This window comes from Mytilus galloprovincialis, chromosome 3 (genome assembly GCF_965363235.1).
Source record: "Mytilus galloprovincialis chromosome 3, xbMytGall1.hap1.1, whole genome shotgun sequence".
In the NCBI taxonomy this organism is placed as follows: Eukaryota; Metazoa; Mollusca; class Bivalvia; order Mytilida; family Mytilidae; genus Mytilus; species Mytilus galloprovincialis.
Window position 1 is genome coordinate 6,547,160 of NC_134840.1, and position 60,948 is coordinate 6,608,107.

Below are 60,948 nucleotides of genomic sequence, written 5' to 3' on the forward strand. Positions count from 1 at the left end.
CGAAGAAACACAGACATCAAAAACAATTAAAAGAGGAAGGACAAAAATATACCAAAACCAACAACATGGCGAAGAAACACAGACATCAAAAACAATTAAAAGAGGAAGGACAAAAATATACCAAAACCAACAACATGGCGAAGAAACACAGACATCAAAAACAATTAAAAGAGGAAGGACAAAAATATACCAAAACCAACAACATGGCGAAGAAACACAGACATAAAAAACAATTAAAAGAGGAATAGAGAAAAATATACCGAAACCAACAACATGGCGAAGAAACACAGACATCAAAAATAATTAAAAGAAAATAGAGAAAAATATACCAAAACCAACAACATGGCGAAGAAACACAGACATCAAAAATAATTAAAAGAGAATAGAGAAAAATATACCAAAACCAACAACATGGCGAAGAAACACAGACATCAAAAACAATTAAAAAAGGAAGGACAAAAATATACCAAAACCAACAACATGGCGAAGAAACACAGACATAAAAAACAATTAAAAGAGAATAGAGAAAAATATACCAAAACCAACAACATGGCGAAGAAACACAGACATCAAAAACAATTAAAAAAGGAAGGACAAAAATATACCAAAACCAACAACATGGCGAAGAAACACAGACATAAAAAACAATTAAAAGAGGATAGAGAAAAATATACCAAAACCAACAACATGGCGAAGAAACACAGACATCAAAAACAATTAAAAGAGGAATAGAGAAAAATATACCCAAACCAACAACATGGCGAAGAAACACAGACATAAAAAAACAATTAAAAGAGAATAGAGAAAACTATACCCAAACCAACAACATGGCGAAGAAACACAGACATAAAAAACAATTAAAAGAGAATAGAGAAAAATATACCCAAACCAACAACATGGCGAAGAAACACAGACATCAAAAATAATTAAAAGAGGATAGAGAAAAATATACCAAAACCAACAACATGGCGAAGAAACACAGACATAAAAAACAATTAAAAGAGAATAGAGAAAAATATACCGAAACCAACAACATGGCGAAGAAACACAGACATCAAAAACAATTAAAAGAGGAAGGACAAAAATATACCCAAACCAACAACATGGCGAAGAAACACAGACATCAAAAATAATTAAAAGAGAATAGAGAAAAATATACCCAAACCAACAACATGGCGAAGAAACACAGACATCAAAAACAATTAAAAGAGGAAGGACAAAAATATACCCAAACCAACAACATGACGAAGAAACACAGACATCAAAAACAATTAAAAGAGGAAGGACAAAAATATACCGAAACCAACAACATGGCGAAGAAACACAGACATCAAAAACAATTAAAAGAGGAAGGACAAAAATATACCGAAACCAACAACATGGCGAAGAAACACAGACATCAAAAACAATTAAAAGAGGGAGGACAAAAATATACCCAAACCAACAACATGGCGAAGAAACACAGACATAAAAAACAATTAAAAGAGAATAGAGAAAAATATACCGAAACCAACAACATGACGAAGAAACACAGACATCAAAAACAATTAAAAAAGGAAGGACAAAAATATACCGAAACCAACAACATGGCGAAGAAACACAGACATCAAAAACAATTAAAAGAGGATAGAGAAAAATATACCAAAACCAACAACATGGCGAAGAAACACAGACATCAAAAATAATTAAAAGAGGATAGAGAAAAATATACCAAAACCAACAACATGGCGAAGAAACACAGACATCAAAAACAATTAAAAGAGGAAGGACAAAAATATACCCAAACCAACAACATGGCGAAGAAACACAGACATAAAAAACAATTAAAAGAGAATAGAGAAAAATATACCAAAACCAACAACATGGCGAAGAAACACAGACATCAAAAACAATTAAAAGAGGAAGGACAAAAATATACCCAACCAACAACATGGCGAAGAAATACAAACATCAAAAACAATTAAAAGAGAATAGAGAAAAATATACCCAAACCAACAACATGGCGAAAAAACACAGACATCAAAAACAATTAAAATAAAATAGAGAAAAATATACCGAAAACCAACAACATGGCGAAGAAACACAGACATCAAAAACAATTAAAAGAAAATAGAGAAAAATATACCCAAAACCAACAACATGGCGAAGAAACACAGACATCAAAAACAATTAAAAGAAAATAGAGAAAAATATACCGAAAACCAACAACATGGCGAAGAAACACAGACATCAAAAACAATTAAAAGAAAATAGAGAAAAATATACCGAAAACCAACAACATGGCGAAGAAACACAGACATCAAAAACAATTAAAAGAAAATAGAGAAAAATATACCCAAACCAACAACATGGCGAACAAACACAGACATCAAAAACAATTAAAAGAAAATAGAGAAAAATATACCGAAAACCAACAACATGGCGAAGAAACACAGACATCAAAAACAATTAAAAGAGGAAGGACAAAAATATACCAAAACCAACAACATGGCGAAGAAACACAGACATCAAAAACAATTAAAAGAGGAAGGACAAAAATATACCAAAACCAACAACATGGCGAAGAAACACAGACATCAAAAACAATTAAAAGAGGAAGGACAAAAATATACCCAAACCAACAACATGGCGAAGAAACACAGACATCAAAAATAATTAAAAGAGAATAGAGAAAAATATACCCAAACCAACAACATGGCGAAGAAACACAGACATCAAAAATAATTAAAAGAGAATAGAGAAAAATATACCAAAACCAACAACATGGCGAAGAAACACAGACATCAAAAACAATTAAAAGAGGAAGGACAAAAATATACCCAAACCAACAACATGGCGAAGAAACACAGACATCAAAAACAATTAAAAGAGGAAGGACAAAAATATACCAAAACCAACAACATGGCGAAGAAACACAGACATCAAAAACAATTAAAAGAGGAAGGACAAAAATATACCCAAACCAACAACATGGCGAAGAAACACAGACATCAAAAATAATTAAAAGAGAATAGAGAAAAATATACCAAAACCAACAACATGGCGAAGAAACACAGACATCAAAAACAATTAAAAGAGGAAGGACAAAAATATACCCAAACCAACAACATGGCGAAGAAACACAGACATCAAAAATAATTAAAAGAGAATAGAGAAAAATATACCAAAACCAACAACATGGCGAAGAAACACAGACATCAAAAACAATTAAAAGAGAATAGAGAAAAATATACCGAAACCAACAACATGGCGAAGAAACACAGACATCAAAAACAATTAAAAGAAAATAGAGAAAAATATACCGAAACCAACAACATGGCGAAGAAACACAGACATAAAAAACAATTAAAAGAAAATAGAGAAAAATATACCGAAACCAACAACATGGCGAAGAAACACAGACATAAAAAACAATTAAAAGAGGAATAGAGAAAAATATACCAAAAACAACAACATGGCGAAGAAACACAGACATCAAAAATAATTAAAAGAAAATAGAGAAAAATATACCGAAACCAACAACATGGCGAAGAAACACAGACATCAAAAACAATTAAAAGAAAATAGAGAAAAATATACCGAAACCAACAACATGGCGAAGAAACACAGACATAAAAAACAATTAAAAGAGGAATAGAGAAAAATATACCAAAAACAACAACATGGCGAAGAAACACAGACATCAAAAATAATTAAAAGAGGAATAGAGAAAAATATACCAAAACCAACAACATGGCGAAGAAACACAGACATCAAAAATAATTAAAAGAAAATAGACAAAAATATACCAAAACCAACAACATGGCGAAGAAACACAGACATCAAAAACAATTAAAAGAGAATAGAGAAAAATATACCGAAACCAACAACATGGCGAAGAAACACAGACATAAAAAACAATTAAAAGAAAATAGAGAAAAATATACCAAAACCAACAACATGGCGAAGAAACACAGACATCAAAAATAATTAAAAGAAAATAGACAAAAATATACCAAAACCAACAACATGGCGAAGAAACACAGACATCAAAAACAATTAAAAGAGAATAGAGAAAAATATACCGAAACCAACAACATGGCGAAGAAACACAGACATAAAAAACAATTAAAAGAAAATAGAGAAAAATATACCCAAACCAACAACATGGCGAAGAAACACAGACATCAAAAATAATTAAAAGAGGAATAGAGAAAAATATACCAAAACCAACAACATGGCGAAGAAACACAGACATCAAAAACAATTAAAAGAGGATAGAGAAAAATATACCAAAACCAACAACATGGCGAAGAAATACAGACATCAAAAACAATTAAAAGAGGAATAGAGAAAAATATACCAAAACCAACAACATGGCGAAGAAACACAGACATCAAAAACAATTAAAAGAGGAATAGAGAAAAATATACCAAAACCAACAACATGGCGAAGAAATACAGACATCAAAAACAATTAAAAGAGGAATAGAGAAAAATATACCAAAACCAACAACATGGCGAAGAAATACAGACATCAAAAACAATTAAAAGAGGAAGGACAAAAATATACCAAAACCAACAACATGGCGAAGAAACACAGACATCAAAAACAATTAAAAGAGGAAGGACAAAAATATACCGAAACCAACAACATGGCGAAGAAACACAGACATCAAAAACAATTAAAAGAGAATAGAGAAAAATATACCCAAACCAACAACATGGCGAAGAAACACAGACATCAAAAATAATTAAAAGAGAATAGAGAAAAATATACCCAAACCAACAACATGGCGAAGAAACACAGACATAAAAAACAATTAAAAGAGGAATAGAGAAAAATATACCAAAACCAACAACATGGCGAAGAAACACAGACATCAAAAACAATTAAAAGAGAATAGAGAAAAATATACCAAAACCAACAACATGGCGAAGAAACACAGACATCAAAAACAATTAAAAGAGGAAGGACAAAAATATACCAAAACCAACAACATGGCGAAGAAACACAGACATCAAAAACAATTAAAAGAGGAAGGACAAAAATATACCCAAACCAACAACATGACGAAGAAACACAGACATCAAAAACAATTAAAAGAGGAAGGACAAAAATATACCCAAACCAACAACATGGCGAAGAAACACAGACATCAAAAACAATTAAAAGAAAATAGAGAAAAATATACCCAAACCAACAACATGGCGAAGAAACACAGGCATCAAAAACAATTAAAAGAGAATAGAGAAAAATATACCCAAACCAACAACATGGCGAAGAAACACAGACATCAAAAACAATTAAAAGAGGATAGAGAAAAATATACCGAAACCAACAACATGGCGAAGAAACACAGACATCAAAAACAATTAAAAGAAAATAGAGAAAAATATACCGAAACCAACAACATGGCGAAGAAACACAGACATCAAAAACAATTAAAAGAAAATAGAGAAAAATATACCGAAACCAACAACATGGCGAAGAAACACAGACATCAAAAACAATTAAAAGAAAATAGAGAAAAATATACCGAAACCAACAACATGGCGAAGAAACACAGACATAAAAAACAATTAAAAGAAAATAGAGAAAAATATACCGAAACCAACAACATGGCGAAGAAACACAGACATCAAAAACAATTAAAAGAAAATAGAGAAAAATATACCAAAACCAACAACATGGCGAAGAAACACAGACATAAAAAACAATTAAAAGAGGAAGGACAAAAATATACCAAAACCAACAACATGGCGAAGAAACACAGGCATCAAAAACAATTAAAAGAGAATAGAGAAAAATATACCAAAACCAACAACATGGCGAAGAAACACAGACATCAAAAACAATTAAAAGAGGAAGGACAAAAATATACCAAAACCAACAACATGGCGAAGAAACACAGACATCAAAAACAATTAAAAGAGGAAGGACAAAAATATACCCAAACCAACAACATGACGAAGAAACACAGACATCAAAAACAATTAAAAGAGGAAGGACAAAAATATACCCAAACCAACAACATGGCGAAGAAACACAGACATCAAAAACAATTAAAAGAAAATAGAGAAAAATATACCCAAACCAACAACATGGCGAAGAAACACAGACATCAAAAACAATTAAAAGAGGAAGGACAAAAATATACCAAAACCAACAACATGACGAAGAAACACAGACATCAAAAACAATTAAAAGAGGATAGAGAAAAATATACCCAAACCAACAACATGGCGAAGAAATACAGACATCAAAAACAATTAAAAGAGGAATAGACAAAAATATACCAAAACCAACAACATGGCGAAGAAACACAGACATCAAAAACAATTAAAAGAGGATAGAGAAAAATATACCAAAACCAACAACATGGCGAAGAAACACAGACATAAAAAACAATTAAAAGAGGAAGGACAAAAATATACCAAAACCAACAACATGGCGAAGAAACACAGACATCAAAAACAATTAAAAGAGGAATAGAGAAAAATATACCCAAACCAACAACATGGCGAAGAAACACAGACATCAAAAACAATTAAAAGAGGAATAGACAAAAATATACCAAAACCAACAACATGGCGAAGAAACACAGACATCAAAAACAATTAAAAGAGGAAGGACAAAAATATACCAAAACCAACAACATGGCGAAGAAACACAGACATCAAAAACAATTAAAAGAGGAAGGACAAAAATATACCCAACCAACAACATGGCGAAGAAACACAGACATCAAAAATAATTAAAAGAGAATAGAGAAAAATATACCAAAACCAACAACATGGCGAAGAAACACAGACATAAAAAACAATTAAAAGAGGAAGGACAAAAATATACCCAAACCAACAACATGGCGAAGAAACACAGACATCAAAAACAAGTAAAAGAGGATAGAGAAAAATATACCCAAACCAACAACATGGCGAAGAAATACAGACATCAAAAACAATTAAAAGAGGAATAGACAAAAATATACCAAAACCAACAACATGGCGAAGAAACACAGACATCAAAAATAATTAAAAGAGGATAGAGAAAAATAAACAAAAACCAACAACATGGCGAAGAAACACAGACATCAAAAACAATTAAAAGAGAATAGAGAAAAATATACCCAAACCAACAACATGGCGAAGAAACACAGACATCAAAAACAATTAAAAGAGAATAGAGAAAAATATACCCAAACCAACAACATGGCGAAGAAACACAGACATCAAAAATAATTAAAAGAGGATAGAGAAAAATATACCAAAACCAACAACATGGCGAAGAAACACAGACATCAAAAACAATTAAAAGAGAATAGACAAAAATATACCAAAACCAACAACATGGCGAAGAAACACAGACATCAAAAATAATTAAAAGAGGATAGAGAAAAATAAACAAAAACCAACAACATGGCGAAGAAACACAGACATCAAAAACAATTAAAAGAGGAATAGACAAAAATATACCAAAACCAACAACATGGCGAAGAAACACAGACATCAAAAATAATTAAAAGAGGATAGAGAAAAATATACCGAAACCAACAACATGGCGAAGAAACACAGACATCAAAAACAATTAAAAGAGAATAGAGAAAAATATACCCAAACCAACAACATGGCGAAAAAACACAGACATCAAAAATAATTAAAAGAGGATAGAGAAAAATATACCAAAACCAACAACATGGCGAAGAAACACAGACATCAAAAACAATTAAAAAAGGAAGGACAAAAATATACCGAAACCAACAACATGGCGAAGAAACACAGACATCAAAAACAATTAAAAGAGGATAGAGAAAAATATACCAAAACCAACAACATGGCGAAGAAACACAGACATCAAAAATAATTAAAAGAGGATAGAGAAAAATATACCAAAACCAACAACATGGCGAAGAAACACAGACATCAAAAACAATTAAAAGAGGAAGGACAAAAATATACCCAAACCAACAACATGGCGAAGAAACACAGACATCAAAAACAATTAAAAAAGGATAGAGAAAAATATACCCAAACCAACAACATGGCGAAGAAACACAGACATCAAAAACAATTAAAAGAGAATAGAGAAAAATATACCAAAACCAACAACATGGCGAAGAAACACAGACATCAAAAACAATTAAAAGAGAATAGAGAAAAATATACCAAAACCAACAACATGGCGAAGAAACACAGACATCAAAAACAATTAAAAGAGGAATAGAGAAAAATATACCCAAACCAACAACATGGCGAAGATCACAGACATCAAAAACAATTAAAAGAGGAAGGACAAAAATATACCGAAACCAACAACATGGCGAAGAAACACAGACATCAAAAACAATTAAAAGAGGGAGGACAAAAATATACCAAAACCAACAACATGGCGAAGAAACACAGACATAAAAAACAATTAAAAGAGGAATAGACAAAAATATACCCAAACCAACAACATGGCGAAGAAACACAGACATCAAAAACAATTAAAAGAGAATAGAGAAAAATATACCGAAACCAACAACATGGCGAAGAAATACAGACATCAAAAACAATTAAAAGAGGAAGGACAAAAATATACCCAAACCAACAACATGGCGAAGAAACACAGACATCAAAAACAATTAAAAGAAAATAGAGAAAAATATACCGAAACCAACAACATGGCGAAGAAACACAGACATCAAAAATAATTAAAAAAGGAAGAACAAAAATATACCGAAACCAACAACATGGCGAAGAAACACAGACATCAAAAACAATTAAAAGAAAATAGAGAAAAATATACCGAAAACCAACAACATGGCGAAGAAACACAGACATCAAAAACAATTAAAAGAGGAAGGACAAAAATATACCAAAACCAACAACATGGCGAAGAAACACAGACATCAAAAACAATTAAAAGAAAATAGAGAAAAATATACCGAAACCAACAACATGGCGAAGAAACACAGACATCAAAAACAATTAAAAAAGGAAGGACAAAAATATACCAAAACCAACAACATGGCGAAGAAACACAGACATCAAAAACAATTAAAAGAAAATAGAGAAAAATATACCGAAACCAACAACATGGCGAAGAAACACAGACATCAAAAATAATTAAAAGAGGATAGAGAAAAATATACCGAAACCAACAACATGGCGAAGAAACACAGACATCAAAAATAATTAAAAGAGGATAGAGAAAAATATACCAAAACCAACAACATGGCGAAGAAACACAGACATCAAAAACAATTAAAAAAGGAAGGACAAAAATATACCAAAACCAACAACATGGCGAAGAAACACAGACATCAAAAACAATTAAAAGAAAATAGAGAAAAATATACCGAAACCAACAACATGGCGAAGAAACACAGACATCAAAAACAATTAAAAAAGGAAGGACAAAAATATACCCAAACCAACAACATGGCGAAGATCACAGACATCAAAAACAATTAAAAAAGAAAGGACAAAAATAAACAAAAAACAACAACATGGCGAAGAAACACAGACATCAAAAACAATTAAAAGAGGAAGGACAAAAATATACCCAAACCAACAACATGGCGAAGAAACACAGACATCAAAAATAATTAAAAGAGGAAGGACAAAAATATACCCAAACCAACAACATGGCGAAGAAACACAGACATCAAAAACAATTAAAAGAGAATAGACAATAATATACCCAAACCAACAACATGGCGAAGAAACACAGACATCAAAAACAATTAAAAGAGGAAGGACAAAAATATACCCAAACCAACAACATGGCGAACAAACACAGACATCAAAAACAATTAAAAGAGAATAGACAAAAATATACCCAAACCAACAACATGGCGAAGAAACACAGACATCAAAAACAATTAAAAGAGGAAGGACAAAAATATACCCAAACCAACAACATGGCGAAGAAACACAGACATCAAAAACAATTAAAAGAGGAAGGACAAAAATATACCCAAACCAACAACATGGTGAAGAAACACAGACATCAAAAACAATTAAAAGAAAATAGAGAAAAATATACCCAAACCAACAACATGACGAAGAACACAGACATCAAACCCATAACCAACGCAACGTAACAATCAAAATGATGTATGATCAGGACGAAACACAGTGAACGCATAACATGACAACTCAATGATAACAAAAACACAAGCGAAGGATGGACCAAAATTAAACTGTTAAGTGATGCATTACATCATTTGGTGGAATACGAAATTGTTTTCAACCTCTTCGTTAAACTTTCTATCATATGTGCAATTTTTTAAAATTCATAGCAAAAATATCAATAAAAAATATATTTATAAAAAAAAAAAAAAATCCAAGGCCAAAGCCCAAAGCAATTTGAAAAAAATAACAGCGGATTTGATGACGTCAGTCTAAACATGGAAGTATTATATTGACAGGAACTCCAACGAAAAATTAGCACATTCCCATCCCACTGATTTCTTTAAGAAAATGAAAGGTTCCGACTCAGTTTGTCAAGTACGTGATAACTCCTTTGTGGGGTATCTGCGATGCTGCCTTCGCCTGTTCTTTTAACTGAAGCTGGTCTTATCACGTGATTTGATATCGATTGTCTTATCTACCTACCAATTTAAATTAACACGGAAACTCCCGTGGTTATTTGTGAATCGCCACATGAATAACAACACCTGTTTCCGTTCAATAAATGAAGAACAACGCTGAAAAGATCGAAAAAATCGGTCCATATTTAACAGAATGACATAAGAAAATTAACTGCATTCGGAAAGAGGGCAAGCTTATTTTTAGTTTTGTTAAGTATGTTTTAATCATTGGAACTTGGAAATCGGGAAATATCCGATTATGAAAATTACATGATTCTGAAGTAGAGAGTTTGCAGAAAATAATGTGATGCGCTTGTAGTGTGCCAGATGGTGCCAGATAACTCAAATTTTAAGTTAAAGATTGTAAACTTTTATCGAGTGTTACACAAATATTTATGGTTTTCTCTATCGTAAAATGTTGTTAACTTATTTATCAAATATATTTTAAAGACTAAAAGAGGTTAATAATTACACGCATGTGATGACCTCTACATAGCAATATCAGGTTACGAGACATGCAGATGAATTGTTACACCTTTTATGATAATTCCAAAGTTGTAAACAACCTTAAACATGTTAAACATTCAACCTAGTCCGAGATTACTCAATCTGACGTCTGACAGATTTATTTTTTACGGATGGCTTTTAATATTTCTGGATGCATTTAAAGAACGATCACCATGATGGGCCCTAAGAAGTTTAATTTTTTTTTATCATGGAAACCAAATTAGAATTTATTTTATGTGTTTAAAAGCTTAACAGTTCTGAAACATCTTACACCGTATGCTAAGCAACTTATGTTTCTGTTTCTTGTTTAATTGCATGAAATATTTGCCATTGGACTTTCAGTAAACAATAAATCAAAATATATGATATTTTTTTCGGATCAAAGATCTTTAACCCCGTCACTCCGGCCAACTTTTGGATTAAATTTTTGTTGGAAATTCTTTCATTAAACACTTCATTAAAATATTTGTCAAAGTTAGCAGTAAAACGCGATAATAATTACTGATAAAAACTTTTCCGTTTACTTTACATGAGAATTTTATGATTTTCAAGCCTAACACGCATATATGTATATAACAGTTATGCGTGTTTAGCCAACGGCTCTCTCATGAATAAAAATCTTACTATTTTAAAATTGATTGCAACTTAAACTGAAATGTTTATGGCTTGTGAGTATTTTACTCTTTATTTATTATTTTTTTTTTTTTATTATTATTTGGTGAAAACAGTCGCGGGGATTTCGTTTCTTTTCTTTTTATTTGTTTTTAAGCAGCAAAACCCGTAAAAACTGACATATTTGTCATTCACATGGTCGGTAAATGTCATTCCCTTGACAATTAAGTACACATCCGGTTATTTCGGTATGTTCCGTAATTACGATCATTCACGAGGTTCCAAAAATTTGATCGGAACCCATGCATCCATAAGACATGTCGAGTTAATTAACAGATACTTATAGTGCGGTGACTGAAGGCAGATTTTTTGGAATTTAATCTCCCCACCGAACACACACCTACATAATATATCATTAGAAAGAGGAAATCATGTACTATAAGAATATGCCTGTCGTCAGGACTTGATATGGTCACATTTTTTTTAAATTGAGGTCAAAGGTCATATGTAAAAATTTGTGAAAATTTGGGTGGGTTTCAAATTTGACATTTTTTTCTATTTCTAAACTCTACCTAAATACAAATGATACTGTTTTGGCTTTAGTAATGTTTGTTATTATACATAAACCTTAATCATTGAGATTTTTTTATCAAAAAAAGTCCTAAAACGACGTAATATAAACAAAACTTCAAAAATCAAGTTTTCAACCTATAAATTGTTAAGAGCACCTCAACCTTAGAAAAATATCAATTTCAGGTAAACATCAAGTGTCATGCAGGACAATACTTTAAAATTATATTTTAAACTATCATATTGGGTGAGGTATCAAACCAAAGCCAAAGAACACTACAGTCAAATATGACCTCAAATTGAATTTGCGGATACTTCAGGTTTTTTTATAGACTACTCGTTGCTTTTTGGGTTTTTTTCACAATTATTACTGCTACCATAGTATTATCTTTTGTTGTGTAATTAACTCTGGTTAATATCTATTACATTATAGGTTTTGTAACTATATCCCCCTTTTTTCCCTTGCAACGTACCACAGACTTCAAAAGTATTCCATATAAAAAAAGAAGATGTGATATGATTGCAAATAAGACAACTTTCCAAATGAGACCAAATATGAGACATAATAAAATTGAGAATGGAAATGGGGAATGTGCCAAAGAGACAACAACCCGATTGGTTAAAACAATTATAGGTCCCGTACGGGTTTCAACAATGAGTAAAAATCATACTGCAAAGTCTTCAATTCCCGAAACGAATAATGTAAAACAAACAAAAAATCTAACGGCCTGATTAATGTACAAAATAAATAATAAAGAAACCAATATAGTATATAGAAACAAACGACAAACACTGCATTACCGTCTCGTAACTTAAAACTGACACATACAGATACAATGTAGTGTCGGGGTTTAACTTTTTTAAGGGCACGCCAACAAGCCCCTAACCTCGGGACTGGATTCGTGTGTACCAGTGCAACAAGCTTTATACCAAATCAACCCTTATCTCCATCATGTTCATTTTCATCAACTGTCACAATAACAATAACGGTACCATTTTTTCTGCACCAGATGCATTTCGACAATACATATCTCTTCAGTGATGCTCGTGGCCAAAATATGTGAAATCCAAAGCTTATATTAAAGATGAAGAGCTATAATCCAAAAGTTCCAAAAAGTATAGCCAAATCAGTGAAATGAATCAGAGCTTTGCATTAGGGAGATACATTCCTTAATTTATAATAATTTCTAACATTTTGACATGTTTTAATATTTCTACACATTTCACTCATGGCCACAGGTCTGCACATGAAAGGTTCTGCTCAAAGCAAACACGTTATTTTGAGTTTTTCGTTACAAGTACAGACAAGATATTGTAAGGAGTCCGAATACATTTGTTCCTAAAAATTACCAGCTTCAAACCATCCCTATCAATTCATCCAAGATTTAACAGAGATCTATAAGGGGGTTTAAGAAGGTGTGATGACATCCATATGCTTGTCTGCAAAGATTCTGGGGAAACATCATACGAGAAGTACACACTATCTTGAATTCGCTCAATTTCATGATTGGCAACACATTAGATAGCGTCGCACTTTATTTTAAGAAGCATAAAATCCATTGGCATTCAATGTTTCAACAAGGTGTTTTGAACCAAACTCACGGTACATTTGTAAAGCCAATCCTAAATGAAAAGGAGTAAAATAAAAAAAAAATGCCTCAACAATTGCTTAACATTTCCACAATTTCTCTGGTGCCATTTCCTGAGAATAGTCTTGGCTGTATGCAGTTTCATTGAGTAACCATAGAGTGAATTGCAATAAATACGAATGCATTGACTGAATTAAGAAGGAAGAAACAAAACGTTGGGTAGTCTTCTTTGGAGTTTCGATGTCTTTTCTAAGTAAACTTGCAACGGAATTAAATATCTGTCCGTTATTTGTGTCTATTACAGTTTGACATTGAGATTTTGAGGTCAGTTTTCAATTGACTAGAAGCTTATATGGCATCTAAAATAGTTAATTTGCTACTAAATAATATGTTATATTTGCCTTGAACTTGTTGAAGTTGTTTGACAACTGAATTTCTATAGAAATAAATGAGTTTATACTGCATTTTTCATGTAGAATATTTTAAATTAGAATCTGCCTGAAGAAATGATCTATATTTATCAAGTAACGGTGCCATGAGGAATGACCATTAAATCGTTGTCAATAGCCAAAATAGAATTAGTAAAAGCAGTATCGTGTTCTGAAATATCTGCTTCCACGGGTTTGGATTTATTTTTTTCGTTTTTAGCAAATATTTTGTAATGCAACCAAAATTACAGAGTGCTTGAAGTTTAAAAGATGGACGGGAAACTATTTCAACTTTAACTTTATCTGACACGGATAAAACATTTTTAATGCGCTCATCTGATTCAAACTCGAGTAATTTTTTATCTTTCTAAAATGTTTTGTTGCAACAAAATATACAAGCGCTCCAGATGAACGTCTGTATTCTAGAACGTGTACACTTTTAAAAATACCCGAAACTGAGGGACAACAGTCAGATAATTGTATATCGTCAAACTTCCTGCACGGAGTTCTTCAAATTAACAGCTATCGCATGAAACATCTTGATGTTCCCCTCATCTAATCTTTTATGCAATGCAGATACAAAATTCGACTTCCCTAAACTGGTAAATTGACTTAAAATTTCAATCGAGGTTTTTTTAGCATATTTTTTATTCACTGCATAAAATTTAACGACTTTTGTCTGTTCTTCGGACTTAATCGAGCAAGTTGCAAAGGACTTGACATATCACGGAATATTTACTGAAACTATCCGTCATTATTTTGATTTTACAATAAGACTTTTCTGACAAAGTATATTTGATGTTTTATAACGAAAAAACATAGAATATAAACATATACAAACAAAGTATATGGCATATATCAGTGCACTTTAATTGAAAATATGTGTATATAAAAGCGAAAAAGGTAGTAATTTCATATATCATTTGAGAGCAAATTATTGACTAATACACAAAATGTGACGGAAGGCAAGTGATTGAGTTCCGTGTTGAAATTGAAGATTTTTACTCCATTCTTTTTCCATTGATTTCTTAAGGTTTTTTTTTAAATTTTGGTTCCGAAATTTTTATCACTTATTAGTTTTATTAAATACTATATGCTTAAAATATTATGGGATAATTTTTGTTACTACTATGAAGAAGAAACTAAAGTTTGAGTCTGATTTTGCAATTAAAATTACCTCAATTTTAAATAGTCTGAACTTCACAAAGTTTATAGATTAGAAGAAAATAAAATACTGAATAGCATATTTTGACATGTAAAAATAGCTTCAGGAAAAACTATTTCAATTAAATGTAAGCAAACATACCCATTTTTTTCATTTTGAAAAAGGGGGGTTGAAACTCTCCAGTATACTACCAGTCATTAAAACGACTTTTTAGAAAAAAAAAGTGACCGTACGAAATTCTGACGACAGAGCAAAAACTAAAGAAGACATATTTGTCTTAAAGTTAAGACCATTTTTAGCCGTGTGTTATTTGGGGAGATTAAACTCGCGATCTAGACGACTTTTTACACTTCTGTCACCGCACTATTAACGATTTTGCGGCATCGCACTATAAACGTTTGAAGTCCGCTTGTTGGAGTTCCTGTCAATATAATACTTCCATGGTCTAAAGCACTTTTAGAAGTATCTGCTCAACAATGGGGTTCGTGTTGTTTATTTTTTAGTTTTCTATGTTGTGTCATGTGTGCTGTTGTTTGTTTGTCTTTTTCATTTTTAGCCATGGCGTTGTCAGTTTGTTTTAGATTTATAAGTTTGACTGTCCCTTTGGTATCTTTCGTCCCTCTTCTACATATGTATTGTGCAAATCTATCTCCGTAAGTAAATCATCATTTACATATAAATTAGATAGCTTTGTGTAACGATACAAGTTATTAGGTCATATGTAATGATATCAAATCACATGACCACGATTAATCTCCAAGGGGACAGAATTAAACCACTACAGTAAGCTTTTCTCTTTATCCTTTCATTGAAAATCTTATGACAAGACAGAATACATTTGAAGACTGCCACTCTGGTATCTTTCGCCCCTCTTTTAAGACACTTTAGAGATGACACACCTGTACAGAAATGTATATTTGATCATAGTTAGATACAATCTAAAATATTTCTGTCTCTGTTTTGCAAAATGGATATACATTTGGTAATCAGTGCAATTTTGGCACTGTCAAGTTTTCTATGAGTTGTCCATATTTCGAGTAGCTTCTATTTTTGGGGAATGTGACATTTTTTTTTAATTCCATTTTTTTTAAGTTTGGTTTTTGAGACGAAATTTTGGCAAAATTTTCTGTTTCTTTCGGTTTTTTTTAATACCCTGATGTAAGTATAGTATCTATGTTTGGTGGTGTGCAATTAACACACGGTTAATTAACCAATCAGATTGCAACATTTGTTTCTTTATAAGTAGTAAATATATAACAGAGATATATTTCTATACAAGTTGTTCAAATGAGTTTTACTCTGGAAAATTTTCGTTTAAAATAAAACTTACTACAAGTAAATCAATTATATATTAGTTTCTGAAATTTAAATATGTACCAAGTTTATGGTAGATCTGGAATACACTATGTGAAGATATTATTTCATATACTAAAATCCGATTTTTTTTTTAATCAAATAAACGTTTAACAGTTCATAAACCGCTTAATTTTTCGTTTGAATTGTTGTATTGTTTTACATTTTGTCATGTCTGTTATAGCTTGTTATACGGTATGGGTACTGTCATTGCTGAAGTCCGTATAGTGACCAATAGGTGCTAATATCTACGTCATTTGGTATATGGGGGATACTCATTGTCAATCATACCACACCTCCTTATTTTTATACAATACGGTATTTTTTCAACACATTTCAATTCTATAAACATAGCAAAAGAAAAACCAAAGTAATTTATAGTCCGAAACAGTTGAAAACAGAAAAAATAAATATTGTATAAACTTTAAAAAAGCAAAAGAAGCAAAAAACCAAAACAAAACCAAAACAAAACAAAACAAGAAAAAAAAGACACATTAGATACTTTTGACGGTTTACTCTTTCAAATAACATCAACTATGTATTCAAAAATAAAAATGTTTTAAATAGCGAATTTATCTTTAATCCAAGGAGTATGAAACAGTGCTGTTAGAACAAATTGAAGAATTCATGTCATCAATCTTTTGTAATGAAAGGTAATGAAGACGTTATTGAAAAAAGGCCCCTTTTAGAAGACGAAAACTGTAAACAACAGCACAATGAACAAATAAAGAAAACTGGATTTCCAAGATGGCTGACGTTGTCTCTTGGAATAATTGTTGTCTTCCTACATTTTGTTTCCTATCTTCTGAATTTGTATGTGATGAATCAGTATTCTTATAAGGCATATTATGAAAAAACGTTTCCAAACTCTTCACTCACGTCATCAGGAAATACATCCGCGTGTGAACAAAACACCAATACCACAGAATATAAGCAGCAGATCGTAATACAGAAACTAACTTCCGAATGGGGTATTTATTGTACACTTGCCAGTAATATTCCTGGTATCATCTTTACAATCAATATTGGATCATTAAGTGATGCTTACGGAAGAAAACTATTCTTCGTGGCACCTCTTATAGGGACCGTTCTTAAAAATGGTCTTTGTTGTGTGGGAATTTACTATGGTTTGAATATAGAACTTTTTATTATATTTTACGGTATAGAAGGGTGTACCGGAAACTGGATATCCACTATGTTGATGGTATATTGCTATATTGCCGACCTTACAGAGCCTGGGAAACCCAGATCACTTATTTATGGTATTTTAGAAGGAATTATTGGAATAGCAGCATTTATTTCCTCAACATTTTCAGGCTATCTTATTAAATGGACAGGTGGATTCTTTTATCCGGAAGTAACATCTGTTGGTTTTGTTCTACTTGGGCTTATGATTGCTGTTTTCGTACTTCCGGAGTCACTTCCGCCGTCAAAAAGGAGAGATAAGGTTTCCTTTTTGGAGAACATGGGGAGAGCAACAGAATGCTACAGGCCAAATTTCTCACCTCACGGAAAACAGTGGATGTTCATAAATCTTTTATTCATTTTTATTTTGTCTGGTTTTGCGAATTTAGGGCGAATTCAAGTAGAAACGCTGTATGAACTAAATTCTCCTTTCTGTTGGGATTCAGTCAGAATCGGTTGGTATGGCGCTTTAAAAATAGGAATGTTATCTATCGGAGGAATGATAATGATCAAGACTTTCCACTTTTGTGTGAACGATGAATATATTGCACTGACTGGTTTTGCAACTTCAGTGATTTCTGCCATTGTATTCGGACTTTCAACTACAGATACCATGATTTATATAGGTATGTTTCTATAGACTACATTGTTGTCTAGATCGGGGCTCACTTATTTCTGTGTTCGTCAAATTTTAAGAGCATTTTTTGTGTCTTAAAAAATGGCGCTCATTCTATGATATTCTCATGAAAATGATTTTATTTTCTAACATTTCTGAAATAAGATTTTTTTTTATTCTGTACATAGCTAATTTCTGTAATCAGTATTTTATAACTTAAATCTTTTATTTTCAATAGTAGTTCTTTCGCTTTTGAACCGCATTGTTCTATATTTTTTTCACATTTACCTTTAAGCATTTTTTTAGTTGATCATTATTCTCTATTTATTCAGACATTGCTATGTTCCAGACCGTATGAGTATTTGGACCGTACGCGTACGGTCTCGACCGTATGCGTACTTTTTCAAAATACTCATACGGTCGGACCGTACGCGTACGGTCTGACTAATATTAAGAAGTTGGTCAAGTTTACTATATACAAATGCATATAACAGATCAACATGACTTAACTCTCAAATTAATATAAAAAAGCTCAATTGTAATTGAAATAAAAACTTTACATCTTAACTATTTAAAAATTTTAATCTGTTAATCTCTTGTATTTATCTTGTCGACCAGTACATTGATTGAATTATGATCACTGTAATTGAAGATATTGGAAGTAAACATAATGTGGGAGGACAATTGTTTTGAAATATTTAGCAACTTTACAAAAAAATGAAATGCGAAGACCAGAACATGCATGAACTTCAAACATGTAAATGTAAAAATATACCGTTACTTGTGGTAGCAAGTGTTACATTAGAGGTAACCGGTGAGATCACGAACCGACGAATAATGACGAACGAACGTATCGGGAGCAGTGATTTTCATATTGGGTAAAGTTCTTTAAAATCGAATAATCGAATAAAATACCCCTTGACACCTCACAATTGCACAGTTTCCTTTATTAGAAAACAATGATAAAATACGAGCTTTCAGGTATAAGGATGGATATATAAGACTATGTATTGTTAACTTATATACCGGAAGTGCCTATGTACGGATCAAAACGAAACAGTATGTATAAATGTATGCCTGTGGTGGTCACCTTCTACACTTTTAAAAGTCACGTGGAATGATAGCATGATTTAATCATGGCATATCCAGAAATCAACGCCACTTTGCTTATTTGAATATTATACTAAAGAAATCGGATACGGGTCACGGAAATTACATTAAAATAATAGGGAATTTTGAAAAAATGTCTGTTTTAATTTTGATTTAAGTGATAGACAGGTTGCCGGGGCAGAAAATGAATATACACAACAATATACACCATTTAAACGAAACATAATGACTGTAGTTGCAAAAATACAGGTTCCTGAGCTATTTTAAAAATTGAAGCGAGAGGCTTTTAACATTGCAGTGTAAAATACAGGCTAAAATGGCTGAAACGTCAAATTTGCAAACTTCGTGTTGAAAATTGGCTTACAAGGTCATTACAAAAACAGGTTGCCGGGGTGAAATATGAAACTTGAATTTCCAAAGAATAAGCAAGTCCAAACCTTGTTTGTGTAGTCGTTGAACTCTAGGTTCCCACGTAAAATTAAAATGTCACTATTTCAAGAAGAATAAACTCACGAAAGCACGAAAAATTCACTAAATTCGCGTTCATTGTTTTGATTTTGACCGCCTGACAACTTTACGGAAATATCAAAGTGATTGTAAATAAGGACTCTGTGACGGGCAACTTATAATATCCGTGTTTTAAAGATTTTAATGATATCAGGCCTATCAAGCCAGTCCAGTTCAAAGTATTATCACGTGGTACAATTCTCATTTACATATTATGAATATTAATTAGCAAAACCACTACTAATTTCTGGCTATGGGGACAATCAATTAATTGGCCACGGTGCATGTGTTTGAAAGAAAAACATATAGAAGATATTGAATATATATTTGTTCAAAAATTAACATTTTAACTAGTAGGGACCGACCATTTAACTTTAAGATTTTTTTTATGCGGTGCGCTATTTTTTTTTCTTCAAATTTAACATTCAATGACTTTTTGTGGTAATTATCCAAGAAAAGATTTTTTTTCTTCCTTAAAATTCTGTAGCCCTTTTCACAAAATATCTTAAGTGTAAAATAAATCTTACGACAAAAAATATTTAGTTGAAGTGTTCAGGAACATTATAGACTTACGATGAATTTTACACTTAAGATTGTATGTGAAAAGGGCTACAGAATCAAATATATTCTTTCCGAAAGAACCATACCCTTTCCCGCCCCCTCTTCATGTTAAATGGTCGGTCCTGGACAAAATATTTTTTTTATTATTTGTTGCAAACTTCTTGCAAGGGACTGTAGGGGACTGTCCCTTACAAGAAATTTGCAACCAATAATTTAAAAAAAATCAGTTTGACACCCTCATCCCCGGTTTCCCCCTCTTTTTTCTATGTATTATTTTATATCTCAGTTAACAGTTAAAGCGGGTATCGATCATCTACATGTATCTTTGAGGAGGGTATAAGGAGGGAACCATTTGATTCTGAAGGGGCAGGTCTGACAGCCTTTGGTCAGTCAGATTATTTGTTTTAGAAAAAAATGTCAACTGCTACACGCAAGATTATTTATTACACATAAATCATTTTACTCTATTATAAAATTTGGAAGCCATTTTTTTAGGTGGAAGCCAACATATTTATTACTTTTTTCCACTGGCCAATAAATTTATTTTGGTGATCTGCCAGCTGCGATCCTAGAATCAAAGGGTCGTCCACTAACCTCCATTTAGTATGCGGTATTGCTGGTATTATTTAAGATATTTGGTCTGTAAAAAAAAAAGAAAAGTACGCCGAACAAAAATTTGGAACTTAATACGCTGGAATTATAAAATTATATTATTATATCTTATTTGGTTATTCATCGTTTACTCTGCGAAAGAACACCTAGTATATATGAAGTATTCGGTATTCGTTATTTCCTTTTTTCCCTAAGTACAAAGAGTACAAGGAATCCCCCCTTTTTATTTAGCTCATTTTAAACAATGATTCGAATTAATACAAATGTTCAGTTAATTCTTTCTTAAGCTTTGCATGTATGCGCCCAAGGAGGGGTCACTTTCTATATTAAAGTATATACAGATGTTCCTCTAGAATTGGTCATTTTTCAACTTGTCAAATACATGACTGGATATGAAATTTAAACCTTATTATATGACTTGGCCGGTTATTTCAGGACTAATAAATAACTACGCGAAAATTATCAGGCAAATCTATGATTGGGGCAGAAATTTTGAACTAAGGGACCATACATTTAATTGAAAATGGGGCTGGGGGAAGGACATATTTAAGGAAGGGCATGTTCAAATTTCTCGTCAGAAATTATTTTTTTCTCTGCCATTTCTAACCATACTTTATTCGTTCAGTATCTAAGAATTTGGAATCAAATTATTTCTTTCAGAAAATACCATCCCCCCTTTTTCCATGCAAGTTAAATGGTCGGTTTCTAAACTCATGTTTTGGTCACAATTTCAACGCGAAATGTGTGTACCGTTTTGGAGAGTTTGGTACTGCATCCAATTAAAGTTGATACTTGTTTTTAAAAGCTTCAAGTTTGCAATAATGAAAAATCAGAGAGCCTATCTTTTTATTTATTTATGATTTGCTTATGGCCTGTCCTGCCGTTTAATTTCAGACCCCCCCCTCTACAATTCATCAAACGGTCGTTCTCTTCTCTAGGTGCTGGCCAGAATTATTGTTTTTACCAAAATCAGACAAAAAATATTTTGTTCTCAAAAATATAAGCCTACCACTCCCACCAGAAAATGCTCCGTGACTGACGACGACATAAAAAATAAAAAGAATAAAACAGGCAGTACGCGTATCAATCAATAAAAAATGCACTTATAATCAAAGCGAGATAATAATGAACACTTAGGCATCCTAACTTGAAATTAATGATCCCGCTTCGTGTCATACGGCAAAGTAGGTTATACGTTCGTGATTCGTACGTTATTCGTGATCTCACCGGTTACCTCTATTGGGCGAGAGTACCAAATTGGGATTCAGATATACAGTTAAACAAATATTTAATTTCAATTGTTCGTTTGTTCATTTTCTACATCTAGTTGTAATAATAACAATTTGTAAAACTACAAAAAAGATTGTGATAAATGTTTGTTTAGATTTAACCCACACGATCCAATAACATGTATGGTCAGCTCGTACTGGACCATACGCGTATACTCATACGGTCCGACCGTACGCGTATGGTCGGACCGTACGAGTATACGTATACGGTCCGGACCGTACGCGTACGGTCCAAATACTCATATGGTCTGGAACAGCTACACACACCATACTTAACATACTAGGATGCTTATAGGATGCTCATATAATTGATGTTTTATGTGGTCGATTTGTTTTATGTTAAAATTATTTTTGTTTAACTTAACATAAAAGTGTACGCAAAAAGATAACGATCACCATTTCATAAAACAAATAAAACAAATAAATGTATGAAGTTTGAGAAAATATATTTGTTTTGTATTCGCAGCTGCAGTGCTGAACTTTGGGAATACAGTGACTATGCCAATTGTAAGATCAATAATGTCACGTATGTCTCCAGCTCATAAAATAGGTGAGTAAATATATTTAGCCATACAAATGCTCAATCTGCTTTTTATCGATCCGTTTTATGTTTTCTACGAATGATTGAATGAAAAGAAATTTAGCGAACAGTAGTGTGAAAAAAGAAGAGACAAACTTGATGTTCAATTCTCAAAATTAATAAAGCTTGGTCTTACTGTACTTTGAACTTTAAATTACTTTCATATATCTGCAATTTCACTAACAATGGAACACATAACAAAACTTATATATATTATTAAAACACAATATAAAAAAGAAGATGTGGGATGACCAGCCTTTTTCAAATATTTGTGATGAAGTATGTGATAGCTTCATTCTTACTGATATTTCGAAACTTAATAGATCAAATGCAAAACGAAGCCAAATAATTCGTAGAATTAGATATATTTTTTTGTAAACCAAAAGTCAAAAAATAACAACAATACTGTGTATGGAATATTGGAAACGGAAAGTCTCTCAACAAATGGCAAAAGCAAAACGAGAGGAAAACACTGTCATATTCCTGACTTGGTTACATTTCAGTCAATATTGTGTTATAATTCATATCACTTATAAAAACAAATAACTATGTCAGCAAAGAAAAACAAAAGGCATGCAGTCACTCTTATGACACAGCATACAAGCAAAATTGAAAGACAAGAATACGAAAACTTAAAAAAGTACAATAACACAATGGCAGGATGTATAAAAACTGAGCTACGCCAAGAGGGATGCTACAAAAAGTCATATAACAAAGGTTAAAAATATACAAAGACATATAAAAAGAACACTATAACACGCAATTAAGTCGATAAATGGACCACGATTCTGGATTAAAAAAGATTTATGCGGCGTCACATGATAATATATTCCTGTTTTGCAACAGTGTTGTCTGCAGTGATCCCAAGTATTCTGGAGAACGTTTGTCACAGAACGTCATTAAAATTCTACCAAAGGTACATCGGAGATAATAAGTCGAAAATAAACGCCATAGCAAAAGACAAAAAGACAAAAAGGCAAACAACAAATATAAAGCACAGCAAAGAAAACTGACGACTGAACAACATGTACCACACCAAAACCCGGGAGTTATCTCAGGGGCTCTGGAAGGGTACGTATGCTGCTGATCTTGCTTCATATGTTGCACCCGTCGTGTTGCTTATATAAATACAACCCCGAGGAAACGTCAAATTGGTAGGGCACATTCGACAAAAATGAGTACGGGATTGTAGCTATTAAATCAAATCCGTCGTCATCTATGAAACAGATAATCCATAACGGTCAACCAACTTGTGATGGCATCCGTAAAATTGTCGAAGAGATGATAACAACTTCACCACTTTAAACTCTTGGTTTAACAAGATTTTGATTTTCTTTTGATGATAGTTCTATTGTTTATTTGTATATTATGTAATGTATTTATGGTATATTTTAGGTTCCGTTTTTGCTGGAATTGCCGCTATCGAGTTTATATGTAACATGGCAAGCTCTCTTTTGGCTAATGCTGTTTATGACGCCACTGTAGACATTTACAAAGGATTCACATTCTTTGTGATGGCTGGGTATGCTGTTATTGGTATTGTCTTGTGTTGGTAAGTTTTTTTTCTGTGATGGCTGGGTATGCTGTTATTGGTATTGTCTTGTGTTGGTAAGTTTTTATCTGTGATGGCTGGGTATGCTGTTATTGGTATTGTCTTGTGTTGGTAAGTTTTTATCTGTGATGGCTGGGTATGCTGTTATTGGTATTGTCTTGTGTTGGTAAGTTTTTATCTGTGATGGCTGGGTATGCTGTTATTGGTATTGTCTTGTGTTGGTAAGTTTTTATCTGTGATGGCTGGGTATGCTGTTATTGGTATTGTCTTGTGTTGGTAAGTTTTTATCTGTGATGGCTGGGTATGCTGTTATTGGTATTGTATGTTGGTAAGTTTTTATCTGTGATGGCTGGGTATGCTGTTATTGGTATTGTATTGTGTTGGTAAGTTTTTTATCTGTGATGGCTGGGTATGCTGTTATTGGTATTGTCTTGTGTTGGTAAGTTTTTATCTGTGATGGCTGGGTATGCTGTTATTGGTATTGTATTGTGTTGGTAAGTTTTTATCTGTGATGGCTGGGTATGCTGTTATTGGTATTGTCTTGTGTTGGTAAGTTTTTATCTGTGATGGCTGAGTATGCTGTTATTGGTATTGTATTGTGTTGGTAAGTTTTTATCTGTGATGGCTGGGTATGCTGTTATTGGTATTGTCTTGTGTTGGTAAGTTTTTATCTGTGATGGCTGGGTATGCTGTTATTGGTATTGTCTTGTGTTGGTAAGTTTTTATCTGTGATGGCTGGGTATGCTGTTGTTGGTATTGTCTTGTGTTGGAAAGTTTTGATCTGTTATGGCTGGTTTCTTTTTTGTTTTGTTTTTGTTTTTATGTTGGTTAGTATTGCTTTGGGTTCACATTATGCTGTTGTTTATATTGTTTTATGTTGGCTGTGTATGTAGTTGTTGGTATTGTTTTATGTTGGCTAGATATACTGTTGATGGTATAGTTTTATGTTGTCTTGGTATACAGTTCTTGGTATTGTTTTATGTTGGCTGGATATGCAGTTGGTGTTATTGTTTCGTGTTGTCATGGTATGCAATTGTTCCTTTTTGTTTTTATGTTGACTGGTTAGCTGTTGGTGTTACTGTTTGATGTTGGCTAGATTTGCAGTTTTTAGTATTGTTTTTTGTTGATACTGTTTTATGTTGGCTGTATAAACTGTTGATGGGTTGATGGTATTGTTTTATGTGGTTAGAATTGGTTTGGGGTGGTTGGGTATGCGCTGTTCTTATGACAATGCGTTAAAGGAATTTGTTTCGTAAAGGAAGATATTGCTATGTCATGAGTCGGTATGCTGTTCGTGAAATTGTTGTTTAAAAGAAGATGTTGCTCTTTCATGAGTCTGTACGATATTCGTTGATGTTTTTTGTAATGGTAAATATTATATTATTATGGATAGGTGAGCTGTTTTAGGTTTGGGTTGTGCATGTATAGATTTTAAAAGTAGATGTTGCATCAACATTCATTTTTGTGTAGTCCAATATGGCATTGTCATGTTGTATCTCTTAATGTAAAACAGAAGTAAATGAGAGGTAAACGTAGTTTTTGATGAAAAACTCGGTAATCAATTTTTAAGAAACAAACGAGAGAAAAATCTGAGATATTTGAACGATAGCAAACAGAGAGAGTTTAGATGTCGACAATGAAAGATCCATTGCTGTGAATGTACATGCATTAAGCACAATTAAGACATGTTAATAAAAAACGATGGAACCGAAAGAATGCACTCTTTTATAGCTGACTTTGCTCATTGTTGAAGGCCGTACGATGACCTATAGCTGTTAATTTTTGTGCCATTTGGTCTTTTGTAAAGAGTTGTCTCATCGGCAATCATATCACCTCTTCATTTATATAATTACTGGGATGAGTGATGTTTATAATGTGAAAATTGAATCATCACATTTTCCATATCATTATGCACACCATACTTAAAGTTGTCAATTACTGTCAATTTTAAGAGCACAAATACATACATAAAGCCGTCCTTCTAGTTTTGGTAGTTTTTGTAAAGCATACTCGCTTGTATGTACGAGATTGGAGCATTCTTTTAAATGTGATTGACAAAGACATCCTCAATATATTTAAACTTGCAATCCAACAACTTGATATAAAGACAGGCAGTGTGCAATTTTTGAACCAACTGAAATATTATCTGCTTGTTGAAATAAAAAAAAACAACCGTTCTAAAAAATAAAACAACATATGGGTACAATCTAACAACTCAAATTTTCTCTTTTTTACTCGTACCAACGTCAGTTGATATGCTCAAAGTTGAAATTTTATGGGATTTTTAATTACAATATGCATTACAAAACTTTATGTTCCTATCGCTTAGCATAGAACACAAGTAATGACAATTGGTGCGTTCCCTTATCATATAATTAGATCAAACAAAACAAAGCAAAACTCAAACCTCACAATCCCCAACCCACGAAAACCAATTAAGGCAACTATACTGACTATTTTTTATATTTCTATTACAGTGTTCATATAGTAGGACAAAGGAGGCACGAAGAAAAAACTTATTTGATTTCAACCACAGAAAAAGCTTCAAGTCAATATTCATAACAGTTGTTTATAAGCAGTTAAAGTTAATACTGTTATTTATAATAGAGATACACTTTTTTGTCGGCTGTGGTTCATGGTTAAATTATTCAACAACGTACATTTTTTTTGATGATTTTTGTATCAATCTCCACTATTAAATTAAGGTCAAAATCCCTCATTTTTTACCTTTACGATGTGTCCGGGGCTCAATGTGCTAGCTACGAGTAAAAAGAAAAATCACAAAAATACTGAACTCCGAGGAAAATTCAAAACGTGAAGTCCCTAATCAAATGGCAAACTCAAAAGCTCAAACACATCAAACGAATGGATAACAACTGTCATATTCCTGACTTGGAAGAGGCATTTTCTTATGTAGAAAATGGTGGTTTAAACCTGATTTTATAGTTAGCTAAACCTCTCACTTATACGACAATCGCACAAAATTCCATTATATTAACAACGATTTATGAACAAAATAAACAGACACAATAGGTAAAAATGTAAAAAAAAAATTGAAGTACAGCAGTCAACATTGTGTTATTAACTTAATCATGATAAAACAAACAAATATGTAACAAAGAAACACAAAAAGGTATATAGACCAAGCAAATTAGCAATAAGGAAGACAAGAATATACCATAACACAATGACGGGATTTATGTGTACAGAGCCACGTTATAATTAACAAAGAAACACAAAAAGGCTAATAGACAAAAGTACATTAGCAAAAATGAAAGACAAGAATACGAAATGTTTCCATAGCACAATAACACAATGACAGGAGTACATAGCCGTGGCGTATGTATCAAAGAACTCAAAAGGCATATGGAAAAAGCACATAAGCAAAATTAAAAGACAGGAATAGCACAATACTTCGCCAAGGTGTCCAATCTCAATGTAACACAGACTGAGTAGTTTCTAAGACAGCGATTTTGCTTTGGAAATATATTGCCTTATTAAACTTAAGCTGTAATTTATGAGAGTAATGACCAGACAAGGTTACATCACTGGGAAAGAAAATCATTATTCACAATTGAAATAGTGAATAAAGAACGGTTGCTTGTAATGTCTATATGTACACAAGTCGTAGCGCTAACCTTAAAGACTTTCTCTCCATGTTATATAACACTATTAAAACTTTAAGTGGAAAATTATTTAGCTGTTATATTATGCGCAGTAAAAATCGTATTAATAGCATTACACAAATCTGTTTTCCATATATGTAAGGGCTGTGAACTTCTCTCATTCTTATAAATAATTCCTCAAGGAATATTTCAAATCTTGAATTCAAGATCAAGATTCAATTATAATCTAGTAATAGCCTGCTCTAACAATAAAAAAAAAGGATTGCATTAGGCATGGCACGATAACTTCATTAAAGGCCTTTCTGTAATGCTTCTCGAATTTCATTTGCATTTTTTTCTAAAATATTTTATAGAAAGAAATTCCATGAGCAAAACGTTGGATGAATGTGAAGTAGGATTGTTTATACTGCCTCATGTCACCCCAGGTATTGGTGTTTTCATGCAAAGCAGGATTGTTTATACTGCCTGATGTCACCCCGGTTTTTGGTGGGGTTCATGCAAAGCAGGATTGTTTATACTGCCTGATGTCACCCTGGTTATTGGTGGGGTTCATGCGAAGCAGGATTGTTTATACTGCCTGATGTCACCCCGGTTATTGGTGGGGTTCATGCGAAGCAGGATTGTTTATACTGCCTGATGTCACCCCGGTTTTTGGTGGGGTTCATGCAAAGCAGGATTGTTTATACTGCCTGATATCACCCCGGTTATTGGTGGAGTTCATGCAAAGTAGGATTGTTTATACTGCCTGATGTCACCCCGGTTATTGGTGGGGTTCATGCAAAGCAGGATTGTTTATACTGCCTGATGTCACGCCGGTTATTGCTGGGGGTTCATGCAAAGCAGGATTGTTTATACTGCCTGATGTCACCTCGGTTATTGGTCGGGTTCATACGAAGCAGGATTCGTTATACTGCTTGATGTCACCATGGTTGTTGGTCAGGTTCATGTTGCTATGTCTTTAGAAAAATGTGAAGCAGAATTGTTTATCCTTCCTAATGTCACCCCGGTTATTGGTGGAGTTCATGCGAAGCAGGATTGTTTATACTGCCTGATGTCACCCCGGTTTTTGGTGGGGTTCATGCAAAACAGGATTGTTTATACTGCCTGATGTCACCCCGGCTTTTGGTGGGGTTCATGCAAAGCAGGATTGTTTATACTGCCTGATGTCACCCCGGTTATTGGTGGGGTTCATGCAAAGTAGGATTGTTTATACTGCTTGATGTCACCCCGGTTATTGGTGGGGTTCATGCAAAACAGGATTGTTTATACTGCCTGATGTCACGCCGGTTATTGTTGGGGTTCATGCAAAACAGGATTGTTTATACTGCCTGATGTCACCCCGGTTATTGGTCGGGTTCATACGAAGCAGGATTCGTTATACTGCTTGATGTCACCATGGTTGTTGGTCAGGTTCATGTTGCTATGTCTTTAAAAAATGTGAAGCAGAATTGTTTATCCTTCTTAATGTCACCCCGGTTATTGGTGGAGTTCATGCGAAGCAGGATTGTTTATACTGCCTGATGTCACCCCGGTTTTTGGTGGGGTTCATGCAAAACAGGATTGTTTATACTGCCTGATGTCACCCCGGCTTTTGGTGGGGTTCATGCAAAGCAGGATTGTTTATACTGCCTGATGTCACCCCGGTTATTGGTGGGGTTCATGCAAAGTAGGATTGTTTATACTGCTTGATGTCACCCCGGTTATTGGTGGGGTTCATGCAAAACAGGATTGTTTATACTGCCTGATGTCACGCCGGTTATTGTTGGGGTTCATGCAAAGCAGGATTGTTTATACTGCCTGATGTCACCCCGGTTATTGGTCGGGTTCATACGAAGCAGGATTCGTTATACTGCTTGATGTCACCATGGTTGTTGGTCAGGTTCATGTTGCTATGTCTTTAGAAAAATGTGAAGCAGGATTGTTTTTCCTTTCTAATGTCACCCCGGTTACTGGTCGGGTTCATACGAAGCAGATTTCGTTACACTGCCTGATGTCATGCCAGTTTGTTGCCGGGTTCATGTTGCTATGTCTTTGGATAAATGTGAAGAAGGATTGTTTATCCTTCCTGATGTCACCCCGGTTATTGGTCGTGTTTATGCGAGGCAAGATTGTTTATCCGTTCTGATGTCACCCGGTTTGTGTTCGGGTTCATGCGAAGCAGGATTGTTTATGCTGCCTGATGTCACCCCGTTGTTGGTCGGATTCATGTTGCTATGTCTTTTCATAACTGTGAAGGAAGATTGTTTATCATTCCTGATGTCACGCCATTTATTGGTCGGGTTCATGTTGTTTTGTCGTTAGTTTTAAGTTTTAGTGTCCTGTGTCTTGTGAAATGTTATTTGTCTATTTATTTTTTTACCAATATGTTTGCAGTCTCTACACGACCTATGAGTTTTGAATGTTCCTTTGATATCTTCCGCTTTGATTTTAAAGGAGAGAAGATAAACGAAAACAGTATTATTTGTCACCAGAAAAACAAGATCGAAATTGTTGCTATTTAGTCTCAAATATTGCATATTTGAAAATAACCTTATTTTGTTTCTGAGATAAGATTATTGTACTACTCTTTTGTTTTGATCTTTTATCTTTGTGTTTTATCTACTATTTCTTTTGAATTTACCAAATATATAATACTTTTCAATTTCGTTTTGCACAAAAGAATATTAATCACATTTTCATGAGGATCTTGGAAATGGAACGAACAGTAATATCGCACTGAAACGGCGCGTTCACATACCACGTTTTTACAGCAGATGACCGTGAGGGCATTCCTGTGTATTGCCAAATACATTTCTACCAACATAAATTGCGTTTTTGACTGATAACCGAGCGTATTTTGTATAATTACGCGGATATTTTCGAGTGCAAAATAACATTCGCTTGTTGTATATTAATTTCATCAATAAATATTCATGAAAATAATTTTTAAGAACATACGATATGAACATATGTTGTCGTTAGAAATATACATATATCATGAACAAATTAAGAATACGGAAAATTTGTGTTAACGCATGCGGAAGAATATCTCAAGACAGTTTTGAGGGAAAATATGAATGGCTCCTCAAATCCAATCTATTAGAAAAACGAATTTTTACAGAAGAGTTCCCACCATGCTCTTGCACTGCACTATTATCAGAGAATGTAGAATAGAATGGTATTCAAATGGATGAACATATATATTACTGTTGTATACAAATACTTTTATAATATATAACAACAAACCAGAGTATACTGGTAACAAATGATAATATCACTACACTATAATAGTTGAATTCCCTGTCATTTATTCATCATCCACACACGAACTTGTCTCAGAAAAAAATATATCTATGTACCTTTTCCTCATTTTCAGGTATAGAGATATAATTTATTTATTAGACAAGTGCTTGTGACCATCCAAGAGAACTTGCAGTCATCCGATGTTCAGTACATCGGTACTTTGTGGCTACATTGATATTTATCATCTAGTATCACATGGTCAGATTAAAAATAGTATGTGCCCCATGTTTGATTGTTATTAGATAATAGTATGTGCCCCATGTTTGATAAATATTAGATTACAGTATGCAATGTTAAATGAATTCTGCGTCACGAGAGTAAATATTGATGTCAACATCGGATCGGGTATGCTTCATCACAACTGGACAGAGGAAGAAAGAATTCAAGAAAAGAAGATGTGGATGCACTAAACAGTAACTAAGGGTTTGTTTGTATACAGTAGATATTCTTAATGTTCCGGTTAAGCTCACCATTTTTTATAAAGTAATAGTAATATGTTATACTCCATATAATTTCAAGTAGAGAAAATATATATTTATACAGATCTATAATTAAATTGACATTTTAATAATAATATTTCTACAGAAAGATGGAATAAAGGACATTTTTATAATTATCATGAAACAGCAAAAAAATAATTCCCCAAACACAAACACAAAATTTATATATAAACTTTATTTCATTTTATTATATACAGAAACTATAAGTTAGAACATGTATGAATCTGAAGAAAAACCCCTTCTCCAAGCCAAGGAAACACAAAGGGATGCAGCGATTAACCTTGGGATTAACCTTGGGATGCCAAGATGGCTAGCTTTAAGTTTCGCCATATTTGTCACATCACTTCACACGAGTTCATTTATTTTATCCATGTATGTAATGAACCAGTATTCATACCAAACTTATATGAAGGAAAAATATCCCACTTCATCACATAAATCCACCGGAAGTCAATCAGCATGTGAGCTGAACATCAGTACGCTAGCATATAAAGAACAAGTCGTTGTACAAAAACTGACATCAGAACTAAATATTTATTGTAGTCTCGCTACCTACAACGTGATCGGAGTGATTTTCACTCTAAATTTAGCAACGTACAGCGATATTTACGGAAGAAAACTGTTCTTCATTGCTCCTTTTATAGGAACATTATTGAAAACGCTTCTTTGCACAATCACCATCTATTTCAATCTGAAGTTAGAATGGATCATTTTATTTTATTGTATAGAAGGATGTACTGGGACCTGGGTTTCCACGTTGAGTATGGCATATAGCGTCATGGCAGATCTAACAGAACCAGGAAAACCTCGCACGTTTGTTATAGGTTGTTTTGAAACGTCACTGGGAATTGCCGCATTCATTGTTTCAATGTTGTCTGGTTATCTTATAAAATGGACAGATGGTTTCTTTTATCCTTCCCTTATATCAACTGTTATGGTACTTCTTGGACTTCTAATAGTAATTTTTATACTACCAGAAACACTTCATGATTCAAAAAAGCGGTCGGATGTATCTTTTATTCAAAATATGGTACGTGTTACAGATGTATATAAAAAAGGGTTTTCCCCAGATGGAAAACAGTGGATGTTTATAATTTTAATCGTTATTTTTATGATGTCCAATTTAGCAAATATTGCTAGACCTCAGATTGAAACATTGTATCAACTGAATTCTCCGTTTTGTTGGAGTGCTGTTAGGATTGGCTGGTATGGTTCCATGAGATTAGGATTATTAAATATTGGAAATCTTGCTATGATCTATCTTTTTCATCTTTGTACGACGGACGAATACATCGTGTTAGCCAGTTTGCTGACTACAGTGGTATCGTTAACTATAGAGGGACTAGCTACTTCCGACTTCATGTTATACTTGGGTAATTGTTATTGAATCAATTTCACTTAGAAAAAAAAAGGAAACAATAGACGAAAATTTGTTTTGCTGTTACTAATTTTGTGCATACAAGTGTAAATGAATTTATTTATATAAGATATATATATATATAAATATATAAAATGAACATCAAATAGATTTCAATTCAGCAACACATTAAAGTAAACCAACATTAATTTATACCAGGTTTTATCCACCATTTTCATTGGAAATTGTTTTAAGACTCATAACCGGGTCTCGAATCAAAACAGTCGGAAAACTTAATCAAAAACGAAGTGTTAGAACATTTAAACTCGAATTTAGTGGTATAATCGATTGTTTAGTTTTTAAGGACTTCCGCCTTTCAAACTTGGAGTGATTACAGTATTTTAAACACAGAAGACCAATCTGAATCAAAATTCATAAAAACTAAAAGACACTAGCGGCACAACGACTATCGAGATTCTTTACAAAACTGAGACATACACATTAGTATATATTGGAATTAAACTAGATTTAAAAATACCGCATTGACTCCCATTTATATCAACTAAACTAGAAGCATAAAAAGGCAGGGTGCATGCACACCTGTTTCTTAAGGGTCACTATTAAAGTGTGATTTGTTCTTTACGTGTCTAATTATATTTAGAACAGAGACACTGATACAATAAATTTTGAGTCGATTAAAAACCGAAGGAAGGGTTAATCCGATCCATCTTCGCATATGGCAACCATCGAGTTACTGATGACAAGTACAAATTTGTTGAAAAGTGTTCTTTGCAAATATTACAATGATAAGCTTTAACAATACTTATAAAGGTCCCCATCTATCGATTCATTTTTAAATAAGTTTAGAAAAAAATACTTATGAACGTTCTTGATGGGCGGTAATCCAGGAAAGTGCATCTGACAGACCACACTGATCAAGTGATATTCTTATTTTGATAGTGAAAGTGACGGATGCTTCATCTGTTCATTGTTTATTTTATGTTTGAATATCGATGTTGGCTTTTTACTTTGCAATAATCATTATTCCTTTTTTGTTGATAGCCTTAGGCACCGGTGTTGGTAGTTCTCTTGGTATGGCAATGAGCAGAGCAATTATGTCCAGGATTACTCCAGATACTAAACAAGGTATGTTATACGATACACAACTACAAGATTTCAAATCCAGGCCATCTATTGCTATAGAGGTCCCTGACATTTAGGGTAATGCTTCATTTACGATAAGGGATAATTCTAAACTAGCGAGTCTCTGGCCTTTGTTAGTCTTGTATGCTATTTAATTTTAGTTCATTTAAATATGTTTTGGAGTTTTAATAGTTTTACGTCCATTTTCTGTGAATTAGTACACATTTTTATTTTGGGGCTAGCTGAGGCCCACCTCCGGGTGCGGTATTTCGAGTTGTTGTCTCTGACATTTTCCATTTTATAACATATAAAGGTTAAAGTAAGTTTTATGGTTAGTTGTGGGTCATGTTAATTTTAAGTAAATGCTAGTTTAGTGTAGCTGTATATATCCTTGGACACCTGAAGTAAATAAAGAAGATCAAAATACTGTTTAAATGCAGTTATCTTTTAAAATGGTCAACAGCTAAATAACTATGTATTAAAGTTGTAAAAAACAAAACAATTAGAATTCCATTTAAACCGATGTGACAAGATTGACTTAAGGTGGCTGGGGTGTATTCCTCCATCTTGGATTTGAAAAAGCAGATTACAATGGGTTTAGATCTTAATTTTGAGAGAAGTATGTAATCCATGTGTAAGACTTTTCGAGTTCATATAGAAAGTTATGTGTTTTATCATATTTACGGCTGTATTTAATAATCATAAAACAATATTTTCCTGAGTTGCATTATTTTTCAAATTTACCAAACTCAGATATTAGGGGAGATAACTCAGATAATCTATTTTTTTTAAAAAAATAGAAAGTGTTGTGAATCTACACATTTTAAAATGTAGCAAGAAATCAGTCCGGGTACCCCATGTTTTCTCTTTCTTGTCTCAAAGCATGCTAACATAAGACCTATCTTCTCACACAAAATTGGATTTTCCATGTATAATCTATACAAAATCTGACAATTTTGCACAACCTGTAGTGTTAGAAAAAGTCTTGTGACCCATACATTTAAATATATTTTGGAAAAAAGGATGAGAAAATCTACATTTTGACAAATCATTGAAAAATTCTATGAATTTTAATGAAGATCCCCCCTCCCCAATCCACATTAAGTGTAAATGTGTCCCCGCCTGTCATTAAAAAAACTTTAACTAATTGTCATCCTTTAGCTGAGAAAATATTCATGCAATTAGTCAGATACTGTTGTCTGTTTGGTGATATATGTTATAAAAATTACAGTATTGCAACTTTTAGATTTTTCTCGAATTTGTTTTTTTGTACTTTTAACTACAAGTATTCTTTCATAATCATTTATGACATTAATGTTACAAAATGAATCTGTCCTTGTTAAAAGTATGTAATGCTGTAAGGAGAATTATTGTCGCTGTGCATATATAATTGTTGCCACAAAATTTGTAGTTTTCTTTCTCCAAAATTATGTAACCATCTAACAAAATGTTAATGTTAGAATATCCAATAAGGCACGATACAATTAAAAATATAAAAATGTGTCTTTATATAATTGTTTTATCATTCAGGTTCAGTTTTTGCCGGAGTAGCTGTACCTGAAATTGTATTTAGTTTAGTCAGTAGTCTAGGAGCGAATGCAATTTATGATGCTACCGTTTCAATATATAGAGGACTCACATTTTTCATCATGGCAGGATATGGCTTCATAGGGATTATCTTATGTCTGTAAGTTATGTAGAATGAAAACAATAACAAATAATCTTTAGTAAACTATAATTTTTTATGTGCGTGCCGTACTAACAATTCATAGAGTATATCTTCGAAACATGACTTGTCACATTCAGAAACACACAAAAATATCTTTGAACATCATTCTTATTTAATGAGATTCTATCTGGTGACTGATGTAGATTGACCCAAGAAAAAATAGATAAGATTTTTTAAAGAATGTTCACTTACCATTAGAAGAGTTATCAAAGGTACCAGGATTATAATTTAGTACGCCAGACGCGTGTTTCGTATACACACGACTCATCAGTGACGCTCATATCAAAATATTTATAAAAGTACAAAGTTGAGGAGCATTGAGGATATAAAATTCCAAAAAGTTGAGTCAAATACGGCTACGGTAATCTATGCCTGGGATGAGAAAATCCTTAGTTTTTCGAAAAATTCAAAGTTTTGTAAACAGGAAATTTATGAAAATGACCACACTATTGATATTCATGTTCACACCGAAATGTTGACTACTGGGCTGGTGATACCCTCGGGGACGAAACGTCCACCAGCAATGGCATCGACCCAATGGTGTAAATAGTTATCAAAGGTACCAGGATTATAATTTAGTACGCCAGACGCGCGTTTCGTCTACACAAGACTCGTCAGTGTTAAAATATTCATAAAGCCAAACAAGTACAAAGATGAAGAGCATTGAGGATCCAAAATTCCAAAACGTTGTGTCAAATACGGCTTAGGTAATCTATGCCTGAAAAAAATGATAGGTACAACTAGGAGAGCAGGATCTGCTTACATTTTCAGACGACCTAAGATCAACCCAATTTTGTGGTTGAATAAAAAATCCTTCTTACTTAAGACGTTAAAAGTTGATGCAAAAATGCAGTTTATCAGCCCTGAAAACAATACAAAGAACAACGGATATATATCAGAGAGAAACTATATCCCCTTATACATATACAAATAAAAAAGAGAGATTTTTAAAGCTCTATTTCCTTCTGAATTGATTCATAATACAAAAAAAATGTGTAGCCTTTCTGTCATTCAGATGTCTCGGTATTCGCAATATGTATCGCAGAGGAGAAGGAAATTGTTCTTGGAATGAATTACATAATGATCAATGAGTGACAAATCTTTTAAAACAATTCAACAGATAAACTGATTTGGTCTTTTATCAACATATGTCTAATTTCCTAATAATTTCAAAAACAATTATTTTGTAGAATTCTAATCTGTGGACAGAAAGGATATAAGATGTCGAAGGACACAACCAGAATAACAATACACGTGGCAGAGAATGACAAGCCTGTGGTCAACGGTTATCAGATTCAGGACCAAAGTTATGAAAACAGTCACCATTTCTGAACATTTACTATTAATTCTTCATACACATACGATAAAAAAAAAAAAAAAAAAAACGCTTTGTATTATAGTGTCGGAATAGTAATAATTCAAAGCTAGGGCAAAGCGGTATTTCATTTTTTAGTACAAGGCCAGTACCACTGCTGGTGGAATGCTTATCATTGTCAGTTCTGTTTTGATATTTTCTGTGGCGGATCCAGTGGGGGCCCACTGACTGACCTAAGAGGGGGCCCGCTCCAGTCACGCTTCAGTGATTCCCTATATAAGCAATCAATTTTTTTCCCAAAAAGGGGGGTGGGCTCCCTGGGCCCCTAAATCCGCCTCTGATTTTGCATATTAAGTTGCCCGTCTATAAAGTAAGAAAGTTTTTAGAAACTAATGTTTAACTCCCTCTGTCAAAATTGACCTTAGTTTGAATAGGTACGTTTTGGTCATGTAGTTTTTCGTCCAACGTTCATGTATTTAGTTATGATGTTTCTGTTGTGGTTTTGTTGGACATTGTTTATCTTGTGTGATTTGGATTCTGTGTTTTCAGTACATTTCACGTATGTCTTATTTGTCAGTAAAGTCGAGTGAACTTCAATTATCCAAAGACAAAGTATTGTGTTAGTCCAAATAATTATGACGTCGTCACAGCTTTTTAAAATATTAAAATAGAAATTCAATACCGCCCATAATCATGATAATTGTTTGGACTGGTATTTTAAAAATAATTGTATGAATTTTAAGATTATATATCCGACATTTGTACTAATGTTCTTCGTCTATATGTTTTTATGTGTTTCTTTGTTACATATTTGTTTTTTTTTCTAATGATTAGGATTATTATAACACAATGTTGACGGCTGTACCACAATTTTTGACGTTTTTTGCCTATTATGTCTGTTTGTTTTGTTCACACGTCGTTGTCAATATAATTGAATTTTATGCGACTTTCGTACAAGTGAGAGGTTAAGCTAGCTATAAAACGGCAAAATCCACCATTTTCTACATAAAAATGTCTGTTCCAAGTTAGGAATATGACAGTTGTTATTCATTCGTTTGATGTGTTTGAGATTTTTATTTTGCCATTTGATTAGGGACTTTCCTTTTCGAATTTTCTTTGGCGTTCGCTTTTTTTTTAGATTTAACTTTTTACATGTTGTAACGACTAGTTATTTTATTCATTTGTGCGTCTTTCAGTGCTGAGTGTAACTGCGTTTGTTTATGCTGTATGTGTGGATATAGTGTTGTCAGTTTAACATTGCCATATAAGTGGAAGGTTAAGCAAGCCGTATAACCAGGTTCAAACCACTATTTCTTTTTAATATGTATCAAGTCAGAAAAATAGCAGTTGTTATCAAATAGTTCGTTTCTATGTATGTTGGCGTTTACTTTTATGTTGCACTTCAGTGTTTCTGATGTTCCGCTGTCTTACAGTTGATGTTTTTCCCTTGGTTATAGTTTGTAACCCGGGGTTTGTTTTCTCTGAATTGATTGATGACTTTGGAACAGCAGTATACTACTGTTGCCTTTATTTACAGTTCTTACACATCATTTGCTGCTGTCTTGATGAAAATAAACACAGGAAAGATCTCCAGACGAACTAAAATAATAAAGTGATGTTTTCAGCTACCAAATGTTTGTTCGTTAATTCATTGCACTGTGTATTAGGTATTTTATGTTGAAAATTGGGAAAAAAAAGGTTTGGAATGAATTTTTTTCATTTGTTAAATTTCAATAATGGTTTTCCAAAGCATTCGTTTATCATCAATGATTAAAAGTATATACTTATTATTACAAAACTACTTTTACATGCAATACATAAGTACAACATTTTACCACAAGTTCCCGATAAAGTTGTATATAGAAATAAAGGGTGCATTTACTTCTTACATAAGGGTACGTCGTGTTCAGATACAGTTCCGTGATGTTTAAATAAGACGCATTTGTGCAAATGAGATTTTCGCTTAATTTTGGTTACATTATCTTTGGAATGTATAAACAAATATTTCTAGGAATAAAACACTGCTTATTTCTATTTCACAAAAACTATAGAAATGAATGGTTCCTCTACAGAGATATATTACATACGATGGAGAAAAAACCAACGTTTATATTGTCTATATATCCCACTAAAATTGCTTATTAATTATTGTATAGTATCCAGAGAATAGTTCCAAGTCAACCCATTATCTAAATACTATTAACCAAATAAAAACTAAACCTCGGGAATGGATTAAGACGATATCATATCTAGGAAATTATCAGGAAACTATGAAATGAAGATGTAAATACGCTTCTTAACTCAATGTTAAGTATTGTAATGATATATTCAGATACATATTATATAGAGTAAAAACAGTTCCACAATGACTCACATAACAACAGTTTACAAACCCCTTTGTCGTATACATTACGGGAAATATAAGCTTTAAAACTCTGTTTCAAATCTCCCTGATTTTGTCCTGAAAGTCCGAGGGAATTCAGGTAAAGCATCCCCTGAAGTCAATGATACACTTCCGTCATCGTGAAAATGAAATGAAGATGTAAATACGCTTCTTAACTCAATGTTAAGTATTGTAATGATATATTCAGATACATATTATATAGAGTAAAAAACAGCTCCACAATGATCTAACATAACAACAGTTTACAAACCCTTTTGTCGTATACATTACGGGAAATATAAGCTTTAAAACTCTGTTTCAAATCTCCCTGATTTTGTCCTGAAAGTCCGAGGGAATTCAGGTAAAGCATCCCCTGAAGTCAATGATACACTTCCGTCATCGTGAAAATGAAATGAAGATGTAAATACGCTTCTTAACTCAATGTTAAGTATTGTAATGATATATTCAGATACATATTATATAGAATAAAAACAGCTCCACAATGATCTAACATAACAACAGTTTACAAACCCCTTTGTCGTATACATTACGGGAAATATAAGCTTTAAAACTCTGTTTCAAATCTCCCTGATTTTGTCCTGAAAGTCCGAGGGAATTCAGGTAAAGCATCCTCTGAAGTCAATGATACACTTCCGTCATCGTCCTCGACTTCTTCTGTACAGTACGGCAATGGTTCAGATATCATTACACCTTTTGTATTTGGTCGCGTATCACCGCCATATTGTGAAACGGATGTTATGGCACCAAATCCAGTAGTGGTTGGTCTTGACATTAATCCAAAACTTAGACCCGTTATTCCTGTCATTCGCGTTATAACTCCATAGTTTCTTTGAAATTCAAAAGGAGGAGGAAGTCTGCCTGGGATGAATATTATAACACCGATAGCAATCGTCTGCTTCATGTCACGAATTATAATTCGTCCAAGTGAAGGGTAATCAAAAAAACATTCAACGCATATTGGACGAATAGGTTTTAAGTCAACAACACCCAATTCACCTGGACGCAGGCATGACGGGTTTTCTTCAGCGCATTGACCTGTTCGTCTGTCACATCTCTCTTTTATTTCCAAGAATTTGCAGGCAACCATTGAGGTATGACAATGCAGAATAGGGGTGTAACCCTTCTTTATTGTACCCGGATGATTTAATATCCTAATCTGAAAATATAAATATGTCTTGTCAAAAGTTAATCTAACTGTTATGTATAATTCATCTTGAGTCATCACAGTGAACTATCTTCAACAACGATCTATGGGGAAACAATAATTAAGTCTCCCGAGAAATCTATATGATACTCCAACTCATTTTCTAAAATATTTACATTTCGAGGAGGAGATGAACTTATATTTATTTGATATAACCCATTATGCTAATTTGTGTCACTGATGTGTATTCTTGATTATTTTTTTCTTTTCAAGAAGGGCAAATCATTCATTTACCAGTAATGCAAACTTTGACGGAATGTAGATGATCGTCTCTGACAGTCAGGTATTCAAACATTGTTTAAGGGAGGTAATATATTGAAGGGCATGCACACTATTTGACGGACGTTATGCAAAGAATCATATTGGAGGTTACCTAAAAAGCAATGGAGTTCAACTTAAAAATAATATTTCTATATATATATGATCTACGCAGCGATGTTTGTAAAAAGACTGAATTGAATCTCTAAGGTATTTCAACATAGAGCATTTTTGTAATCTGATGTCTATTGTTATGTAAATTTACAACATGGACATTTATGCGGACTGTTAGAAGTCTCATTGTTAAATATGACGGCGTGAGAATGTTCGAAAATAACCGGTTGAGTAGGGAATGTAAGTATACCTGAGCAGTAAACTGTGTGACGGCTTGTGGTGGATCGTCACAGGTATCTCCACACACATCACCTTTCCTGATGTCTTTAAGTGTATAATTCTCAATCTGTATCCCCACATTGTCACCTGGCCTTGCTTCATCCATAACTTCTCTAAATACCTGCACTGCCCGTACCTATATGAACGACAAACTGATGATTATTCAAAAGGTTAACATACCACTTCGAAAAAAAAATCAGCTTGTACGTGTTTCTTAACATCAATTTCAAACAATACTGAAAGGCCTCAACGTATTCTCAATTAAAAATGAAGTTGTTTGCATTTGATTATTTCCTTACAGTATAAATCAAATGTTGCTTTTTTCCAATGTGTGAAGGCCATAAAAAATCTAACAGAATGAAAACTGAACCTACATAATTACTGCTGGTAAAGTGACCAACAAATAAATTTACGTTAATTGTCAGTGTTTTACGGTCATAGTTTGATTTTTTTCCAGATATTTTAATTCTACCATTAGTTATTCTTTTTATTACATTCAACTTTAAATGCATCTACGCATTCGCTATAATTTAGTTAGGTGCATCGACAACGTCTTGACAACATCTATGTTTGTATGATGTCAGAGGTGTGATATTATGGACTTTATTGTACAGACGATGGAACGTTTTTAAATACCCTGACTGGCAATACAGCCCTAACACGGTCGGTAATTATTGTACATGTGAAATTAAATCGGTTTTTAAATCACGCATCCGTTGCAATAATTTATATCTATGTTCATATCGGGTCCCATGACCATTAGCTTGAAGCTGATTAAATTAAAAGGCGTTTAACCTAGCAAATAGCTGAAAGCCAAAATTAAACACATGTAATATCTACTTCTTTGTCAATCTGCATACTATTGGTTATTTATTGAATGTCATTCCAACTTTTCCCCCTTTGAAAGATACACCGTAGTTTTTACCTATCAAATGAAAAATGATTGGGATGATTTTTTTTTCTTTTTTCTTTTGTTCAAGTGACATTTTCGAAAGAAATTACAATAAAACTTAATTATACCACATTAAAAAACCAATTTGCACTCAACGTATCGTCTTTTGTGTTCCAAAATAAACATTACGCGATATTGCCAAACAGATTGATTGCATAACCTCCTGAATAGCAACAGAAAATTAACTTGCTAGAATACATTACTCTGTCGTGGTCATTTATTTTGATTCAAATTGAGAACGCTACTGTTTTGTAAATTCCTTTCATAATTAACGATGGTGACAGAGTCTTTCATCATGGTACAAAATACACAGAATTTAGATGAAAATTACAGGAAGCTGTGTGAAAATCGATGGAGAGGAATTTTGTAGTGAAACAAGAAACACAATTATTAGGCCTGTAATTTGGTTTTCCACATCTGTTGCAACGAGATTGTAAATTTAGTTAACAAGTCAATACATACACATTACCCGCAAAATTGAACACATGGATTTCAATACAAATATTGTATTTATTCTTTATGCGAACGATGTTTTGAGAATATGACTTTTGCTTGAGAGGTTGAATTTACATTTACTTCAACAACATTCAATAGGGCAGTGATTTAATACGTATAATTGGCATCTTTTATCCAAAAGAATATTTAAATAAAAAATCATGAACCTTTTGAAATCTGACTACTTAAGATGAGAATTCTTCAATTGAAAGACTATTCCTTTTGTTGTTTTTAATATTTTTTATATGCCTTTTTATGTTTCTTCGTTACATGACGTGGCTCGTACTTATCCAGTAATTGTGTTATTGAATTATGGTTAATTTGTGTATTCTTGTATATAATTTTTACTAATATGCTTGGTCTGTATGACATTTTGTGTTTCTATGCTACCTGTTTGTATGTTTGTTTTTAGTTATTACACAGCTACTTTTTATGTACTATTTCTGTACTGAAAATCTGTAGTACTGGAAATTTACCTTTAATAATTAGTACTATTTCTTTACTTTAGAATTATTGTAATATTTAGGTACTTGTATTTCCCAGTACTTGATGTGTACTAAAAATATTAGTACACAAAATAATCACAGTATTTCATGTTTGAACATCATAACTTTAAGAGATTTGAAATATACAAACTTTCAAAATGCTGAAAATGTGACCGTGCACCCAAAAATATGTAGTACTCAAATTTAAAGTACAAATGAAGTATTGTAAAATCAAGTACCTAAATATTACAATAATTTTGGTAGAAAAATAGTTCCTGTGCATTTCCACCTCTTATGTCTGTTTGTTTTGTTCACGCATCGTTGTCAACATAATGGAATTTAATGCGACTGCCATACATTTGAGAGGGTTAGCTATAAAACCAGGTTCAACCTATCATTGTCTACATAAGAAAATGCCTGTACCAAGTCAGGGATATGACAGTTATTATCCATTCGTTTGATGTGTTTGAGCCTATGTTTTTCCATTTGATTAGGGACTTTCCGTTTTGAATTTTCCTCCAAGTTCAGTATTTTTGTGATTTTACTTTTTTCCAATACTGAATCATGTCAGTAAAAATGAATACACAGGGAACCAGTTATTATTTTCCTCCTTTTCTATAATATGACGAATATTGTTAAGAGCATAACTCACACACGTGTCTTTTTGTATATAACCTGAACCGTATGTGAGTAACATAAACGCATAGGGAACCAGTTATTATATGTCGTCCTTACCTTAGAATGAATATTGTTTGGAGCATAACTGACACCCATGTCTGGTCGGATATAACCACAGTGTATTCGTCCAGCGGTCACAATGCCTATTTCTGAAATATTATAACATCGAAACAAATGAAAATATATCTCTAAAACATAATATAATAAAGCAACACAGATTTATATTAAACGTTTGTTTACTGTCAGAACCAGTGAAAGATTAAAGAGCAGCCAATGAATTGCTACAAAACAAAAGACATTAAAAGTTGAAAATCATTTACTTATGTTTTTGATCTTTAGTTTCGTTTAGTTTTATAGGACTTTCACGGACCGAGTAATTGAATAATTATATTTCAGAAAGGAACATTTTATTAAAACAAAATATCGGTCCTTGGGAGCCTTTGTTATCTAGTATTGTAGAAAGTGGAACATAAAAGATTTAACTGATAACCATGATAACCATAGCGTTGTCAGTCTAATTGTGATCTATGAGTTTGATTCCCTCTGATAATTTTCGACCCTATTTGATAAAACTGAAACTGATTTGTGTTCAGAAATCGATGAAAACCTGTAAATATTCGTTTTATAATATTGCAATCATGGTATCTATGATGAGTTAATTCATATATTAACCAAGAACTTGAAATCTTCTAATCGTTTATTCCTACGTTTGCCTTGGAATATTGCTACACTTTAACGGGAAATCTTAACCACACATAAGCAAAATTATCAGACTAAAAGAAAAACGGACCGAAAGCAACGGACAAAAAGCAAAAGTGTCGGACAAAAAGCAAAATGGAACAAAAGCAACGAACAACAATCAAAAGTGTTGGACAAAAAACAAAATGTATGTTTAAAGAAAACAATTAATCTTAAAGTATTGGTTACGTAATAATATATATAAACCTTATATAGCGGTGGAAATGATTGTAATTGGGCATCTAATGTACGTAATTTGTTAGTATTGGAATGAACTTTATTTGGATTTACCAGACTAATATTGTTATAACGTTTGATGTTATAAAAGACATTAATTTAAGACCAATTTCTACAATGTTGGTCAGCTAGCTATATATATTTGTAAGAAATAAAGTGTTTATAGAAATGTTAAAATTGATTTTTGTCTTAGAAATTAATTACGCTACATTAGCAATGTTCAAATTCGCACAAAACTACGAAGTGGTATATTGAACTATAAGTTGAAGTTGGTCGTTTGGTTTAAACATATTTCATTTGCTGAATTCAAGCAAAATGGATTAGACATAAGTATATCATACTTATGAAGTCTTCACATAACCGAAGTTGGTCGTTTCTCTGATATACAAAGAGAGCTGCGTCTATGTGCATATTGCAAATATGAAAAAACGAATGAGAAGGAATTTCATTTGATATTGTTATGTCCAGCATATAGAGCAACTGGAGATATTTGTTTTACCACGTTATTATTGTCTAAATGGCCTAATACTTTTAAACTATTTAGTTTGTTGAAAGCTACTTCTAGATCGCTTACAATTAAACTTTGTAACTATTTGAAGGATGCATAGAAAGCTAGATCTAAAATCATTGGTTATTTCGTCACATTGTGTATTATATATTATGTATTGCCATAACATGTCAAGTATGCTCTTGCAAATCAACAATCCCGTGCAATAATTCAAATGAATCAATAGTATGTCAAGAGTGTGCTGTATCAAAGAATGATCGCTATTACATAGAGCTTGAGTGTTAATTCTACTATCATGGAAATCATGGTATCACTTGTCTCAATGAGACTGCAGATTCTTTTAACAGTAGACCAATTATACCAATAATTTACCTCCAAGCTTGTAAACTGTATGTATAGGTACACGTAATGGCCGGTCCGTCATACGAAAGGGCATTTCTGAGCTGTCTATTGCATCTAAAAGTGTTTTTCCAGAAGCACCACCTGATCTTCGTTTTACCTTCCAAGATGAAAACCAAGGCATTTTGGAGCTTGGTGTTATTAAATTGTCACCTTCCCAACCGGAAATAGGAATAAACGGTACAGTTTCCACGTCAAAACCCACTTTCTTTGCAAGAAGAGCAATATTATCTATACAGTATCGAAATCGAACCTAAAATAAAACAAAATCAAAATCATCAATAATTAAAGCAACTATTTTCTTATAAAAAGACGAACAAATACCGCATTCAACAAAAATCTACCAAGCATGTAACCTATCACGTTTATTATTACAAATCCCTAGTCAGATGTATATTATTGTGTTTTTTTTGGCAAAATAACGAATTGCAAGTGTCATCTTACAAATTAAAAGTGTAAAAAAAGTGAACAATGAAGAAAAATAATCATTACAAATGTTTTCGGGAGGTAGATAGAGTTTATACTTTTAAAGCTGTCACTCTGAACGATTGGAATAAAGAATTATCAACTTTATTTATTTAGGACAGAATAAAACTATTACTTCATTATAAGCAGGGTCAATAGAATCCATTTTGGAGATGACCACAATGAGTTGTTTAATGCCAGTATTATAGGCCAGTTGTAGATGTTCTCTTGTTTGTCCCCTCTTTTTAAGACCTGATTCAAATTCTCCATGTTCTGCAGATGCTACTAACAAAGCGACATCACCCTGTAATTAAAAAATATCTTCATTCGAAATAGATAGTCTTCATCTTTTTCATAAAATACAAATTCTACCACTGTTTCGAGTGTGGTACTATATTTGTTCCCTTGGGAAGGTTATAATAGTAAAGAAATATCCTACCGCTCGAGATGCTGTTGCTCCAAAGGATTTTAACGGTTGTCACAAGTAGAGGAGGATCTGCTTACCCATCCAGAGAACCTCAGTTTTTGGTGGGGTCCATTATTTTTGTGTATTAATCTTTGTTTTTTGGTCTTTTTGTTGTCGGTTTATGAGTTTGGACAGATATTAAACAATATGGTATGAGTGCCAATGAGACAACTCTCTATCCAATCACAATTTGTAAAAGTTAAACAATGTTCCTTTTGTATCTTTCGCCTCTCCTTTGAATGACATTTACCCCTTTTAACATCATGGTGTGTTGTCTCATTTTGTCGCGTGCAATCAAAGGGAAGCCTGAACATTTGACGTCATCAACTTTACCTATATAAACCTAAGATCAAGCGCGCGAGATGCGTGGCTATTAACAAAATATGTAGATGAACCTCACGACACAAATAATCAAAAGATTGCATCGCTTACAAATTATGTATAAGATAAAACGCATAGGGCTTGAATTAATATTGATTTTCCTCGGGTTAACCCTTTATGCTTAATATTTACAACGAGCGAAAGCGATTGAAAAATATAGATAAAAAGGTCAAAATTATCTATTTAAATTCAAGTCCCAATAAATTATCTGTATTCAAAAAAGTCAAAGTCAGCAACTCTTACAGATTTCAGAGCTCTTAGTGAATGGTAATGGTTGCTGTTCTCGTAATTGAACACACAATTAGTATTGACGTAAAAGACGAAGAAAACTAAATTGGTGACATGCTTTCCAAATTATAATTACAAACTGAGACATGGATGAAGTCAATTGATTATCATACTATTTAATAGGAAAATTGGCTTTCAACAAATTCTTATCATCGTTTCTTAATCTTTGCATGTTTTGACGGCATTTCCAGTTGGGTGCTTATGTGATTACGTCATCGTTCATTGACGGTATTTACAACGTCTGAACTCAGGTTATTCATTCATAAAAAGCAAACGATCCAGGCCATTGCATAGCCGACATATTACTTGTAAGGACATCTCGTCAGAGTAATAATGTAACACATACCACGGACATTTTTATGACTAGTCAATTAGTTATGAAAACTTAGTAATAAAGAGGTAAAATATTCATCAAATAAATTGTCACATATTAGGCGATTTATATTTGTTGAAAGTTTATTTTAATTAAATAGTTGTATGCACAATCGATTGTGTCGCTTTCTGTGAAATTAGTTATACCTGTGTGGTCCCAGTAACCATATTATGTACATAATCTTTATGTCCAGGGACGTCAATCATATTAACATGGAATCGTCTGGAATCGAGCCGTCTTATTTTACTGTCAATAGTTACACCTCGCTGTCTCTCAGCTTTAAGTCGATCCATAACCCAGGCAAATTTAAACGACGATTTGCCGCACTACAAATATATAAATAGATATATTACAGAAAATATATTTCATATTCCATAAAACAAAATAGAATGGCTTTAGAGCACGATAGAGACCAATTAAGCTCGACATGGTCCCAAAATGGCATGCGAACTTCAAGAAACGAACTAATAGAAGTCCATCGAAATATATCAGTTGAAAAAAAAAAAAAAAACACTCCTTAAATACTGTAATTCTTCTAAAATCGCAACCTTAACGTATACCAAAACAAACGATCACTCTTTGACATATAAGTATAAAACTCTATATTTTTTTCTTCAAGTTTTTTTTACACAACTCACACCCCTGGACATTTCCCCTTTCCTTAAATATTTTTTTCAAGCTCCTATCCCTTTTTCCAAAAAATCTACATTTAACGTAAACGTTGCAACATCTTTATTTTTTTTGAAAGCAATATCACTTTAACATATCTCTTAACAATTTATACACTGAATGCACACAGACATAAATAAGCATTACCATATCAGATTCTTTTGCTAGTTGGTTGATAGTTTCGTTGTCAACAGCATCACATTTATGAGCTAAATGACCAATCAAAGTCGACTTTCCATGATCCACGTGACCTATGACGACTACATTCAAAAAGGTTTTGATGACATCCAGTCTACTTGATGGTTGACGCGGGAGACGAGGATTTTCAACAACCACATTTTCTCTAGGATAATCTTCATCATCTGACGATGAACTGAGCGAGACTGAATGAGAATCGTCTGAGGGAATATCTATATCAGCTTCATCCTTAGGGTCATCCGAATCTGACAAATTGAAAATTATCCTATCGTACAAAACAGTATAAAGGAAACAGATTGTGTATTTAATACGGCAAAAGCACGATAAAATATGAAATAGACAAGAAAAGATAAGAAATCCCTGTTCACTAATTTCTCTGGGTTACAGGATATATCACCACATGATAAGCTTTTTCTGACAGTACTTGTATATTTTTTCGAATGATATTGTTAAATATAGGATAACACATTCGAATTACTTTCTTATTATTGAAGTCTGAAAGCCATTTATTCACTTAGAAAAAACAAACAACAGTCCTTAAAATAAAGGTATGAAATGTGAACCAAATCACAAACTGGATGTGAATTCAGGAGCTCCGCTGGGAAAGGATGCATGTTTCTACACTTAACTTTGATAAAGATTATTAAAAGCAATATTTTACGAACGAATACCTTGATATAATGGTTCGTCATTGCTATTTGTATATGGAAAATATGTCTTCTCTAGTTCTGAAATTGGGAACAAACAAAAACATTAATAATAGATTATACATGTTATTTATCATTTTGAGAAAAATCAAGTGTAATCACTGGAAGTCTTCATTCAAATATAGATAACATTCCATTTTGGGATATATCATCACGCAGATGTTCTTCTGACAGTAATTATCAAATATCTTCTTTAAAGGAAATACAACAATCATGGAAAAAATAAGGACCATTTAAATTATATTTATATAATCATTATAGATTTACTATAAAAGGAAGATATTAAAAAGAGGGCGTTGTTAGTATATAATTCACATGAATTTAGAAATTTAATCAATGATATCAACAAAAGTATTCAGTTCACTATGGAATTTAGCAATAAACAATTACCATTTCTAGATATCTTGATAATAAAAAAAGATACAGAAATTGAAACCGATATTTACTTTAAACCGACAGACTCTAAACAATACTTACTTTTCAATTCTTGTCACCAAAATACACAAGAACAAACATACCGTTCAATTTGGCGAGAAGAATATGTACCATTGTCTCCAGTATTGAATTGAGAAATAAAAGACTCGAAGAACTTATCGAAATACTATTAGAGAGACAATATCCAAAAACTTTGATTGATTATGGAATAAAACGTGCAAAGGCTATAAATATTCAAGAACTAAGAAGACCGAAAAACACAGTAATTGATACGAATCAAATTTTACCATACGTCTCATCGTATAACCCAAGAAATACAGAGGCGTATACCATAATATATCAAAATGTACCAACTTTGATGAAAGATCAAAGAATGAAAAGAGCCCTTGCTACACAGAAAATTATTAAGAGTAAAAGACAGTCAAAATCCTTGAAGAAATTACTCACCAGCGCGAAATTAAGCAAAGATGATACAATTCCTTCTGTAAAAAATGCGGACGTTCAAATTGCGGTATTTGTCAAAATATTATGGAAGGACAGTCATATGAATTTAAATCAGGAGAGATTTTCACTATTAAAAACTCTTTTACGTGTGCATCGAGCCATTAAATTTATGTCATCAAATGTAATGGGTGTAAAAAGGATTATATTGGACAAACAAGAAACACTTTACGAAAAAGATTTACTGTTCACCGTCAACAAATCCGACATAAAGAAATATAGGATGATTAACGTAAGTGAACACCTGGATTTATGCGCTAGTACCAAATCACCCAAATACTATGTTTTCCCATTTTACCAATGTGACGACCAATTCACCGAAGAAAGGAGAATTAATAAAAAAAAAATTTGTTTATACAAAAGTACAAACCAAGCCTAAACAGATAAGACGTTACTTTTGTAAGGGTTACGTCCCTTTAATGCATTGTTACAGACTTATTATCGTGACGTTACGTTACCGTAAAATTACATTCATCCATGATTATCACAAAGATGTGAAACCGGTTGGAGAAAAATGTAGAGAATAAAAGGACTTTTAGAGCATTTTGAAATTTAATTTTATTTATATATATTATTTAGTACATATATTATGTATAGTTACCATCACATGATGTTTTACACCCACCGATTTAACACAATGATTGTTTGTATTAAGAGACTTATTGATTTCTACTTTATCTTTGAAATGTAATCACTCATTCTGATTTGTTCAATCTCAGAACATCCGATGTTTCCTAAGGCATGTCAATATCGAGAAATGTTGAAGCTAATAAGTGATATACTGCATATCTTAATAATTGAGCACTAAAGTACAACCACATTAATCGTTGTTCTTAAATCAACTCTGGTTTTCCATCATTTATATAAATTTTTATTTTTCAAAATTTTGAAACGAGTTATGAATAAGACAGGGGTAATCATAACTAGTCTAGACTCGTGTATAAAGTGACTGTTAATGTAAACAGTCTAGCCCCATATATGATGTTACTGTTTACTTAAGTAGTCTAGCCCCATAAGTAATGTTACTGCTAACATAAAAAGTCTAGTACCATGCAAATGTCATTGTTAACGTAAATAGTTTAGCCCCGTATATAATTTACTGTTAACGTAAATAGTCTTAACACCATCTATAATGTTACTGTTTAGGTAAATAGTCTTGTACCATATATAATGTTACTGTTTACGTACATAGTCTAGCAACAAATATAATATATGTTAATAGTCTAGCACAATGTATAATGTCATTGTTTATGTTATTACTCTACCACCATTTATAATGTCATTGTTTACGTACATAGAACAGCCCCATGTTTAATGTCATCGTTTACCGAAATAGTCTAGCACCATGTTTACTGTCATTGTTTACGTAACAATTCTAGCACCATATATAATGTATTTGTTTACTATAATAGTCTGCTACCATATATGTATGAATATATATATGAAATCCGGATCTGGTGTACAAATTTATTGCACCTCGTGTTTGTGGTATAACATCTTTGCCCGAGTTTATTATTTTCTGTAATATTAAGATCCATTTTGTTACAACTTGTGATCAATTTATTTGGCAATCGCAAATGGCAGTCAGCACGGTTTAAAAACATCAGTTGTTCGACCTGTTAGTCAAATGCGTTTTGTTAACATATACTTTTTCACTTTTTTGATCTTTTGGAAATTGTTGTTTGTGCTGTATTTAGACCCTTCTACAACGAAATTTGTTTTACATGCACACGTATAAATATTGCGGTTTTTATCCAACGCAATCATAGGTTTGAACGTAGTTTTCAATTTAGACTTGTTTAAATCTTTTCGTTTGGGCTTGTATCATATGTTCCCTCCGGTTTATATGATCCGTTCATCCTGTCATGACTCTTTAAATTCAAGAATCTATCCCAAATTGAGGTAAATTATATGGCCTTCCAAATACCGTTTCGATTCCTAACATCACTGAAGAGACATGTATTGTCGAAATCCGGATCTGATGTACAAATTTATTGCACCTCATGTTTGTAGTATAATACCTTTGACCGAGTTAATTATTTTCTGTTTAGTATTAAATTAATATTAAGATCCATTTTATTACATCTTGTGATCAATTTATTTGGCAATCGCCAATGGCAGTCAGCAGGGTTAAAGAACATATATATTGTCATTGTTTACGTAAATAGTATAGCCCCATGTCTAATGTAATTGCTTAAGTTGAATTTTTAACTTATGATTTTGATCACCTCTCTTGAAATCTGTCAGAAAATATTCTCATTACGCCGGCCGAAAGAACAGTTTCTGAAAATAAATTCTTTTTCTAGCAAAATTATATTCTAGAACACAATCTTAAAGTTCCATCCGTGGACAGTTTTAAACAGTTCAACCCAATAGCAGATAATTACATTTCTATACTGGATTAATAAAATATTCTTATTCTTATTCTTTTTCTTTTTCTTATACATTAAACAGAACCGTCAGTTCATTCCAGGAATAGATTGATTGTAGGGGAAATACTGTTAGTTTAATATTCTTTAGTTTCTAGTTGCTCCCATGATAAAGATAGTTGAGCTGCTATTACAAGAGTTACTTTTGTTTTTCTTTGTAAAATTCAAAAGAAATTATAACACTTTCCGTTAAAATGCCAGATTTTGATTGGTTCATTCGAGGAAGACAAATTATTCTATCCCATGGCTCAGCGGGAGATACTTAGTTTGAATATCACCTTCTCGTACGGACCAATCAAAAATCGGTAATTCATTATTTCTGAAGAGCAAGCTATAGTTAACAATTTTTCATTGATTGTCACTTTGTATAAAAAAGATATTTATTGCTTTAATTTTGTTATTTTTGTACATTACTTTTAGTTATTACTTTTAGTTTAAGTTGAAATGACAATAATGAAAGGTCTTTCAGTATACTTAAATAAAAAAAAAAAAAAAAACACATAGCTGACAGGGAAATAGAGCAGATTATTACCCCATGAAAAACATTGTCAACCATTCGCCGCGGTTGACTATGTTTTTCGGGGTGATAAACTGCTCTATCACCCTCTTACCTATGTGTTATTTATATACTGTAATTGATAAAACTCACAGGGTCAAAATCTAAAATAGGTTAAATCCTACTAAAAATAAGATATCAGATAATCCTAATTGTGATTAACAATTTCACATATGTCCATACATTTAACATATATTTAGTTGCTGTTGAAAGCATTTTGATACAAAATTGGAAATTCTATATGCATCGAATGACATCGGTAACGAAAATGAACTTAATTAATAGAAAGACAGTATCTTAAATTCACACTTAAGGCGAAGTGTACGTAATTGCACGCCTCTAGCGGATTACGGGATTAAAAACGTTCGTCGTTAGTTACGCAAGTTATCTCCCTTACTCCAAGAAAGGACACACGGAAGAGAAACTACTTTCTGCGGTCTATAATGAATCCAACAAGCACTCCTATGCTGTCTTAAACCTCATAGAAATTATCTAAATAACTCCAATTAGAAATCACAGCCATTCTGTACGTTGTTCTGTGTGCAGCCTGACTTAAAAACACTGTTTTTTTTTTTGTTTTAGACGCGTAGGAGAAGGCATTTCGTGTTTATTATATCAACAGAAAGAAAAAACGCCTCACAACAAAATTATTTAATGAATGGCTATTATTTATTTTGAATTTATTGAACCATAAAATTAATTTTTGACTCTTCACACTGAATAATCCGCGAAGCGGATTATGTAAAATGTGAAGAGTCAAAAATTAATTTTATGGTTCAATAAATTCAAAATAAATTATTGCCATTCATTATAAATAAATTTCTATCAAAAATAAAGCTCAAAGAACACTTTATTTTATTTATATTAACAATAACAACGTACACACATGTCGGCGTACGAATACACAACGTCAGAGTGGGCGTGTCGCCATAAAAATTGACAACATTGAAAATAAAACTAATAATTTTAACCAATCAGAAGACAGTAAATACACCAAATTTATTTATAAACAAATAAACAAATAAACATGCAACAATGTTTCTTCTATTGATATCAACTTAATAAAAATGAAACCTGAATTGACCCAACAATATCGTTTTAAAAAGCCGTAGTCTTGAACGAAAAACACAGTACTCAACGTAAAGTTTTATAATAGGTTACAAATAATTAATGAAAGACGTGTGAATTTAATTATTTAATTAAAAAGACGTTGAAATCATCGTGTTTTGTGCAATTGAAAATTTTTAAGGACATGATTTATATTCATATAAGAAATCAGACGATACCAAGAGAATAATTTGACCACTAGTGCAACACTTACAGGTCGGAAGAACAAAGACGGAAAACAAACAAAAAATAAACAAATTAGGCCCCAAAAATTATTCAGTAACTTAAAAATTGTCTCACTCTAACATTTATATTAAAATAAGTAAAAATTATGTCATTCAACTCCCAGTTTTCAACCTTACATGTGCAGAAAATAAACAGGTGTCTTCTATTCCGTCCGCAATTTATGGGAAAACTAAATCTAAATTTAGAACCATATTGAAATTGAAAGTACACATGTAAGATAAAATATATATAACATGTTCTTTCACAAATTCCAATTTCGAAGAGATATATAGCGAAATCTGTTTTCTTTTATTGTGCCTGTGTGTATCATTCAAAATTAGAAAATGTAATTTTGAAGTATCAAGTCTCAATTCAAGATTATGAATGAATAGAATATAGAATTACGTGGGGGGGGGGGGGGGGGGGGGGGTAGAACCTTAATCGGAACTCCGGGATCGGGTGTTTTTAAGCTCGGGAGGGGGGGGGTAGAACCTTAATCGGAACTCCGGGATCGGGTGTTTTTAAGCTCGGGATTTCGGGATTGACCCTTTCGGGCTCCGGGAATTCTATTTCCGAATTTCGTGTAGTCGGGATTTTATTTTTTTTTTAAATTCAGGACCTCGGGATGTCGTGTTTTTAAGCCCGGGATTTCGGGATCTGGATCCCCCGTCCCTCCTCCCTCTATTATGGTTAAAGAAAAGAGGTCAGGGAAGTTTTGTGATACTTGTAACTGCAATTTAATATTTAATGGAATGAGAGGTGAAATGTGTTCAGACTATTACATTTCGATTTTTTTTTTTAATTTAACCCAAGTTTACTGCAAGAGGTGTTTAACAAACTCGATGATTATCCATGAGGATCTCGCACTCGGTCAGCTCTAGGTTTTCACCTAGTTCATGATCATACAAGAACTGAGAAGCCTGTGGTTTACAAGTCTCATAATATGAGACTTTGGAGTTCATATAATTTACATTCAACGTTTTTTATCGATTATTTCAAGGCTTTTTGACTATCAATGTTACCCCCCCCCCCCCCCCCAATGGATTACCCTATTTCAAACTAAAGTCCTATAAACTGACTGGTATTCGAATTTGTTAAAAGAAAAAAAATGGTATCTCTCATATTGATTCAATACCGTAATGCCGAAAAACAATTATTTGTTTCCTCGAATTCCGAACAGCTAGAAATATATTCCCGAGTTTCAATTGGAGTAACTCGAATAATTCAAGCCCTTTCCATGTCCGATTTTCTCCCACACGAAAAATGTAGCATTCGTTCATTAGCTGAATAATACGACTGAATTATTCGGGTTACAATTTGTGTAAATCCCGAATGCACCTAAAAATAAAGGTCCAGCCCGACTTTCGGGAAAGGACTGTTGTAGATTTCAGATTTATTTCCAGAAATAAAAATTATACAAAAATGTTTCACGCAAATATTCGTGTAAAAATATAAAACGGTTACTAGCCGGTCTGGATTGTGATAAAAAGAAGCGCATGCAATGCATAAAATATATAATGTCGTGGCTCAGGGAGGTGTTGAATTATAGGGATGCTTATGCGGCACAAAGATAAGATTAATTTACCCAAATGTACTAAGAATTACCACACAACTTAAATTTACTTAAATATTGATTTGTTATCCTGTGCCAGACAGATGGCTGATATTCTGAGAAGAGACCTTGATGAAATGAAGTTTTATGGGAACAAAGACTTTGAAAACACGTCGCAGTGTTTAGATTTTAACAAAAATAAGGCACCAAGGTCGAAAATAGTTCTAGTTCATAATGAAGAAAAAGTCAACCGTTTTCTAGCTTGGTGATTTCCGCACGCACCCGAATATAAAAGACAAATACAATACAATAGTACACAAAAAGTAACATAAAGAACTAAAGACCGAGCAACACGAACTCAAACAAAACGGTATATATTTCATACAAGTATAGATTTATATGAAGCGTCGTAACTGTTGCGGCGACGTCAATAACGTTGTCGTTGTGTTTTGTTGTTTTTTTTACACTCAAGATTCAACTTTAACAGGGTATAGCTTGAAAAGTAGCACGGTTGCTAAGGACTTTCTTTGCACAAATCGATTCCTCAGACATTTTAGAATCGTCTCATAAATTTAAAAAAAAATCGATTGTCTAATATAATAGAAAATCTTGGAAATGTAACAATTCCTGCCGAATTTCACGATTTTCCCTATATATTCTTTGTAATTTTGGTGTATGATGCTGTTAACTTCAACAGCTCGTATCTCAAAAACGAAAACGGTTACCCCCTTTTTTACTTTCCGATTTATTATTACAAGCAGAATCTACATGTAAAATTTAAAAAAAATCCATTGTGTAGTTTAATTACGTACACTTCGCCTTAACTTCAACCATAATTGATTTTATTTGCTTGAATTTAAATAATTCGTTCTATAATTATCTTCAAAAAAAAAACTGTTTTACACTTACATGATTTTCTACTAAGTTTGCACATAGTAAAGGATGTCTGCTTGTATTTTTTTGGAGCATCTACCCAAAAATCTCTCGATAAAATAGTTTTGGACATTCTTCGATTGTTTATTATTTGATATGATTAGAAAAAAGCAAAACTATTGCTAGAACATTATAGTATACATATTTGACTTGATACTAGAATTTCAGTAAAGATTGATACTATTTGAAAACAGCCCTCATGTGAAATAAATGCAGAGAATTGACCCGATTCCTTTAACTATAGCATTGTTCTAATGGTTAGTGATATACACACCTTCTGGAGTGGCGTCTCTAACCGTTTTCAGAATGGACGCTGATGGCACGTGTTTATGTTCTACTTCGATATTGGGTATGCTATCGTCTGTACCTTCTGATGAAGGTGTGCCCAACATTTGAACGCCACCAAACGACACATTAGCGGTTTTTGCTGACATTGGATATGGTGATTTCTTTATATTTGAAACTATTTCTCCCATTGCTCTCGCTGTAGACAATGTAGTTTTTTGTCTTTCAATGGATGGTCTTCTCGCACCATTCATCTGTACTATAGGAGGTTTCTTGAAGTCATTATGTTCGTTTAATGGATTTTTTATGTCTTTTCCAGAAGTTGATTTCTTTGTTTCATTTGCTCTGGATTGTTTCTTTTCGCCGTTTTGTAATGATGTCGAGTCTTTCTCAATTTCAATTTTGGGAACTTCATCTTTCTTTCTTGAATGTGCAGAGTCTTGGTGATTTTCTATTGATCTCTTTCTAGGACCCTTAGCAGTAGCAATTTCCACCCTTATTCTGGCAGTATAGAGATTCCTCTGTTTCTTTGCATTACTCATGTTTGTTTACTTCAGTGTACACAGCTTGTGATACATGTTAATTGCAAAGCTATTATTGACGTTTAAAATATCTTTATTAAGCTGTCAATTCGCATACTATAAAACAGATAACATTTATAATGTATTAAACAAGTCCAATAGAATATTAAACAACATGAAAACCATACCATATACATAAAAACTATTTTAAACAACTTTTCATAAGACAATACAATTAAAGCAAAACTGTAATGATATTAAATTTGACAAGCCAATTTGGAATGTATATTCCAAAATATTATAGGCAAAAGTGACAAAGTAGGTGCGCTATTTGTAAAAAGAGTAACTGAATTCTATGCAAGTATAATCACAAAGTTCCTGAATAATCCATTACTGTAAATTATATTAAGTTATCTGTGGAATTCCTAATACTTTGATTTAAATAAAAATTAAAATAGCTAAAATACCGAACTCCAAGGAAAATTCAAAACGAAAAGTCCTACCAAATGACAAAAATCAAAAAGTCAAACACATCTAACGAATGGGAAAAAAACCTGTTATATTCCTGACTTGGTGCAGCCATTTTTTTTATGTAGTCAATAGTGGATTAAATCTGCTTATAGCTAGATAAACCTCTCAATTGTATGACAGTCACATATAATTACATTTATATTGACAATAATGTGTGAGCAAAACAAACAGACTTAATAGGTAAACAATCAACATTGTGTTATAATCATAAACAATATAAAACAAATAACTATTTCAACAACAGTAAAATAGTTGTAGTAGAAAATAAGTTCAAAAGTTTGAAAACAGATGGTTCCTACAACATGTACAATGACTTTAACTCTCTGTAATGTGGGAAATTAAGTACAGCAATCAACATTGTGCTATACACTTAAACAATACAAAACAAAGAAAAACAAAATGGCAAAGTGACACTCTCTAGACTAATTACATAAGCAAAAATGAAAGACGATAATAAAAAATCGACACTGATAGCACAATAACACAAAGTAGTGATGTATAGGTAAAGATTGTATTAGCAAAAATGAACTAAAGAGTGTTGCTTAAAATTATACAAAAATAGATAAAAAGAAGACTTAAACACACTCACGTAATTGTGATGATTAACAACGTCAGTAACTAGAAATCTATATTTCTTGGGTATCTTCCGATGAACGTTTTTTTAGAAAAAGGACGAGACGTTCTTTGACATAACCCTGGTTCATCAACTATTTGTTTTAATTGTGTTTGTAGTATTTGATATTCCATTTGTTTTTTGTGTCACAACCATTTACCAAATTTTCCGTATCGATTTTATACAATTTTCTTATTCCCATTATCTAAGAGTGTTTCATCGTTCCACACACATCATAATACCATGAACAATTGATGTTGATATTTATATGGTATGGAAGCCCTATGTATATTTTGTCCAACTTTGACAACAATAATACCCTTAGTACTTATCTGTTACAGACAAGCCATTAAAATAATATTGAAATAATGCTGAGTTTGAGAATCACTGATATATTCATATTCATCTAAAAATGACCGTAAATGAAATAAAATACCCTTACCTTTTCTATTACACTTGTGGTAAATATTTCATGTTTATTAGGATTTGTCTGTACACTAATATATGTAAAGCTGATTAACCAGAATTATGAATGTTAATCCGTTCTGTTAAGGTCGGTTATTACACAGATAATTAAAGTATTACTGAGTGTTTCAATAGAAGTGGTTTATTTTTGAGATTCATTTATACATATTATGTGTATTCTTACGTGTATAATGATATACCACATTTTCCTAAACGAAAAAAAAAAGAAGTATATAAATTCATCATAGATGCAAGGCTTAAAATTATGTACACCATATGTACAAAACGAGTCTAAAAAGAGGCTCTTCAAAAATGAAAATAAAGTTGCAAATGCCAAATAAATTACAAAGTATAAGAGCATTGGATGCACAAATTCCGAAAGGGTTTAACTTAGCCAAATACAGCTAACTAAGGTAATCTATTTCTTGAGAAGAACATATTTAGTATTTCAACAAAAATCAAAGTTTGTGGAAACCTAAGTTAACTGATTAATTAATACTTTAAAAGCAAAATATCCTCATATCAGGTATTTCACAGTGTCACCATACGTCATATCAACTGTACGTCATATAAATGAATACTAGAACACACCCGCGAAATCGCGGGCATTCAGAGCGTAGTTTAAAGTATGTAAAGTGTTGTTGGAAGAATTTTGTAAAATACAGAATGACTGGAGAATTTCAGCAAAAGTATCATAAATCATAGGTTATTGGGGACAGGAAAATGTTTTTTTTACCCTCCACCTTTATTTCCA

General features: G+C 32.7%; 3 protein-coding genes across 4 annotated transcripts; 2 read left to right on the forward strand and 1 right to left on the reverse strand.

Moving 5' to 3' along the window:
- The first annotated feature begins 16,167 nt into the window (after positions 1–16,167).
- Positions 16,168–27,506, forward strand: LOC143067054 (lysosomal proton-coupled steroid conjugate and bile acid symporter SLC46A3-like). Its single transcript, XM_076240056.1, has 5 exons — positions 16,168–16,209; positions 17,368–18,590; positions 23,126–23,209; positions 24,635–24,791; positions 27,269–27,506. The coding sequence occupies exons 2-5, from the start codon at positions 17,426–17,428 to the stop codon at positions 27,351–27,353; spliced, it is 1,491 nt and encodes a 496-aa protein (XP_076096171.1). The 5' UTR covers positions 16,168–16,209; positions 17,368–17,425; the 3' UTR covers positions 27,354–27,506.
- A 4,453-nt stretch (positions 27,507–31,959) lies between these two features.
- Positions 31,960–39,376, forward strand: LOC143067056 (lysosomal proton-coupled steroid conjugate and bile acid symporter SLC46A3-like). Of its 2 annotated transcripts, none has more exons than XM_076240058.1 (5): positions 31,960–32,122; positions 32,397–33,572; positions 34,619–34,702; positions 36,230–36,386; positions 37,619–39,376. In XM_076240058.1, exons 2-5 carry the CDS (start codon positions 32,414–32,416, stop codon positions 37,758–37,760), a joined length of 1,542 nt encoding a protein of 513 aa, XP_076096173.1. In that variant the 5' UTR covers positions 31,960–32,122; positions 32,397–32,413; the 3' UTR covers positions 37,761–39,376. The 2 variants fall into 2 exon arrangements, with proteins under 2 accessions (XP_076096173.1, XP_076096174.1); XM_076240059.1 differs by having other exon boundaries at positions 32,928–33,572.
- A 655-nt stretch (positions 39,377–40,031) lies between these two features.
- Positions 40,032–60,270, reverse strand: LOC143067055 (elongation factor 1-alpha 2-like). The gene is made up of 10 exons (XM_076240057.1): positions 60,172–60,270; positions 58,054–58,702; positions 50,006–50,062; positions 49,284–49,579; positions 48,614–48,793; positions 47,096–47,263; positions 46,468–46,747; positions 44,670–44,761; positions 41,974–42,138; positions 40,032–41,303 (listed from the first exon to the last, which is right to left on the reverse strand). Exons 2-10 carry the CDS (start codon positions 58,604–58,606, stop codon positions 40,692–40,694), a joined length of 2,403 nt encoding a protein of 800 aa, XP_076096172.1. The 5' UTR covers positions 58,607–58,702; positions 60,172–60,270; the 3' UTR covers positions 40,032–40,691.
- Positions 60,271–60,948: the final 678 nt, after the last annotated feature.

Coding starts and splice junctions, on each gene's coding strand:
- LOC143067055 (XM_076240057.1), bottom strand. CDS start 58,606: ATGAGTAATGCAAAGAAACAGAGGAATCTCTATACTGCCAGAATAAGG. Junction 49,580..50,005: donor TGACGAACCATTATATCAAG/GTATTCGTTCGT, acceptor TCAATTTGTCAG/ATTCGGATGACCCTAAGGAT. Junction 44,762..46,467: donor TACAGTTTACAAGCTTGGAG/GTAAATTATTGG, acceptor ATAATATTTCAG/AAATAGGCATTGTGACCGCT.
- LOC143067054 (XM_076240056.1), top strand. CDS start 17,426: ATGAAAGGTAATGAAGACGTTATTGAAAAAAGGCCCCTTTTAGAAGAC. Junction 18,591..23,125: donor AGATACCATGATTTATATAG/GTATGTTTCTAT, acceptor TTGTATTCGCAG/CTGCAGTGCTGAACTTTGGG. Junction 23,210..24,634: donor GTCTCCAGCTCATAAAATAG/GTGAGTAAATAT, acceptor GGTATATTTTAG/GTTCCGTTTTTGCTGGAATT.
- LOC143067056 (XM_076240058.1), top strand. CDS start 32,414: ATGTATGAATCTGAAGAAAAACCCCTTCTCCAAGCCAAGGAAACACAA. Junction 33,573..34,618: donor CGACTTCATGTTATACTTGG/GTAATTGTTATT, acceptor TTTTGTTGATAG/CCTTAGGCACCGGTGTTGGT. Junction 34,703..36,229: donor TACTCCAGATACTAAACAAG/GTATGTTATACG, acceptor TTTATCATTCAG/GTTCAGTTTTTGCCGGAGTA.